General features: G+C 44.6%; 2 protein-coding genes across 8 annotated transcripts in view; both read left to right on the top strand.

Moving 5' to 3' along the window:
• Positions 1–3,937, top strand: part of FAM217B (family with sequence similarity 217 member B) — an 8,296-nt gene extending 4,359 nt beyond the window's left edge. For all 3 annotated transcript variants that reach the window (XM_070381473.1, XM_070381472.1, XM_070381471.1), the window contains exon 4: positions 1–3,937. This exon is cut by the window's left edge and continues 360 nt beyond it. In XM_070381473.1, the coding sequence (XP_070237574.1) occupies positions 1–790 (790 nt within the window). In that variant the 3' untranslated portion in view covers positions 791–3,937.
• An 8,823-nt stretch (positions 3,938–12,760) lies between these two features.
• CDH26 (cadherin 26) lies at positions 12,761–62,345 on the top strand. Of its 5 annotated transcripts, none has more exons than XM_070381467.1 (17): positions 12,762–12,942; positions 21,814–21,870; positions 24,531–24,632; positions 24,996–25,157; positions 35,375–35,522; positions 37,260–37,426; positions 37,610–37,738; positions 39,378–39,563; positions 40,778–41,046; positions 45,471–45,613; positions 46,864–47,103; positions 47,799–48,020; positions 48,794–48,924; positions 50,536–50,613; positions 53,741–53,791; positions 56,653–56,727; positions 58,439–60,335. In XM_070381467.1, the coding sequence occupies exons 1-17, from the start codon at positions 12,889–12,891 to the stop codon at positions 58,637–58,639; spliced, it is 2,415 nt and encodes an 804-aa protein (XP_070237568.1). In that variant the 5' UTR covers positions 12,762–12,888; the 3' UTR covers positions 58,640–60,335. The 5 variants fall into 5 exon arrangements, with proteins under 5 accessions (XP_070237571.1, XP_070237568.1, XP_070237567.1 ...); XM_070381466.1 differs by having other exon boundaries at positions 58,436–60,335; XM_070381469.1 differs by lacking the exon at positions 58,439–60,335 and adding an exon at positions 61,740–62,345 and having other exon boundaries at positions 12,763–12,942.
• The last annotated feature ends 9,515 nt before the right edge of the window (positions 62,346–71,860 follow it).

Below are 71,860 nucleotides of genomic sequence, written 5' to 3'. Positions count from 1 at the left end.
AGCGGAAGAGATTGACCCGGTTCACTTCGATCTGCACCCAGGGCAGGGCCCCACCTGGCCTGAATACTGTTACCCCGACTTCCTCCCACCCCCGTGCAACTCCTGGGACCTGCGGGACATGGCCATGCTCCTGCACTCCGAGCGCAGGACAGAGGCTGTGCCCAAAACCGGGGGGCTCCTGGGCAAGTACATCGATAGGCTCGTCCAGCTCGAGTGGCTGCAAATCCAGACTATCCAGTGCGAGAAAGGCAAGGTGGCCAAAGGGAGGCCTCCCACTGGGACCTCGGGGGCCCTGAAGAGCCCTGGGAGAAGCAAGCTGATGCCCAGCGCTCTGTCCAGGCCTCACCAGGAAGGGCCTCTGAAGTCAGGCCCTTCACGAAAGAAAGACATGCTCTGCAAGGAAGTCCATCCATTCTGTTACACTGGTGAGGCTTCCCCCAGACCTCTTGATGTGCTGAGCAGTAGCCGATTATGTTCTCAGAAGCAAACCCTGGAGGTGCAGACAGAGAAGAAGAAAAAGAAATCCAACAAGAGCCCCAGGCTGCAGCCCTGGGACTTATCCTGCGGGGACGGTGGCCCCAAGATCGAGAGCAATGGGAACCTCCGCGCACCCCGGCCGCCAGCCATGATCCTGGATCCCACAGACGGCTGCAGGGCTGCCCGGGCACCAGCACACACAGGTCTTAAGAAGAAGGGAAACGTGAGTCACTGTGCTCATGCCACAATATCCAGCGAGAAAAAGCTCAAAACGAATGGAGGAAAGCAAAATACGTACAAATTTAAGAAATAACTGAGATGATGAGTTGGAAGAACCTGCAGATGACTCAGTATTAAAGCTCTTCCAAAAGTTCCCCTCCAGTGAATTGTTAGAGACTTCAGGTTTACTGAAGGGGTGGACAGTTCTTTAGTCCACCCACCCTCACCTCCACCCTGGCCACACAGGGTTGTTTTCAAAAAAAGAAGTCTTTAGGTAATCATACTTTGTGTTGACAGTCTTAGGCAAACTTGAGGTAAACATCAGCCAAAGTCTGTGCCACAGAAAGAAATAAAACCACTGCTCTCTAGAGGGACTTGAGTGAACTCCACTTCTGAAATCTCAGCCACAGCATTTGTTAGTTAGTGGGTACGGCTTCAAACAGTAGAGAATCCTGAGTATCTGAGACAGGGCTCTCTGCGCCCTGGCCCTAAAGGATTCAAACAAATGTTCTGGCTCTTTCACCCAGGGGAAGCTTGGGCCCTTCCTCAACAGCATCTATTTTGAGCAAAGTCATTTATCACTAAGTTTCCTGCTCTTGGGAGACAGTAGAATCTAGGGCTTTCATGCGCTTTCCCTAACATGGGTTTTGTTTTGTTTTTAAGAAGGCCTTTTAGAGGTGGTGTGAAGTCAATTTTTTGTATTCTGTCAGCATGCAGACTTCATCCCAGTGGAGGTTGGTGGGTCTAAGCGTGGTTGTTGGCAAGTGGTGGGAGGAAGAATGAAATGTTGACACCTGGAATTTCTGGCAGGTGGTGTCTCTGAAGAGGTGCCACAGGTAAACCACCTTTTAGAGTTTGCAAACGCAGGGCCTATAATCAGACAGATACACACGGAACCACTTTGAGTGGAACCCTTATTACATTCCTGATTTGGGACCTGGCCCCTCTCAGTTGTAAAATGATAATCTGTCCTCATTTGCAAGAGCAGGACTTTATAATTTTGCTTTATAATCTCGTGGGGGGAGCATGACTAAAGTTACTGAACGAATGTCTTCACATCCTTACGTGGCCCTGTGGCTTCATGAGCTTCCTAAATGCTTCTTATTTAACTGCTGTTAAGTCACAAAGATAGAAGGCAGGAGGAGAAGGGGATGACAGAGAATGAGATGGTTGGATGGCATCACTGACTCGATGGACATGAGTTTGAGCAAGCTCCGGGAGTTGGTGATGGACAGGGAAGCCTGGTGTGCTGCAGTCCATGGGGTCACAAAGAGTTGGACACAACTGAGCAACTGAACTGAACTGAAGTCACATCTACTTGTCCCTATGGTTGTGTGAGGAGATTGCTCTTGATATTATTGTAGAAATCTTTAAAACCTTTGGTTGACAATTCTTGATGTACAGTATGTTTTAATGACTATAGCTGATTTTATTCCTTCAAATGATTCTTCTAGTTTTCTTTATATATATGTTTGTTTTTAATCTTTGGGGCAAATGAAAAACTTGGCACATTTCATTTGAAAATATTTACCAACTGGCAGACTTTTCACCCAACAATTCAGTGTCATCCAAGTCACTGTTTAAGTTACCATAAAGACAGGATGCATTTATACATAATTAAAATAATAGGCCAAAATTGAATATTAAGATGCCATATGAAAATCTGATCTTAATCATATTAAACAACAAAAATGTTGATGGTAGTCCTTTTCTTTTAAGACTTTATTTCCCAATTCCCTCTTATATTCTTTCTTCCTCACACTGCCCTACTGGAGAAAGCACTGGTTACAGTAAGATTAAGATCTTTTTTGAAGATTAAGGCCTTTTTATAAATGAACAAAAGATGTATATCTGGCCAGCATCAGTTCTATGGTTCACGATTATACTGTAACATTTGTACTCAGTGTAAGTATGGTATTTTGAAAATATAGTGTTATTTATAACTTTTCCTTCCTGTGGTTCCTGAGCATTCACCCACATGTCCTTCAACGGCCCTGCTTCTGTGAGCACTGATAGGCGAGTCCTGTCTACACCCCACTCATGATTTCTTTTTCTGCTAGATGTTCATTCAACTCTGTATGAAGTTTCAGGGCCAATAAATCTCTGTAAGCATGTTACACACACATGTATGATCCTGATATTAATCCCAATAGAAACCCAGGGTTTCTGCTGAGCTGCTGCCTCTCGCAGTAGCACACTTGTGCAGGAGGTCTGGACGGTGACATGGTTCACCTTTCCTGGCCTCGTGTATGTCTGAGCTGATTAAGAAATGTTGAGTTAACACCTCGGATGTTAAATTTCTCGGATGTTCCTTGCTCTTTGACTTGGTTGCTTAATTCGGAAGCATAGTTATAATGTCACGTTAGGACAGTTTGAAAAGCCTGAAAAAGTGGCTTTGCTTGTTTACTTTTTTGCCTCTGGTTGGTAATTGTGATTGGCTCAGAGCTCCTAAGGAATGTAGGTTCATTACAGAGCAGAAGCACACTTCTGTGATTTCTGATGCGCACATCTTAATGCACTAAATGCTGCAGATAAAAATCTTGCCACTTGAGCAGGCCACATTACAGAGTTGAGTCGTGAACTCATTCAGTCCATGAGATCGAAGCCATGGAATCTTGTGACATGAGTCACTGTATTCCTAAGTAGTGCCTGTCATTTCTGTGCAGTTGTTTACATACATGTTGCACTTAAATCAATTAAAGAAACCAATAAAATGGTAGCAAAAAAAAAAACCCAAAGTTTAGAAAAAGTGCTAAGAATTGTTGCAGGCTTGGAATCAGGGGGAAAAGTTGTAAAAACTGCAAAAGTGAACTACAAAAATATATCAATATTAGCTACAATTGTTTAGGTTGGGACTGTTTCTCCTTAATGACTATAAACTGACTGAAAGTTTGTAACTCAACTGGGATAGCATGGGATTGGCAACCTATGACAAAAAAGATGGGGGGAGAGGGTATCACTCATGTGTAGTGGTTCTTGGGCCTATTTGGTTAGTTTCCAGAGAGAAGAATTTCTACCATTCATGTTTAAATATCACCTATTTCCTCTTTCCTTTGTGCTCATTTACAAGAATAGTAAAACAAAAATATAAATTTCTTGGTACTGTATTTCAAGGTAATAAGCAGTATTTATTATTTATTCATGAACATGTACAGAGCACCATTCAAAATGCAGCATGTTTGTTATTTGCTATGCAATTATTATATGCTTGGTTTTGTATATAATAAAACAATACACAAAGGCTTTTGTGAATCTGGGCTTTTTCCTTCCTTGAGATCAATTGAACATCGGGAAAACACTATGTGGATTTTTCTGGTATGGTTTTGATTTACTTTTTATGCAGTTCTATTTCAGAGTTTGTCTTCGTTCTCCATGATTAGTTCAAAATCTGCTGAGGGGGAAATTCTGTCCCAATTACTTTCTTAATTCTGAGCAGCAGACATGACAACAGGACTAGACACATGTGAGGAAGATTCCTGGCTGCACCTTTCCTGAGTCCCTCTTATTATCCCCAAGGGTGGTTAGGGACACAGATGGAAATTCAATAAAATTAATATGTTAGAAGTAAATTGCATTTTAATGTACATGTCCAGAAATGAGCCGTGTGTCTTTCGAGGGGGTCCCCAGGTTAGGAAATAGCAATTGTGAGCAGCTACTGCTGTAACCATTCTGAAAACCTTTTTGGTCCTCTTTCTAAATCCACTGTGACAATGAGGTGCCCTCTTTTGGGTCTGCCAGACAGTAGCGGTTTAAAAAGAATAATTTTGGGGGTGTTAAAAAACAAGTTCACTGAGTAAATTTAAATCCTGTTGGCTTTATCCTGTGATTAATGGATTGACAGCATCCAGCCTAGCAGACAGAAAGGAGCTGTCTGGGAGGGGCTGCACAAAATGGAACCTTTACAAGCAGAAGGGACCGGACAAGAAAGTTATACCAGCAAAGAGAAGATTAGTTGTGGCAAGGTCACCTTCCTTTAGGGGCCAGGATGGCAAGGGGCAACCAGGCAGATGACTTGCCTGACTAGGCTATTCCTGATGGACTGGCTTACGGTTCTTTTTCAGAAGAGCTGAAACGGTAAGTCTCAGTTGGGTGAAGTGGGGCTTGGCATAAGCGACTCATTTGGGGTCTGCTGTCTCATTTTTAACAGGGGGTTTACAAATAACTGTTTGATAGTTTGAACCATGCTGGAGGTTTCACATCATTAGTTTGTACATAAAATGGCAGATTATTTTTGGATGTGGTGATTTTCTTATCCACAAGGTGGCGACTAATCCTTTTCAGGCAGCATTGAATTGATTCTGTGATGCTTTCTGGTCAAATGAAAGATTTTTATTGTGATCCAGAAGACATGGGGAGGGAGGAGGAGTGTTCGATTTCAGAAACAAAAAAATTTTAAGCTTTTTCTCTGGAAATATTTGAGAACTCATTTGAGCAAAAATCAATTTGTATTGGGCAGTACCAAAGGCTTAGAGGTTAGGAGCACTTCCCAGATAGGACCTGAAGGCAAGGAGAAGATGCAAAACAAGGAAACCGTTTGATTGGCTGTGGCTTAAGTGGTTGTACCATTTGGGAAACCCTGACTGGCTGTTTGTGATTGGGTTGTTTTTCTTACTCTTGAGGCATTTACAGGAAATTCTCCACTTAGGGTTTAGTTTCATTTGGTAGGCAAGGAAAGAGTAAAAACCACCTCAGTCCAAAAGCCTCCTTGCATCATTACTTTGACATCATAAAACACTTTATAGAACAATGCTCAATGAAGGAACATAAATCATTCGTTTTATAAAAATCTTCATAGAGACTCAAAGGATCCAATTCATACATCTCTGTCCTCAGCAACTTGATGTTTAAGAGATTAACTGAGATAATTCTGGAAAATACATTTGGAATTTTAAAAATGGGATAGTCATATATATCATTGTCCTGGCTTGTAGGATATTTTAGAGAAAACTAACGATGCATATTTAACGTTTGATTCCATTCAGCTAGCACTATTCTATGCCTGTTCCTCATATTCTGAGCCCCACTTCAGACCCACTGAATCTGAAGGAGTTCATAACACACCACATATGCCAAAATCGCCCTGGCGTAGGGACGATTTTGAGTTAAAGGCATTTGAAAGACAGCAAATATGAGAAAAACACTCTTTCTTCCTTCTTTTCTTTAAAGGCAGGAGATGAAATTCCTGTAAGATGTGTTCCCCATATCAGGAGGAAAGCAACATATTTATCATCAGAGATGAGAAGTTGAGGCCGAGAGAATTCTTCACAAACTTTATTTATTCAAACGATACTCATCATCTCATCTCCCCCCAGTTTCATCACTTTTCCACTTTGTTCAACCTAATATGAGAGCAAGGAAGTGTTGCCATTTCTCTGGGTCTTCATTCTTTATGAAGTCTCGTGTGTCATGTATTAATATTAAATAAATTGGTGTGCTTTTCTTCTGCTGACCTGTCTCTTGTCAATGTAGCTGTCAGGCCCAGTCAAAAAAAAAAAAAAAATGTAAGAGGGTGAAGGAGGGCAGAATCTGCCATTCCAAAATATGCCTCATTGGTGTGGGGATTGTTTTCTAGGCTGGTTATTTTTAAGAAACAGCAGATACTGGAGAGGCTCTGAAAACTGAGAAGTTACCTTTTAGTAAAAGACATTTAGATTTGTAAGGGAAATCTCCATTTGTAAGGGTGTCCTCCTGTCTGTACCTGGAAGAGGAGGATGAACTAAATCTAGAAATTTCAGACATTCCTATTCATCTTATCAACTCTGATCATATTAAGGCAGGAGTTAAATCTGCCAACAACTATACTCTCATTTTCTGTGCTTTTCCTGACAACCTCCTGTCACTCGCTCCCCCAAACCCAAACGTCCTTTCTCCTCTTTGGCTGGAGATGTTATTTCTGGCAGTTCAGTCTTTTTTGGGAGTTCCTCACTTTTCCTGAGTCTCTCCCACGTGTACAGGGGACACACAGCTTACTACAGTTTTGTTGGTTTTTCTCTTGTTAATCTGTCTTTTATTACAGGGGCTGTCAGCCAACACACCAGAAGGGCAGGGGAAACATGATCTTTCCTTCCCGATGAGGGTAAAGGTAAACGTTGACCTCCAGAACCAGAGGCTGCATTTTAAGATCTCTGGAGGTTAACGTCTGAGAAGTCCACCTCTGTAGCACTTTAAGTCTACGAGGTTGAACTGGCTGCTCTCACAGCATTCCACCTGCCGGACCAGTCCCCTCTTGTGCTCTGGCCACAAAGTCTTCTGCTTTTTTGCCTCACTCTGCTTTCTCGAGGGTTTAAAGGCACCTAGCTGGCTCTTTACCTCAAGAATAGGTCACTCATCAGTCATTAAAAAAGAAGGAAATTTTGCTGTTTGCAACCACATGGATGGACCTGAAGGGCATTGTGCTAAGTGAAATAAGTCAGACAGAGAAAGAGAAATACTGTATGATTTCAGTTATATGTGGACTCTAACATAGTGACTAGTGACTATAACAGTGAAAACAAGAAGCAGACTCACAGATACAGAGAGCAATCCAGTGCTTACCAGTGGGGAAAGGGGCAGTATAGGGGTGGAGGATTGAGAGGTACAAATTGTTATGTATCAAATAAGCTACAAGGATATATGTACAGCATATGGACTGTAGCCTGCCAGGATCTTCTGCCCATGGAATTTTCCAGGCAAGAATACTGGAATGGGGTGCCATTACTTTTTCCAGGCCATCTTCCCGACCCAGGGATGGAGCCCAAGTCTCTTATGTCTCCTGCATTGTCAGGATTCTTTACCACTAGTGTTATCTGGGAAAGCATTTAGGGAATATAGCCAGTATTTTACAATAACTATAAATGGAATAAAATCTTTAGAAACTGTGAATCATCTGTAACTTATGTGTATTGCACATCAATTATACTTCAATAAAAAATACTTCAATAAAAAGGGAAAGAAAGGAAGACTTGGCTTTTTTCCTGTGTTGGTCCAATTTTCTCAATACTGCAATGAAATACTTTTTGCTAATAGGTCTTCTGCAATAAGGAAATGAGGGCTGCCCTGCTGGCTCAGATGGTAGGGCACAAATCTGAATACTTTATGGCTCTGATGATCTAGGCCACAGGTGAATATGAAGGAGTGGAGGTTTTTCAGAACATGTCCACCTTGAGTATGTTTTTTACATCCACACTCTTTTGATTTTAAACTTCAGGTGTGGAGAACTCACCCTGCCTTCAGCTGATTTTTTTTTTTTTTTTTCACACAGTTCATTCAATACTCCAGACAGGTCTGGAAGGGTCATCACTGCCTTTGGAAGGGTCACCAAATTTTTCCTCTAATCTCTCTAGAGACGTTCATCTTAATGTAAAGGGAAAGAAAGGAAGACTTGACTTTTTTCCTGTGTTGTTCCAATTTTCTCAATAGTGCAATGAAATGCGTTTTGCTAATAGGTCTTCTGCAATAAAGAAATGAGGGCTTCCCTGCTGGCTCAGATGGTAAAGAATCTGCCTGCAATGCAGAAGACCTGGGTTTGATCCCTGGGTGGGGAAGATCCCCTGGAGAAAGGAATGGCAAAACTCCAGTATTCTTGCCTGGAGAATCCCATGGACAGAGGAGCCTGGCGGGCTGCAGTTCATGGGATCACAAAGAGTCGGATATAACAAGTGACTAACACACACTCACAATAATTAAATGAAAGATCCACCAAATTTAATTGAAATATATTCTAATTTTAAAAGAAGCATACATTTTTACCTCAAGAGGATGATTTTGATGTGGGAAGACAAAATAAACAGCCTCAAGTCTTTCTTTTTATCTCCCCTCTTCTTCCCCCAAAAAGCACAGAAAAATCCACATACGTAAACAACTCAAGAAAGAGCTTGGTAACTCCACTATCAATATTATTAGTATTAGACGATACTTGCAAAAAGTGAAAAACACTCCAATCTGTTGTATTTGGCAGCATTTCCCTCCCCTATTGCTCATCTACAACGATTAGTTGAACAAATAGAGATAAGAAATTAAAACCTTTCAAAGGAAAATTTCCAACCAGTTCTTGAGGGAGGACTTGGAATACTGAAACATAAGGAACCACTTCTGATCAACCTGAGTGACTTGAGTCACTGAAAATAGATCCAGAAATACAAATGATGGATTATTTTATTCCGATGTGAAATCTAACAAACGTTAGGTGTGTTGGCTCATACTCATGTTAGACACTGGGCTACAAGTAGATGCACAACATTGATGTTGGGGTGAGATGGCACAATAATAACTTGGATTTGTTACTGCTGGAGTCAAAATCACTTAATGATTTTCCTCCCAACACTGTATTATAAACAAATCTTGAACATACGGAAAAGTTGAAAGAACCGTGCCGGAAACACCCACAAGCTTAGTACCCAGGGCGCAGGTCCTGTCTGTTCATCCTCGGCCCGTCCGTCCTCTTCTAGGAGCCTGGCTACCTCCAGTTTCTGTGTCTCTGGTCTCTCTCCAGAGCCTCCATGTAGTCGCTGTTTTACATGTTGTTGAAAGGGGATCATTCCTCAAGGCAGGGCTGGGCTTGTGTGAACCACCTCCTTATTTCTCTAAGCTCTTCCTTGGGCTGTTTTGTTCCTTGGAGGCTGTTCTCAGAAGTTAAGCTTTTTGCATCACTGTGAAGAAATGGACTATCCCCTCTTCTCTCCAGCTCCCGCCAACACAGGAGGGTGTGGCTGGGGTGGTCCCCCTCAGACACCTCCCCTCCCTCCCTCTTCTCTGTTCAGGTGGTCACTGAGGTTGGCTCCCCTCTGTAGAGAGGGCATCTAAATGTCTCCCTGCCTGGGGGCTGTCCTCTGCCTGCCCGCAGCAGCATCCCTCTGGGGAGGCAGGAAGAAAACTGGTAATGGATCATTTCCTGTCTTCCATGTAGACTTGACCCACAGGAGAAACTGTCTCCTCACCGTGCCAGATGGAGGAAGGGATGGGCACTTTTTGTTATCCTTCTCTGAGTCCTGCTATCCACCACAAGGCCCTCATCTCAGCTGGGCACAGGGCCACTGACCAAGCAGAAGTCGGAGTTGGGGCGGTGGGGACCCTCCTATGAGACCAGTGATTCTCAGGAAGCTCCCGTCACATTCACTGGAGAAATCCACACCCTCCCACCCCTCCATCCCTCCACTCCGCTCTACCCCAGACCCCCATCCCTCCTCACACCCCCCTGCACTTTCTGAGGTGGAAAGAAAGCATCTCATGTGTCTGCAGCAGGGAGGGTGGGATCAGCCCTCAGTGCAGTTGAGGCCCAAGGAGGCCAGCTGACTCCGCCGCTGACTCCTGACTGGTGGGCGGGGCTGGACCAAGAGACTGGGCTGTGGTGCAGGCTGGGGGTGACAGGGTCGGTTCTGCCATTCAGGGGACCCCAGAGGGGTCTGGTCCTGACTCTTGGTGTCTCTTTAGAATGTCATGAATTGACTACTTCTTTACTTTCAGTGAAGGGCTCTACTCATTACTTTCTAGACAAGTAGAAACCTCCCAGACAACACACTTTACCTGAAAAGACGGAAAATGAACCTGATTCGGTTGTCTTGACTGACAACTCTGAAAATGCAACTCACTACATACCTGTGCCTGGCATTTTCAGGAACCTGAAGGACAAAGATAATTCAAGACAAAATTAATCCTTGCTTAGAAGCAGTCAGGATGCATTTATATTATTAAAAAACTTATACTGAGAACTTGAAGTGGGTTGGGCTCCCCTCGATGCCTAAGGTGAGAATGTAGAGTAGAATGCAGAATGTAGGAAATTAATTCTCATCCTGACCTTCCTTTTAATCAAGTGACTTTGATCTCACTACCACTTTCTTCGGACTTCCCTGGTGGCTCAGACGACAAAAGCCTCTGTCTACAATGCGGGAGACCTGGGTTCCATCCCTGGGTCGGGAAGATCCGCTGGAGAAGGAAATGGCAATCCACTCCAGTACTATTGCCTGGAAAATCCCATGGACAGAGGAGCCTGGTAGGCTACAGTCCATGGGGTCTCAAAGAGTCGGACACGACTGAGCAACTTCACTTTCCTTTCCTTTCACTTTCGCTTTCGTTCGTTTAGGCTTTCATTGAGCCTGGAGCTGCCATCTTGTGGCCATAAGGTATTACTGCACTTCTAAGAACACAGGATCACCGACGTCTTCTTTGGAATCGTGGATACGCAGAACAGAAAGAGAAACGACATCTTGGAGCTATGACTCACTTAAGAAGTGAGGCAGGTGAAGCCTAGAGTCACCAGCTAAGTGAGTTACACAGCATGAGAAGGACTGTCTTATGGAAAACTGGCTTCTTGTTCACTTTTAAATGTTGGAGAGTGCTGAAAATTTGGCTGTTTTTAATATATTAAAATACCAATTTTTTACAACTTAAAGCAAATATAAAAGTGGAACCCTTTGCTTACATTCCCTGGCCCCTCTCTGGATCTCTGCAGGCCAACACAGTTTATTTTTTCTTTTTAATTTTTATCTTTCAATTGGAGGAAAATTGCTTTACAAGGTTGTGTTGATTTCTACCTTTTTAAAAGTTTTTTTTAATTGGAAGGAAATTGCTTTACACACTGTCTTTCTTGATCAACATTATCAGCCCCAGTATTAGGGGTGTACAACATGCATCTCTCACAAACATTCCACATGGCTTAGCTTACTTACCTGATCTATAAGTTCTGAATTCATGACTCTAACAAGTTTTTCAATAGACTTCAGTTCAGTTCAGTCACTCAGTCGTGTCCAACTCTTTGCAACCCCATGAACCGCAGCACGCCAGGCCTCCCTGTCCATCACCAACTCCCAGAGTTTACCCAAACTCATGTCCATTGAGTTGGTAATGCCATCCAACCATGTCATCCTCTGTCATTCCCTTCTCCTCCTGCCCTCAATCTTTCCCAGCATCAGGGTCTTTTCAAATGAGTCAGCCCTTCGCATCAGGTGGCCAATAGATTTACATGGAATAAAAATATCCATCTTGAAAGTAAATGCAAGGTTTATTCATTCAAAGTTGTAAATTTGATAATTATTATTCTGCTTCTTTTTTAAAAATTTATTTATTTTAATTGGAGGATGAATAATTACAATATTGTGATGGGTTTTGCCATACATCAGTATGAATTGGCCATAGGTATTACACTCCTCCCACCCTCCTCCCCACCTTATGTACAGGAAATATAGAAAGGTTTTAAAATTACATTAGTTACTCCTTTTAGTAACAAACAACTTGGATTCAGATTATAAACAATTCAAATTAAAAAGTGCAGCAACCTGTCACAGAGCCATGAAAATACATTATGACAAGATAAAGATTATCTTTTATTTCACCTCTTGAAGAACTGTTGAGTATTTTCAACAAGGTGATGTGATCACAGGTAATACGTTAAGGTAATGAGGACTAATGAGTGTCAGATCTTGTTTTCCACTTGGTCATTGCAGCCTGAAGTATTGGTATGTTAGAACCTCAACTTGTCTTTTTCTCGGAATCCTAATGTGAAGACCCCAGGTTGGTACAGAGACCATCCCACAGGGAGCCTCTCTCCCATCCCTCCTGCCTCTTTCTTTCATCTCAGAATCAAAAAGCCAGGTTCATCTAAATGTAAAGGAGATTTTGGTGAAGTCTATAAACCCCAGAGCCTCAAGACATGATTGGGATAAAGATGGTTAATGCTTTGGAAAGTAAAATTATACTTTTTCTTTTTTTTTCCCCCTCCCTTAATAAAGTTATCCTTTTTTGGAGTCCTTTTCCAATTCTTTGATTTCAAGCAATAGAGCCTATAAGGAAATGAGCATTAAAATACTCTGCTACAAGGAAGAGAGATCAGTAGGCATTCCACTAATTTTGGAAACAAAAACAAAGAAACCAAACCCCTACTTCCCCATAGACACTGGCTTCACCCTGCTCTGACTAAGCCCTGGTCTCCTGGGGTCAGATTCCCGAGAGGATGTTGTGTGTGTTGCTGGGGCAGTTTTATTTCCCCCACTCCCTTCCTGAGAATTCTGCCTGTGGTTAATAAGGCCAAAGGCTAAGGCTCAGGCCGCAACCCCACCCCTGATAAATACAAGAATGCTGGGAGCAGGGAGGGGAAGAGTTGAGAGAGTGTCTGTGACAAGGTGACCAGACAGTGATTGGAGAAGAGAGCCTGCTGGGAGAGAAGGGCCCAAGCCGGGAGGACTTGCATCGCCCGCAGGCTGCGGGTGCGCACCAGGCAGCATGTGCTCCAGGGTTCACCCCGAGCTGCTGCTGCTTCTCTCGCTGCTGATGCTGGTGAGCAGGGACTGGTACCCAGAACGTGGGATTTACCTGCCAGGGGCCCGGAGCTGACCGCACAGCTCCAGCTGGCTCTGCCTATTCGAGGATGGGGGAACGGGGCTGAGTGTGATGTCCTGCAGCTGGGGGCAGGGGGTGGGAGCTTTAGTACTTTCTTTAGGGAAAGAAGAGGGGTTCCAGAATTAACACCAAGGAGGGGTTTAGCAGAGTAGTGGGAACAGGCTAAGACCGGTTTATGTAGGATACACACGTTTAGATTTGTACCAACGCGTTTCCTAAGGACATTTCTTTTCATTTTACATAAGACTGAAAAAATCTCAATTGTGTATGTCTAAGAGGGTTTGAGCAAACCCATGGGGGTGGGAGGGCTAAATCCCCCTGCCTCCCCACCCCCCGCCCCCCACCAGTTGTCATGGCTCAACCCGGAAACAAACAGTAGAATCAAGATGGAAACATCTGGGCTTGCTGCTTGTACTTACCGTGGACAGAGTTTAGGCTGCACCTGCCTGTGGGGGCACTGCCGCTTAGCCCTTTCAGCAGAAAAAGAGGGAGAGCTGTGGGGCTCTGGCACTGCTCCTGGGTTCTCCCTTATAAACAGTGGGTGGGGGTCAAGATGGTGGGTCTGCACTGCATTGTAACCCGGCTTGGCACCTGGGCTGTCGCCTGGCCTCGGTCCTCACCTTGGTTAAGCTTGACTCTTCTCAATGCTGCGAGAGTCCCAGTGCCCAGAGGCCACTCACCCCTGGATTCAGCAGAGCTGATCTGGGGACTGCGGCCTGGGCATCTGGGTTTTCACGGCTCTACCTTCATCTCGTTAAGCCTCATTGCCTCCACCTGAAAATGGAGCTACCGCAGGCACTTACTTGACCTGGTGGTTGTGGGAGTCAGTGAGGAAGTGCAGAGGATCTTTTCTTGCTGGTTTCCGCACCCTGATGGGATGGTTGTTCTCTTCACTCGGTGCCTGGGCTGCTACTGTTGGTGGGACACTCGCTCTGGGCCAGGAGCTTTCACAAGCGCTGGGTATTACGGTAAACAGAAGAGGAAACAGAAAGTCCCTAGTCGTCTGGACAACTCTGCTTCTGAAATTTGATCCCTGTTCGCCACCCTTTGCTTAATATTCAGAAATTTTTCTTGGCTACTTTAAAAAAAGTTTTAATTGGAGTATAGTTGCTTTACAATGTTGTTACATTCTGCTGTATGGCAAAGAGAAAGAGCTAAATGTATACATTTTGGGGGGCATTTCATTCCTGTTCAGGTCACCACTGAGCACTGAGTAGAGTTCTCTGTGCTACACAGTAGGTTCTCATTAATTATCTATTTTATACATGGTAGTGTGTGGATGTCAACCCCAGTCTCCCAATTCATCCCACCTCACACTTCTCCCCTTGGTGTCCATACATTTGTTCTCTCTGTCTCTGTCTCTATCTCTGCTTTGCAAATAGGTTCATCTGTACCATTTTTCTAGATTCCACATACATGTATAATATATGATATTTGTTTTTCTCTTTCTGACCACTTCTAGTAGAATTCTGTTTCATTAGCCCACATTAGCCTGGATTTAAATATGTCACAAATCAAACCTTGTTCCCATCTTTCTCTTATTCCTGCTCTTACCCCTAACTGGACTCATTAGAAAACAGAGCTGTCTTTTCCTCATTTCTGCGTGTTAGCATAGAGCCCAGGCAGGTTAATTCATGACTGAGGGTGTGGTGGGTGGGGTGGGCAGTGGGCAGCAGGCCTGGACTGGTAGCAATTCAGTGTTTGGTGGAAACAACTATATACAGATTCCGGAGATCAAGGCCAAGGGAGATAATGGAATACACAAGTGTTCTGTGGTTTTGAGCAATCTGCACTCTGGACCCTCAACTGGAGAAGACCTTTGTGTCCAAGAGGTGCCCAATTTTTTGCTGAATTGGCTATAAGTAACCTATTCCTTTCGGCCCCTACCTTCTCCCACCTACACTGACTTTTAACCATTGATGATATGCAAATAAGGCACCCACTACCCCTCCCTTGACCTCCAGATTTAAAACTGGTACCCATTCTGCTGAAGAGCTGAGATGTCTACAGCAGTGTTCTCCCCAAATCTCCACCCTCACGTTGTCATCCTGACATGAAGCAAAGAACAAGTTGCGACTCTGCTGCGGGTCTTTGTTCCAAATCCCACGACAAGCCGCAGAAGCAGGGTCCTATCCCCCTCTTTGCCATTTCCCACCCTGAGAGCTTGCACACCCTCGGCTTTGGGCTGGGGCAGCTTCTAGGACCTGAGAGGAGGGAGGGTTTGAGAATGAAGTTAGTCAGCAATGTCTGTTATGGTTGGTGGGTTGCTGTTGCTATTTGATCTGGGAAATTCTGAGTCGAGTTATTGTTAAAAAGTATGTTAGCATGTATGATCTGCCCAATTAATTCACTCAAACCCCTCATTCAAGAACAAGAGTCAGTGGATTGCAGGACATGAGGAATTGTGTGGTCAGAGGTGATGCTGAGCCCTCAGCAGAGACTGAGTGGCCAGGCTCTGTCCTAAGAATCCTGGGAACCCTGTTTTCTGCTGCCCCGTGCTGAATCTGCACTCGTAAAGGATCAGCCAAGGTTCTGTATGCAGAGACTGTGTTTGGACCGCATGCTCATCTCCAAGGGCTGCCATAACAAAGGACAGACTGGTGGCTTAAAGCAGCTTAAGTGTACAGCATGGCGGCTCTAGTTCATAAGACCATACGCATGTATAAAATTCACTAACAGAGTAGATGATAAAAGTTCTCATCACAAGAAAAAAAACCTGTTACTATAAATGGTGACAGATATTAAGTAGACTTATTGTGATGTGGCTCAGATGGTAAAGAATCTGCCTGCAAAAGAGCAGACCTGGGTTTGATCCCTGGGTGAGGAAGATCCCCAGGAGAAGGGAATGGCCACCCACTCCAGTATTCTTGCCTGGAGAATCCCACAGACAGAGTCTGGTGGGATACAGTCCATGGGGTCTCAAAGAGTCAGACATGACTGAGTGACTAACACTTTCACTACTTTTCAATGTGATGATCATTTTGAAATACATACAAATATGGATTGAATCATTGTACTGTTCTCATGAAAGAAATATAACTACTACTACTACTACTACTACTACTAAGTCACTTCAGTCGTGTCCGACTCTGTGTGACCCCATAGACGACAGCCCACCAGGCTCCCCCGTCCCTGGGATTCTCCAGGCAAGAACACTGGAGTGGGTTGCCATTTCCTTCTCCAATGCAGGAAAGTGAAAAGTCAAAGTGAAGTCGCTCAGTCGTGTCCGACTCTTAGGGACCCCATGGACTGCAGCCTTCCAGGCTCCTCCATCCATGGGATTTGCCAGGCAAGAGTACTGGAGTGGGGTGCCATTGCCTTCTCCGAAGAAATATAACGGTGTATGTCAATTATACCTCAGTAAAAAAGTTGTTCTTGAATTCAAATTTGCTATCAAAAGTGAAATATTGGCAGGAAACAATTATTTACATATTGCCTTCTTAGTATTTAGGATCTTGTATAAACACAAAGCCTTTATTTACTCAGATAGCTTCTTCCCTGAGGTAACTAGGGCTACTCAGCCAGGCCAGCACAATGCCGGTGACATTCCCTCAAGTCCAGCAGCACCTTTCAAGTGATAGGTAGGTTGGATCTTGCAATGACTGCCCACCTGCCACACTCCCATGAAATAGTCAGGTGGACACTGCAGCCAGAGACACGCTTTGAGAACATTTTTCTCCCCCACTGAATTATAGGAAGCATTATGGAAATCATTTGAATGGCATCCTCTGAAAGGTTGCTGTTGAATCACACGAAGACACCGGGATTCTTGGCCCCCAGAGAAGAATTCAATCCAGGGCCAGAGATGAGGCTTGATCGCTCAGAGCTTTTGTGTAATAAAGTTTTATTAAAGTATAAAGGAGATAGAGAAAGCTTCTGACATAGGCATCAGAAGGGGGCAGAAAGAGTACCCCCTTGCTAGTGTTAGCAGTGAAGTTATATACACTCCAATGAATCCAAAGAATGTCTAGAGGTTATAAAGACCTCACCAGACCTACTCCCATAATCTACATTTTAAGATAACCGAATTAGCCAGAAATTTTAATCCAGAGACTATCTTCAGGCAGGACACATTATTGTTATATAGTCCTTGTAAAGACCAGGTCTACTCCCATAATTTACATTTTAAGATAACAGGATTAGCCAGAAGGTTTAATCCAGAGACCGTCCTCAGGCAGGATATATTATTGTTATATAATCCTAAGGAATGTAGAGAAGGAAAAGTTTGTCCTTTCTTCCTCCTTGAGAATTCCAGACCCCTCTCTCCTTGGGGATCCCTAGACTTCTTATCAACCTGCCTAGGAAATGACTCTCATCCTCTTTGGACAAACAGCCTAAAATTGTCAAGGATGGGAAATACGATAAGCATACTTAAAAGATCATTTCGGCAAATGTAACCGTTTTCAAGTCTCTCTGCCTCACGCAGACGAGATGATGCAAGTTAATTCTAAGCTGTGCACCAGAGGAGAAGTAATACACTTGTACATCCAGGATGTGAAATTTGAGGCATCTCTGGGTGAAGAAACACACTATCTCAGGCCTCTTTTCCAGCTCTCCAGCCACTCCTATGTGACTGTCGGCTGTGCCCTTATGTGTCATCCTAGGAAAATGAGCCTAGAGCTTTCTGGTTGAAAGGGCCTTAAAGGTACCTTGCCTCACACCCTTGCTCACAGAAGGGGAAACTGAGGCCAGAGAGGAGACAAAACCTTTAGGTATTCTTTGTTCATGGCCTGGGTCGCCTGGAAATACACGTGTTTTAGAAATGGGATGAATTTTTCATGCTGTCCCAGGATTGCAATTTTCTCCTCGTTAAAACTACACACCTGGTTGTGTTAGTTGCTCAGTCGTGTCCGAGTCTTTGTGATCTCATGGATTGTAGCCGGCCAGGCTCCTCTGTCCATTGACAGAGGCAAGAATACTGGAATGGGTAGCCAATCCCTTCTCCAGGGGATCTTCCTGACATAGGGAATGAGCCCAGGTCTCCCACTCTGCAGACAGATTATTTACCATCTGAGCCACCAGGGAAGCCTCACACACCTGGTTAGGCCCTTCATTTAAAATTAGCTACATGAATCAAGACACAGTTCTCTGAATAAATCAATATTTGATATTTTGGAATAGAAGGAGTTAAAAAAAAAAAAAACTTTGCCTTTAGGAAAAAAGACAGAAATAGAGTCTGTGGCAGGAAACAAATATTATGGTTACATTTGACGTTAACAGAACCAGATGATGCAATAACATCCCCCACCCACCAGGAGGGTGGCCAACCACAGAAGTGAAGATCTGAAGGATATTTCTTCATGCTCTATGACACTGTTATCTAATACACAGTCCTTTATGCTGTGACAAGCTCTTGGCTAAGGATAGATTGTTACAGGTTGGGGCAGGGACACGACCACAATGAAGGATGTTTGGCAGGATCTAGGTGGGCTGGTGATGGCTCACCCTGTCCCCAGGAGATTTTAGGTATAAATCCTAGAGTGCTACCGTGCTATGCTGTGCTAAGTCACTTCAGTTGTGTCCGACTCCTTTTGACCCTATGGGCTGTAGCCCGCCAGGCTCCTCTGCCCGTGGGACTCTCCAGGCAAGAATACTGGAGTGGGTTGCCATGCCCTCCTCCAGGGGATCTTCCTGATCCAGGGATCAAACCTGCATCTCTTATGTCTTCTGCATTGGCAGGCAGGTTCTTTACAACCTGGGAAGCCTCATAAATCCTAGAGTAGCAGTTATCAAGCCTCTTACTCTCAGGATGCCTTTCCACTTGTAAACTTTAGGCAGAACCCAAAGAGTTGTTGTTTATGTGGTGCTCTCCATATTAGAAATTAAGACTGAATTTTTTTTTTTTGGCTACATTATTCAGCTTGTGGGATTCTAGTTCCCTGACCAGGGATCAAACCCAGGCCTCCTGCAGTAGAAGCACAGAGTCCTAATCACTGGACCACCAGGGAATTTCCAAGACTGGGAAATTTTAAATGTACTTCTCAATTCATTAAAGATACTGATTAAAATAGACACTAACAAGGACCTACTGCATAGCACAGGGAAAATATTCAATATCTTATAATAATCTATAAGGGAAGAGAATGTAAAAAAGAATATGTATATATATGTATGTATATGTATGACTAAGTCATTTTACTGTACACCTGAAACTGATACATTGTAAATCAATTATATTTCAAAAAATTTTTAATAAAAATAAATTTTTAAAAAGGAGTTTGGAATTAGCAGATAGAAGCTACTATATATAAAATATTAACAGATAAACAAAGACTTACTGTCTAGCATAGGGAACTATATTCAACATCCTAATAAACCATAATGGAAAAGAATATGAAAAAGTATATGAAGATACATATATAACTGAATCACTTTGCTATACAGCAAAAACACAAATTTGTAAAGAGATAATGATAAATCCATTACAAACTAATATAAATCAAGCATCTGTGAAAAATTAATGTATTTTCCACATTTTCATTTAGTGTGAAGAATGGCACAATTTCATATTTTTGCAAATCTCTTGGCTGTCTGGCTTAAAAGCAGACACCTGGACTCCCCTCTCTGATTCTGAACTCAGTCTGTTGTAAATGCTGTTTGCTTCAAGTATATGAAGCAATTCTTGCCTCACATAGGTATGTATATGGAAAGGGAGGAATATTTTTATAGCCTGGAACTGTGGGTACTCTTTTGATGTCATGCCAGAATTTGACAAGTAGTCCATTTTTAACAGTCACTTGCCATGCGGAGCCTGAAAGCATACTAATGACTTTTGTTACTCTGTTTGATTAAAACCATTGGAGTCTCTTGAATTTTGAATAACTCTCACCTGTGTGTGATTTTGGACTGTGATATCTTAATCAGTAAGAAACTCTTTGCTCACTGAGCTATGCAGTTCTTCCACATGTTGACATATTTCATTCTAAAAAATCAAAAAGTCACATTCATTAATCTGTCCACCAATATCAGCAGAAAAATCTTTATGTGTTGGGAAGCTGTCAAGCTCAAGTTTTCCAAAGTTCTAATTTTTTGCTTGAAAGCTTAAAATTTATCATCGGCAACATGACACCGTCCCATTGTTTTTCTTGAAGTGATGGGCTGACTTTGTTCATTATCAAAGACGTGTCGATCAAGTAATCATTCCTGAACAGCCATGGTTGATCAGTCATTCTTTCGGGGAAAATGCTGCTTCATTAAAAAAAAAAAAATGTGGCCTATTTAGCTGTCAACTCTGACAATCACACACGTGCTTTTCTCTGAGACAAATCTTCTACACTGATGGGCAGCGCTGGGTTCATACCTCCATCTAGACACACAGAGTGTCTAAAGGATACACACACAGGAGTGGCATGGGGTATAATTAATAGTTGAAATTCACCTCATTTCAACAACGAGGTGAATTTATCAATCATATCATTCTTAAATGAGACTGGCCCTTTTCCCTCTTCCTTCATTTCTCCTTCCTCCTTCTCTCCTTCCTTCCCTTCCACCTCCCCTTCTTCCTCCCTCCTTTCCTCTTTCCTACCTCTACGTGGTGAGGAAGCATGCGAGACTATCAGAGGAGTTTGTGTCATGGGTCTCCAATGGTCCTAAGGCACCAGCATTTTTATCACCAATATTTGTTACCATCAGTGCAAATGTCACACAGAGAAATAGACAAGCAGTGTCTTTGATTATTATAAACGTGTTTGGCCTTGTGGAGTCTCTGATAAGGTCAGGGACCCCGGTGAAACAAACTGAAAACTGTCCTCCAGAGAAATTTTCTACATGTATATTCTGTATACAGCATCACCACGTGTGTGTGATAACAAACAACTGGAAGTAACCTAAGTGGCCATCACTAGAAGAATGACAAATTGTCTTCTTTCATATAGTTAAAAGTTATATGGTAGTGAAAATGAATGAGGTAGAAATATGAGTGTCAGTGTACACACACACACACACATGCACACATATACACAGACATACAGGCGCACGTGTTTTGTGTTGGTTTGACATGCATTGCATAACTTGTCTCTTTCAAGTTCCACACTCTTACTGTTCACGTGTGGAGATTTTTCCAGAGGGGGAGTGTTGTTAAAAAAATGATAAATAATTATCAAGGCTTCCCAGATGGGAAGGAACCTGCCTGTCAACATGGGAGACATAAGAGACAGGGGTTCGACCTCTGGGTTGGGAAGATCCCCTGGAGGAGGGCATGGCAACTCACTCCAGTATTCTTGCCCAGAGAATCCATGGACAGAGGAGCCTGGTGGACTACATTCTATAGGGTAACAAAGAGTTGGACACCACTGACGCAACTTAGCATAGCATATCATAATTATCGATGCAAATCATTATGTAACTGTAAGGTACCAAATTCCTTAGTTTTATTATCTTATGATAAAGTCTAAAAATAAGGGATAAGTCTACAAATAAGGGAGAAATAAAAAACCTAAAAAAAGTCCCACTACCAATTAACATTTGGTGCCATTTTACTTGTGCCCATATAAATACACTTGGCTCACCCTGAACAGACAGTTTGACTTCCCACTTATTAAGTTATGCTCACATAACAGTAACAGGTAGGGCTTTAAATGTCCCTACCATTGGTAACACTAGATCAGAATTTTCTGGTTACCTCTTTTACAGTCACAGAAGGGAAATGGCAATTTTGAATTGAGATGTCAAGAGCAAGAAATTAGTTATCAAAACCGAATGCAGTTCCTCTTTTTCTTTGCTCTAATTCTAGAAGATTGACTTCGGGCAGGGCCTACCTGGTTCTGCTAAGTACACTCCCTGCTAATTAATGTCATTTTTATTTTTAAGGTCAGCACTGTCAACAGTACCCGACAAGAAAACGATGATCTTACTAATCAAACAAAGGTAGGGTTTGAAATTCGGTTTTTCAATAAACCAAGTGAGATTGTACTTTACTTAGAGGCTGCCTTGCAATTTTGAGTTTTTTAGTGCCCTGTCAGTATTCAGTTGCCACAAAATAGATTAGTAACTAGATGTGGGCTTTTAGAATCTTGAAGGACTGTGGAGACTTGCAGAGGACGCCTTTATGTCTAATTAAAAGAGGAGCAGTCTGTGAAAGTCAGAAGTTGAGTATACGGTCCTGGCCCAGAGGGTTGTCCACACTCTTTTCCACTTTGGGGAGCTAGAGGAGGCAGTCTTGCCGTCTTCCAGCGTGTGGCTGCAGGCCAGTGCAGGAGACACTGTCGCCGCCACCACTTCGAGGTTTCGCCACATCATCATCCACCTTGTGATGATTTCCTTCCTGTAGTTCCTGTGATCAACTCACTGTCTAATTCAGTAATTTTTTAGGATCACATCTTCTGAATAAAAATGAATGTGGCTAGATACCAGCTATACTTATATTGGGTTGGTCCAAAAGTTCGTTCAGGTTTTTCCATTAACATCTTATAGACCTGAGCGAACTTTTTGGCCAACCAAAATAATAACTATATGCTAACAGTAAAACTGGAAAAAGTCGGTTTTCATTCCAATCCTAAAGAAGGGCAATGCCAAAGAGTGTTCAAACTACCGCACAATTGCACTCACTTCATATGCTGGCAAAGTAATGCTCAAAATCCTTCAAGCCAGACTTCAATAGTACGTGAACCGAGACCTTCCAGATGTTCAAGATGGATTTAGAAAAGGCAGAGGAACCAGAGATCAAATTGCCAACACCTGTTGGATCATACAAAAAGCAAGAGAATTCCAGAAAGACATCTAGTTCTGCTTCACTGACTACACTAAAGCCTTTGACTGTGTGGATCACAACAAACTATGGAAAATTCTGAAAGAGATGGGACTACCAGACCACCTTACCTGCCTTCTGAGAAACCTGTATGCAGGTCAAGAAGCAACAGTTAGAACCAGACATGGAACAACAGACTGGTTCCAAATTGGGAAAGGAGTACATTAAGGCTGTATATTGTCACCCTGCTTATTTAACTTATATGCAGAGTGCATCATGCGAAATGCCTGGCTGGATGAAGCACAAGCTGGAATCAAGATTTCTGGGAGAAATATCAATAATTTAAGATATGCAGATGACACTGCTCTGATGGCAGAAAGTGAAGAGGAACTAAAGAGCCTCTTATGAGAGTGAAAGAGGATAGTGAAAAAGCTGGCTTAAAACTCAACATTCAAAAAATGAAGATCATGGCATCCGGCCACATCACTTCATGGCAAAAAGATGGGGAAACAATAGAAACAGTGACAGACTTTATTTTCTTGGGTTCCAAAATCACTGCAGACAGTGACTGCAACCATGAAATTAAAAGACGCTTGCTCCTTAGAAGAAATTCTATGACAAACCTAGACAGCATATTAAAAAGCAGAGATATTACTTTGCTGACAAAGGTCTGTATAGTCAAAACTAAGGTTTTGCCAGTAGTCATGTTATGGATATGAAAGCTGTACCATAAAGAAGGCTGAATGTTGAGGAATTAATGCTTTTGAATTGTGGTGCTGGAGAGTCCCTTGGACTGCAAGGAGATCAAACCAGTCAATCCTAAAGGAAATCAATCCTGAATATTCATTAGAAGGACTGATGCTGAAGCTGAAGCTCCAATAGTTAGGCCACCTGAGGCAAAGAGCTGACTCATTGGAAAAGACCCTGATGCTGGGAAAGATGGAAGGCAGGAGGAGAAGGGGACAACACAGGATGAGATGGTTGGATCGTATTGCTGACTCAATGGACATGAGTTTGGGCAGGCTCTGAGAGATGATGGGGGACAGGGAAGCCTGGTGTGCTGCAGTCCATGGGGTCGTGAGGAGTCAGACACAACTGAGCAACTGAAGAACAACAGTAAAATATATGTAAAACAAATAAAACCCCATTGTTCAATTCTATCTATATTCCTTTGCCCAACAAATCTCTGACCCTCATGTTTGGGTCTGTCTCAGTCTCTGTCATGAGGGAGATGAGTAGACAGAGAGGCACTGAAGACCCCACAGCACTGAATGGAGGCTTTCTCAACCAAGGATTTCAGAAACTTGGAGAGAAGAATGTGTGTTAGTCACTCTTGCAACTCCATGACCTGTTGCCTGCCAGGCTCTTCTGTCCATGGGATTCTCCAGGCAAGAATACTGGAGTGGGTTGCTATTCCCTTCTCCAGGGGATCTTCTCCACCCAGGGATCTAAGCTAGATCTCCTGCATTGCAGATTCTTTACTGTCAGAGCCACAAGGGAAACCCAGAGAGAGGAATAGAGAGGGGGTAATTTTCTTATTGATCCCACAACTCTGTGCATGTCGACTTTAGGTGTCAGCACACACTAGACAATGATCTTTAGCATTGTCCCCATAGCCCCTTAAACATGTCAGGAGCCACATATAAATGTGAAATCCCCGGGCGTCACGTGGCCCACAGTTCAGTACTGACTGTAGTTGTAAAGAGAATGGGCGCTTGGGATTTTTAGGCGTTGGAGACTGTTGTGAGGATGAGAAAGGGAAGGCATGTCAATCACTGTGCCCCCCGCCCCAACCCCTCACCAACATCCTCCCCCTCATCACAGTCTCTGTGATCCCCAGGGAGACAGCCGGCTTCTACGGCGATCCAAGAGAAGATGGGTTATTACCACGTTGGAGCTGGAAGAGGAAGACCCGGGACCCTTCCCGAAATTTGTGGGTGAGGTAAGGCAGCTGCTCTTGGGAAAGGCCCATCACCCTGTCCAATTCAGCACGTCCCTGTTGGCAGGAGGCTAAGACGCCAGGCAGAGCAGTGGTAGGAGGCATGGGTGTCATGGGAGGGGAGGACCCCTATGAGAGTCTTCCAGTAAGGATGGACATTTATGCTGTTTCCAATTCTTCACTATTACAAACCAAACTGCTGCTGTATTCCTTGTTCCTGCATCTTTCCCTACCTGTTTATTTCTTTAGGACAAATTCTCAGAACTATAATTTAAAACTGCCTTTAAATATTAGCCTAGATATTTGATAGGTATAGTAGTTTACTCCCACCCTGTTTGTTTCCCCTCTCCTTTTTTTCCCTTCCAGCTGTTCAATAATATGTCCGCTAACATGGAAATAATATATTTAATCAGAGGACCTGGTGTGGATGAATATCCAGAGATTGGTTTGTTTTCTATAGAAGATAATGTGAATGGGAAAATATATGTTCACCGCCCTGTTGATCGAGAGAAAACACCGTCTTTTAAGGTACCTAAAATGTGATGCATTCTAAACTTGGGCTTCTCTGGTGGCTTAGACGGGAAATAATTTGCCTGCAATGCAAGAGACCCCGGTTTGATCCCTGGGTCAGAAAGATCCTCTGGAGAAGGAAATGGCAACCCACTCCAGTATTCTTGCCTGGAGAATCCCGTAAACAGAGGAGACTGGTAGACTATAGTCCATAGGGTCACAAGGAGTCCAACATGACTGAGTGACTAAGCACATAAGCTAGAATTTACTGTGAAGATTGTGTAGGAGTATTGTATTTGGCAAGCAATCTGTAAGCTGGCTGTGTGCCAGGCTCTGGGAGCTTGACATCTTATAAACTGTGACATGCTTTAGAAATGTGCCTGGGACCTAGAGATTAATTTTGTAATCTCTTCAAGTTCTGGACTTTGGCTTTGTCATAATTTATGTAATCTGTGAATCGATGCAGGTTTATCCTGATATGATCAGGATATTTAAACATATAAAATGTTTATAAAATGGGCTGATTTAGTTTTTGGTGAGTCACAGATGAAATCTATGGAGAGAGGCTACAAATGGACTCCACGGATTTCGTAGTTACCTGATGAAGGAGGAATTACAGCCCTGGCGATGGTTTGTTCCTATGAGTCTATGTATTTTTTATGATTTATCACCCCAGTAATATGGTCTGGGCTTCCCAGGTGGTAAAGGATCTACCTGCCAATGCAGAGGCCTCAGGAGACGTGGGTTTGATCCCTAAATTGGGAAGATCCCCTGGAGGAGGAAATGGCAACCCACTCCAGTATTCTTGCCTGGGAAATTCCATGGACAGAGTAGCCTGGCAGGCTATCTATGAGGTCACAAAGAGTCAGACATGACAGAGCAACTGCGCACATACCATGGTCTGCCATGTGGCTGAAATTCAAGTTCAAAACTGCAAAGGAAACTTGAAATAAAAATGCCCACAACAACATGGTAGTATCTTGTGCTACCAGCCAAAGCTTACAGGGCTTCTTAGAAGTCTGCAGCCTGTGTTCTGGTTTGAATTCTGCTGGAACCTGGGCTCTGTTCTCGGGCCTGCTCGCCTAAGCATTTCCTCCTTCAAGGGGGGAGATGTTTTTAATATTGGCAAGGAGTAATTTGTGAAGCTTTTCTCCACTGATTTAGAAAATTCATACACATGATAAGCTACATACCCTTAACACATTAGTGGTCTTGGACTCTGTAATTTTTAAACAGGCAGAAATTCTCCGAAACTTCAAAAGGACATGCAAAGATGACAGTCTAGGTCTTCTCTCTCCATATAATCCCTCAAACCCCTCCATAAAGTGTGCAGTTTTTTTAAAAAAAGAAGGAATATAGAGACTTCCCTGATGGTCCAGTGGTTTAGAATTCATCTACCAATGCAGGAAGCCCAGGTTCAATCCCTGGTCCAGGAAGATCCCACATGCCACAGGGCAACTAAGCCTGCGCACCACGAATACAGAGCCCCTGCTATAGAGTATGGGAGCTGGAACTACTGAAGCCTCTGAGCCTAGAGCCTGTGCTCTGCAACAAGAGAAGCCTCCACAATGAGGAACCCACATACCACAACTAGAGAAAGCCTGTATGCAGCAGTGAAGACCCAGCCCAGCCAAAAATAAAATAGATAAATAATTAAAATAAGATGGAATATAAAGTCATAAGGGGGACCTTGGGACAGCACTTCTCTATCTTTACTGAGCAAACAGGTCACCTAGGAATCTGGCTAAAATGCAGGTTCTATTTCAGTAGGTGGAGCAGCCCTGAGCTCCTGCATCTCTCACAAGCTTCCAGGAGATGCTGCTGCTGCTCCCCAGGCCTCTGCAGGTTGACGGTGGAGGAGCTAGGACACAACAGTTAACAGGCACAAGCTGTGCAAGGATGGAACAAAACACGTAGTGCTTGGGGCGGTTTTATTTTGGTTATTGTTGTTTGATTGCTTTTAACATCTTTAATAATGTACTAAGGCTGGCATTTGGGATCCCCAGGTAGCAAAGGATACTGAGTCAATCCCTGGGTCAGGGAGGAGGGAATGGCAACCCACTCCAGTATTCTTGCCTGGGAAATCTCATGCACAGAGGAGCCTGGTGGGCTAAAGTCCATGGGGTTGCTAAGAGTTGGATATGACTGAGCATCTGAGCACCATGCTGAATTGGGTTAGGTCTTAGTTTAGTAACCAGCATCCTTGTAAGGGGAGGGAGATTTGGACACAGAGAGAAAGAAGAGGAGGCCATGGGAAGCTGGAGACAGAAACTGGAGTGATGGGTCTATAGGCCAGGAAACACCAAGGATCGCTGACTCCGTGGGAAGTAAGAAGAGGGGCCTGGAGTGGACCATTCTGCAGAGCCCCAGGAAGGAACCCACCCTATAGACACCCCAGTTTTGGTGCTGGCCTCCAGAAGCACAGGAGAATACATTTTCGTTGTAGGCACCCAGCTTGATGCAAAAATCATAGGGGGACTAACCCAGGGGGTTAGCTACTAGTTAGCAAGATGTGAGACAGGCTGCTGAGGATTATCAGCCCTGAAGGTGGGACAAGCAGAGTGTCATAGGCACACTACCCAAACCGAGTGCTCTAGCTTAACTACGGGCTTCTCTAAGAATGCTTACTACTGCTTTTTGACTGTCCTTAAGGACAGGATGTTATTAAAAATTCAGTAAGTCTAATGTGTTGGCAAGAAGACAGCTCTAGCAGCACCGCTTTACTCTTGCAGATAGTAAAGGAGACACTGCTGCTGCTGCTGCTGCGTGACTTCAGTGTCCGACTCTGTGCGACCCCATAGACGGCAGCCCACCAGGCTCCCCTGTCCCTGGGATTCTCCAGGCAAGAACACTGGAGTGGGTTGCCATTTCCTTCTCCAGTGCATGAAAGTGAAAAGTGAAAGTGAAGTTGCTCAGTCGTGTCCGACTCTTAGCGACCCCATGGACTGCAGCCCACCTGGCTCCTCTGTCCATGGAATTTCCCATGGGCAAGAGTACTGGAGTGGGGTGTCATTGCCTTTCCCAAAGGAGACACTCCTGCTGCTGCTGCTGCTAAGTCGCTTCAGTCGTGTCCGACTCTGTGCGACCCCATAGACGGCAACCCACCAGGCTCCGCCGTCCCTGGGACTCTCCAGGCAAGGAGACACTAAAGCTGGCTAAAACTTGTGTTCTGAAGGTGACAGGGTGGCTGGAGGAGCTAATTTCTGGTTAATCCCATAAAAAACCTGCAAGAAAGCAGTAGCAGGGGCTTCCCTGGTGGCTCAGTGGTAAAGAATCTGCCTGCCAATGCAGGAGACCTGGGTTTGATCCCTGGTCTGGGAAGTCTCCACATGCTCCAGAGCAATTAAGCCTGTGCACCTCAAATACTGAGCTTGCGCTCTAAAGATCTGCAACATAGAAGCCACTGCAATGAGAGGCCAGTGTGCACCGCAACTAGAGAGTAGCCCTCCTCACTGAAACCGAGCTAAAGCCTGTGCAGCAATAAAGACCAAGAACAACCAAAAATAAATAAGTAAATAAAAATTTTAAAAAGAAAGCAGCAGCACGAACTGAGAATTGCTGGAAGATTTAAGACTGAGAGAAGGAAAGTCTTTTTTCTGTGTAGAGATCTTTTCTATTTATATCAAAATATGCTCAATTTCATAGGGTACAAGTACACTCAAGAAAGTCACCTTTTTACATTCCTCATAATAATTATTTGTGGCTGTTTATCCCAATGTAGTTATCTTCACCTACTTCTAAGCTATCCATAGATGTGTTTGTATTGTGTGTTTGGCATTTAAGATGTTTCTTTCTATATGCTTGTGTCTAGAATAAAGGATCTTGTACATGTAATTTCATGTAGCTATCACATCAATGCCCTGTGGTGTGTTTACCCAAGGATATAAATCTGAAGGCTGTAACAAAAGTCTGAAAACCCTTTAAAAGTGCGGAGAATATCCATGACATTTCCTTTCCCCATTGTGATTCTGAGTTCCTAGGAATTCTTAGCATCTTGGCAAAAACAAATAGCACTTATGCCTCTCAGGCATCTTTCAGAACTAAAGGTCTCAGATGTAGCTTTAGGATAATAAATGTAACATAGAATAATAAACATAAAACAAACATGTGGCTCTTGTTTTTAAGTGGGAGGATTATAGTTGGCACAGACTTAGAGCCAGAAGTCAGGGTGATTAAGGAGCAGAGCTTTGCCAGCATCGTCATAAATTATGGAGGAGCATGTGGAAACAGTGCTGCAGAAAGCCAGTTAGCTTGCACAGAAATTTAAAAATGTATGTTGGAGTCCCCAAAGCGGACAAGTTCAGGACTAGCAGCCTCGCAGCATCCTTTGTCTCATAGAGGGAGAGGAGAGAGCTGAATGAGAGTGGACATGGGGCCCAGGACAGCATCTTACGATGCTGAGCAGGACCACCACGGTGGCTGCTGATCAGCGAGCAGCGAGTCTGCTGGGAAAAAGGCCTGAGGAGGTACAAACAGCGAAGCAGATCAGGCCATGTGGGCTATGAGGAAAAGTGGAGGGTGGGGCAGATGGCTGCCTGAAGCTCTCAGGGTCCTAAGACGGCTATCTGGTGAAGCAGCCTACTCTGGACTCTGAGGCCGTAGAGGGAAGAGATGAAGTACCAGCTGGTGGCACCATCAAGTCGACCCCACACCTAACTGCACTTGAATCTGGGCTGCTTTGCCTCCAGGCTCTGAGCCTGACAGTCATGGACCCTCTCAAATAATTCAGAGCAGGTGGATTTCCCTGGTGGTCCAGTGGCTAAGACGCAGTGCTCCCAGTGCAGAGGGCCTGGGTTCAATCCCAGGTCAGGGAACTAGAGCCCACATGCTGCAACTAAGGGTTCATAAAGGTCTCCCCTGCCACAAGAGGACCCGAGATTGTGTGTGCCCCAACTAAGACTCACTGCAGCCAAATAAATGAATATATTTTTAAAATGTTGCAGAGGAGGAATACAAGGGAGCCTCCTTCAGGACTTATGAAAGAAGAAAGGAGCTGACTTATGTAAGGGCTCAGCCAGGCCCCGGGCAAGTCCACCCTCCCTGGGCCTCACTGGAGCTTCTTCTCTGGCAATAAACCCCATACTTACCGTCCCTGAGCAGGGCTCTGCATCTGGTCACCAGAGGCCCCTTGAGAGGAGAAACCAGCATTCTCACTGTAAAGGATCATCTGCTTGAGAGCTCCTTGGTGCTCCTTCTGATTCTCTGTGGACTCCCCAAAAGCTTTTCACTCTTCAACAAATAAAATCACCATTTTTCCTAAAGCAATGAGAGATTCAGTAGCAAGTCAGAGTAGACCTACTTTATATACATATACATATATATATATATATGTGTGTGTGTGTATATATATATATATATATATATATATATATGATTGCCTATGCCTTATTTTGCAAGCAGGGGCCCTTTTTTAAAATTAATAGACATTATTTCTTAGAACCACTTTAGGGTTACAGAAAAATAGATAGAAAGTACAGAATTCCTATGGGCTTCCCCAGTGACTCAGTGGTAAAGAATCTACCTCCCAGAGATGTGAGTTTGACCCCTAGGTCAGGAAGATCCCCTGGAGGAGGCTATGGCAACCCACTCCAGTATTCTTGCCTGGAGAATTCCATGGACAAAGGACCCTGGCGGGCTACAGTCCATGGGGTCGCAGAGAGCCAGACATGACTAAAGGGACATAGCATGCATGCATGCACAGAGTTCCTATATACCTCCTCACTTTCCCACTCATCCCATAGTTTCCTCTATTATTAATATTTTGCATTACTATAGGACATTTGTTACAATCAATGAACCAATGTCATACATAATCATTAACTGAAGCCCATCGTTTACACGTGGATTCACTCTTTGTGCTGTACGTTCTCTGGGTTTTGGGAATGTATAGTGCCATGTACCCGCCCTTCTGCCATCATGGCTTCACTGCCCTAAGTTTCCCCTGTGCTCCATCTATTCATTCCTTCCCCTCCTCGGAGCCCTTGGCAACTGCTGATCCTGTTACTGTCTGCATAGTTTTGCCTTTTCCAGAATATCATAGGGTTGGAATGGTGCAGTCTGTCACCTGCTCAAGATTGTCTTCTTTCTCTTGGCAATATGCACTGAAGCTTCCTCCATGTCTTTTCATTGCTGAAAAATATTCCATTGTGGAATACTGTGGATGTACCGGTCTTTGTTTATCCGTTCACCTGCAGAAGGCCATCTTGATTTCTTCCAAATTTTGATGATTATGAATAAAACTGAACATCCATGTTCAGGATGTAACATGATTGTTGGATGGTGTGGTAAGAGTATGTTTAGTTTTGAAAGAAATTGCCAAACTGTTCTTCCAAAGTAGCTACACCGTTTGCATTCCCACAAGTAGTGAATGATTCTTTCCTGTTGCTTATCTTACTTTTTAGGTGTAAAGCTAATAAAGGCTTCTTATGGAATTTAAAACTCTATAAGAATTTATTTACTTATTTATGTTAATGGTATAGTCATTAAAAACCTCTCCTCACTCCCAAATTTCTTCTCTGATCTGATTCCACAGAGGTGACCTCCTTGCATCTATGTCCTTGCAAGCATTTGTACTGTCTATTGTCAACATACATAGGCTAGAAATTTATTAAATTTTATGAAAATTAAGGATTCCATTTAAACATTTTGACCTCGTGCAAGAACAGTAATTTCTCTGCATGAACAGTCTCTAAATCTTCCTGACACGACAGATGCATTTGTGATACTGGAGAACTGCTCACTCTTCAGGGAGCAGGGTCATTGCTGGATCCCTCTGATGTGGTCTCTGAGACACTTTCTGTTTCTTCTGCCCTAAAGATAAGTGACTAAGACAGTGGTGCGTCGTCCCTTAAATCCTTGCCTTCAAGTTCAGTTCAGTTCAGTTGCTCAGTCGTGTCTGATTCTTTGAGACCCCATGAACTGCAGCACACCAGGCCTCCCTGTCCATCACCAACTCCCAGAGTCCATCCAAACCCATGTTCATTGAGTCGGTGATCCCATCCAACCATCTCATCCTCTGTCGTCCCCTTCTCCTCCTGCCCTCAATCTTTCCCAACATCAGAGTCTTTTCAAATGAATCAGCTCTTCGCATCAGGTGGCCAAAGTATTGGAGTTTCAGCTTCAACATCAGTCCTACCAATGAACACCCAGGACTGATCTCCTTTAGGATGGACTGGTTGGATCTCTTTGCATTCCAAGGGACTCTCAAGAGTCTTCTCCAACACCACAGTTCAAAAGCATCAATTCTTTGGCACTCAGCTTTCTTTATAGTCCAAATCTCACATCCATACATGACCACTGGAAAAACCATAGCCTTGACTAGATGGACCTTTATTGGCAAAGTAATGTCTCTGCTTTTTAATATGCTGTCTAGGTTGGTCATAACTTTCCTTCCAAGGAGTAAGCATCTTTTAATTTCATGGCTGCAATCACCGTCTGCAGTGATTTTGGAGCCCCCCAAAATAAAGTCAGTCACTGTTTCCACGTTTCCCCATCTATTTGCCATGAAGTGATGGGACCGGATGCCATGAGCTTTAAGCCAACTTTTTCACTCTTCTCTTTCACTTTTATCAAGAGGCTCTTTAGTTCCTCTTCACTTTCTGCCATAAGGGTGGTGTCATCTGCATATCTGAGGTTATTGATATTTCTCCCGGCAATCTTGATTCCAGCTTGTGTTTCTTCCAGTCCAGCGTTTCTCATGATGTACTCTGCATAGAAGTTAAATAAGCAGGGTGATAATATATAGCCTTGATGTACCCCTTTTTCTATTTGGAACCAGTCTGTTGTTGTTGCCTTCAAGAGTTGGCACCAACTGCCTCATTGGTGCTGAGGCAATCTCACGGACCACCCTCCTGAATGAACCATTTGAGGAAGATGCTCTCTAAATGTCCTCAGGAGTGGACTTAAAAACGTTGCTTTTGTTTATATGTTTTTATATTTAATATTTTGTGTGTCCTTACAGCTTCACATGGGGCTTCCCAGGTGGTGCTAGTGGTAAAGAACCTGCTTGCCAATGCAGGAGATGCAAGAGATGTGGGTTTGATCTCTGGTTCAGGAAGATCCTCTGGAGTAGGATATGGCAACCTACTCCAGTATTCTTGCCTGATGAATCCCATGGACAGAGGAGCCTGGTGGGCTACAGCCCATAGGGTCGCAGAGAATCAGACTTGACTGAAGGACTTAGCACGCATGCATGCACAGCTTTACATAATCATTTGCAAAAAATATGGTAACAACAGGGTGTAACTGGCTTTCAAGGAGACAGAAGGACCCAAGGATTCCCACTGGCACCTCAGCTTTCTTTGCACACACGCATGTATGCACGCATGCATGCACACCAATTTTAGCATCTGCTCAGAGCAGAATGATGGGAGGAGCTCTGCGGCGGGGGTCGTGTAAGAACACTTGTCCTCTCAAGATGCTTGCATTCATTTACATCTTCAGCAGTTCCAGAGAATGCCCTTTCCAGCAAGCAATCATTAGTCAGTGCTGGGATGGGTACTGTTATTTTAAAAAAACAGAATCAAGGCTCTTGTGGTTCAGGCTGCCTTTTGTTGGTTTCCACATATAACAGCTGTTTTGTGTAAGTGGGTGATGATGCAGTTCCTGAATCTCTTACAGATGTGATTTGGCTGAGGCAGAATGAGGGACCTGGCCCATGAGCGTTCTGCTTTTGACAGTGATTCTGTTATGGGGCACAAATCAGGGACATAAACAAGACCTTGTGAGATCATGATCCCTCAGATCAATGACGCCTTCGCCATGTTTGTTCCTTTGTCGGTGGCAAATGTGTGGCTTATTTTCTTTCTACCTTTCATTCCATAAATACTTCTCCAACATGATTCACTGTGAGTTGAGTTTTGCAAGACTCCGAAGTCTCCGGGAATGCTACTGAAGCAGAAACTTTTACATCACCACACTGTCAGAAAGACTTCCGGTTACTTCTTCACACCCAAGCCTTTGATGTGAAGAATAAAAGAACCGCATGTTTATTTCACTAAACATTTTGTGTAAGCAGAATATAATTCAGGCAAAAGTGTCTTGGTAACATGCTTTCAACAGGGAATTTGAGACCTAGAAGTTATAGCACAGGCAAATCTCAAAAATCCCTATTGCCAAACACAGAACTGGTTGGGTGTCTGTAAACAATCATTTTGCAAGCTTTTAGTGAGCTGCTGGCTTCTACAGAATCAAAGCGTGAAGAGAAAATCTGAGTTTGATATTTGAATGATGAGAGGAAAATGCATTTCGATTTGTTGTGTTTTAATTACCATTCAGTTCAAAATATTTTCTGATTTCCATTGTGATTTCTTCTTTGATCTGTACGTTATTTAGAAATGCTTTGCTTAACTTCCAAACACTTGGGGTTGTAAATTATCTTTCTTAATGATTTCTAGCTTATTATACTCTACGTGTTTATGTGTGTGTGTATGTGTGTGTGTGTGCGTGTGTGTGTGTGTTTAGTTGCTCACTCATGTTGGACTCTTTGAGACCCTTTGGATAGTAGCCCACCAGGCTCCTCTGTCCATGGGATCTTTCAGGCAGGAATGCTGGAGTGGGCTGCCGTGCCCTCCTCCAGGGGCTCTTCCCAACCCAGGGATTGAAGCCTCATCTCCTATGTCTCCTGCATTGCAGGCAGATTCTTTACCCACTGAGCCATCAAGGAAGCCCGTAGCTGTCCTGGTTTATTTATTTACTGGTTGTGGGGCTTGCGGGGATCTCAGTTCCTGACCAAAGACTGAACTTGGGCCCACGGCAGTGAAAGCACTAAGTCCTAAGCACTAGAGCTGCAGGGAATCCCTAGTCCTAATTGCTTTTAAATGTTCCCTCTCCCTAAAGCTTAAGTGTTTTCTCTCTGCAACGTTTCACCAGTATTCAATAGTGTGCTTACTTTTCATTACAAGACATATAGTATATAGGAACTGAGGCTCATAACAACTTGCCTATGTTGATACAAGTGGAGAAATTGAGATTTGAACCTACTATTAATAATAATAATGAATGAAGTAGTTTTTCAAGTCAGCTCATTGATCTGTCCTACAAATACTTGTTGAGTGCCCAGTCTATGCTCAGTCCCTGGGGTCGCAGGGTGAATGAGAGCCTGTGACCCCTGCCTTCAGGAACTTTCAGTCTATGGAGGACACCGATGCAGGATACACAGTATTACTGACTGGGATGGGATTCATGCCACCAAATCAATGGTTCTGCAACAGTAATATGGTTTCTCTGCTTCTTAGGTTTATTTTGATGTTGCCAATCGCTTAACAGGACACATCGTAGATAAATCCTTGATTGTCAACATAAGGATCAAGGATGTGAATGATCATGCTCCTGAGTTCCCTGAGAAGGAATTTAACATCAGTGTGAAGGAGGACCACGCTGCAGGTATACAAGGTGGGGCTGAGGGGTCCCTGTGTTCTCTGTGCCGTGAAGGTTTTCCAGCTTCTGTAGTGACAGGGTGCCTCAGTCCTACTTGTCTTCAGGGAGGCCTCTCACTGTTCACATCCCAAAGGTCACAGGCCCTGGATGAGAGCAAAATGCCATGAGGTCTCCACGCTTCATTTTGTATCAGCAGCAAAATGATGTGGAAATTGTCAGTTGGAAGAGCTGATCCGTAAATATCAACCTAAAATAAATGAACGGAGGAAGAAGAAGCAGAGGTGGGTGGTGGGATCCTGCATATCCCTGAGAAATTCTCATCTGTAAACATCTGTAAAATGGCAGCAAGATGGCATCTAAAATTCCTGACCTAGGATTCTGTGAGTCTTGAAACCTGAACCATCCTCATTAAAATGAGCATCTATTTGAATAACAAAAAGCATTATTTATTTTGCAAAAGTCTCTAGCAAATTTGGAAAATTCCAAGAAACAAAAAGACTAAAATAGGAAGCATCTTTAATGCTACCAATTAGAGATAAGTACTGTTAATATTCTCGTTTATATTCTTTCAATATTTTTCTTTGCACCTTACATATGTGTGTGTGTATACACACATGGCATGTTACATTTATATGTGTGTATATATTCACAGATTTATACACATCATTACAAATGTATATTTGTATATCTACATATTTTTTTCATCTTTATCATAGTACAAAATGTATATGTGTTTATATTACATATGTATAAATATATGACCTGAAGAAGGACATGGCCACCCATTCCAGGATTCTTGCCTGGGGAATCTCATGGACAGAAGCCTGGTGAACTATGGTTCAAGGGGTCACAAAGAGTCAAACACAACTGAGTGACTAACACACACACACAAATATATGAGCACATCTTTTCATGTGTGCATATTTAAGAGTTTTCTCTTTAAAAATGCAATTTTACTGTTTATAACCTAACAGTATTCTCCTAGAGCATCTTGTGTGTCATATTTTATTTTATGGATGTGCTTTAAGATTTTTAACCAATCTTCTTTGGTTGCACATTTACATCTCATTGTCACATTTTGTTATTTTTACAAAACATGCTTCAGTGAACATATCTGAGCTAGAAGCGTGTGCCATTCAAGCATTGCCTACTTAGCACAAATTCAGACAGGTAGAATTGCTGCTCCAAACCACACACACAACTTTCGTGTTGCAATTTATCCACAGCCCAGCAGCATATGACAGGGCTTAGTGTACTGTTCATCTCTAGTTACCAAGTGCTTGGACATGTGATAACTTTCCTGGCCATTTCTAGTTCCCTTGTCAGTTGCTCGTTTCTTTTCTTTGTCCACTTCTGTTAGCGTCATTGTCATTTTTCTTCTTGACTTCAACCTCCTCCTTTGACATTAAGAATGTCTATGTCTCTGTCTGCCAACATGTATTCCAAATATATTTTCCTGGTTTATAGTTTTGTTTTTTTTTGCCACACACTTAAAAATTGATCTATTGATTTTATCCTTTAAGCCTCTGTATTTGCAATCATGATTAGAAAGTCCTTCTTGACCTTATGACGATTTAAATATCCCTCCTCACTTTGTCTAGTATGTCTATAGCTTGACCTTTATATTTACGTACTCAATCCGTTCTGGTGTAAGCCCCAGTGCCATTCAGCAAAGAATCATTCTTCTACTGGTTGGATAGGCTGCTGTTGGCCAATAGTAACAATTTAAAAAATTCTTTCCAGGTCAACCTGTTTTTCAGATGTCAGCAGTGGATCTGGATCAAGAAAATACTCCAAACTCTCAAGTGCTTTACTTCCTTGTTTCTCAAACACCGGTACTGAGAGAGAGTGGTTTCCGGATTGACCGTGTTAGTGGAGAAGTGCGACTGTCAGGATGCTTAGATTATGAGGTTATGTGCACTTTATTGCTTTGGAAAATAAAATGGGTTCTCCCTCTCTGAGCATTTGCATTTGCAGTGGGAAACCCTCTGTGGCTAGACTGGCTACTGAAATTGCTAAAATGGAACATTTCTGTATTAGATTTCCTTTTCCTGCGTTTGAAAGGTTTCACCTACCTTTTCCTCCTTATGTAGACGGCGCCTCAGTTTACACTACTCATTGAAGCGAGGGATTGTGGCAACCCGCCGCTGTCATCCACAGCCACTGTTCATGTACACGTGCAAGACAGCAACAACCACATGCCCAGGTTCACTCAGGACCACGTAAGTCCCCTCACGAACAGTCTCCATGCCCCAGGCTCTGTTTGCTGAGGGAATTCCTCCATCACCCAAGATACAGGCAATCTCCAAAATAACTTCAGCTTAGAATCAAGAAGTCAACTGCATTGATAGGGAACCAGTTAATAGCAATCATGTGAGCCTACATTTGTTACTATTTTGTGCCAGAACGATGTTCAGAGTATTGACAGGAATCCCTAGGTTTTCACTGATTGTAGCTGCTGCGTTTTCCATCCTGCAAATAAGAAGGCTGAGGCTCGGGGAGGACAGAGGATCCAGGCTCCATCCACTTCAGGGCCTCTCACTTTCCACACTGATGATGTTTTGGAGATGGAGGAAGGGCACAGGGAGGGTGGGGAGGGGCTGCCCAGTGACCTGTAGCATGTTGAACAATAGCATCCTTGACCTCTGCCCACTGGAGGCCAGTAGCATCCCAAGTCGTGACAATCAGAATTGTCTGCCACCATGCCCAATTGTCCCAAGCCTGACCCACAATGTTCGGAGCTCTGAAATAAGATGGGCAGGCAGACTCAGGCCAGGCCTTCCCCAGCTCACCTGGTTTATATATTGGGCTCCACACAAGATTTCACAGGCTGCTAGATCCTCAGGCTTAAAGAAGGTGCTGACACTCACTGTCCCAATCAGTTTGGGAATACGAAACCACTTAAAATGCAGAAGATTGCTAAGAGAGGAAATAAAAACCAGTCATGATCTGCTTTTAGTTTCTTAATTTTTCACTCTTCCATATGAATTTTTAGGAGGAAAACGTCCATTGTATTTCTGTCTTTCTTCTGACCCCTCTCAGGAAGGTCTTTTCTGATGACCTGGTTAAATTCCCAACCTGAAAAAAAAAAAAAAAAAAATTCCCAACCTAACCCCCCAACATACATACACTCAGTTCTCAGCTCCTTGGGGATGGGATTTTTGCTGTTTTGTTCACAGCATCTAAACCAGAATCTGGTACACAACAGTCTTTGTTGAATAAACAAATGCTACAAACACTTATTTTTTGTAAGTGCCACTTAAGAAAATTAATTGTATAAACAGAAGTTTAAATATTTCCAATGAAAGCACCTCACTTAACAGTATGTAATAACTGAAACATATTTATTATATCTGAGTCTTGTTTCAAAATCCTTCCCCGACTTAGTAAAAAGCTGTACTCTCGAAAGTAGGGCTGGAAAAAATACACATTGTTATTTTGATGTGCTGGAGAAATTATCTTGTCACCAAAAGTATTGAATAAGGAGGTATTTTAAAGATCTATTATGTATTAGAAAGATTATCACCTTAATTAAAATACATAAGAGCACTATTTTAGTAGAGTTAGATTTTTGTAGGCAGCATAAAATAAGGTGTGTACTATTATTCTAGAAGTGGTGCCTTGCATTGGATAGAAGTGCACTTTTAAAGTTATGCAGCTCTTCAGTTATTTGGATATCCAGTCACAGGGACGAGATATTCGTTGTTGACACATTCTCTGCTGTAACAGACTTTAGTGGTCAAGTTCAATCATAGGAGAAGCATCCAAGTTGTTGTCTCTCTACGTTTTCTTTCTTCTTCTCTGTTTTCTTTTCTGACTGTGTTTCTTTTTCTCCACGACAATGATGATCATCTCTCTCAGTATAACGTTCAGATTTCAGAAGGCTGGGCCAGCCAGGGTGTGTTACGTCTCGGGGTTCAAGATGGTGATTCACCATCTACAGCAGCGTGGAGAGTGAAGTTCAACATAACGAATGGCAACGAAGAGGGACATTTTCACATTTCAACAGATCCTGAGACCAATGAAGGGATTTTAAATATTATCAAGGTAAATGCGTCTGAGCAGGTGGCTGTAGATACCGAGGCCCTTTCTGTAGGACTCCTGACAATGAAGTAGGTGCCAACAGATGATCTATGTGTTCTGAGCACATGGACTGCTGGGTCACAAGTCACCATGGCTAGTGAGGAACGCAGGGCTGCATGGATCCTCAGCTCTTTGCCTTCATGGCTCCTCCCATCAAAATCATATCAGTATTCAAGATTATTTTTGATATGACCAGTTACTTCAACATTAAATTCTTTGGGTCTGTTTTAGACAAAACTTAGTAGGTTTATGTAGTCCCTAACATGTTTCTTTCTCCTGATGTGATAAAATAATTTACGACATTTTCTCGAACCCCATGAGTTCATTTTTCTTCTGGGTTTAAAAGAAATTGGAACATTTGCACAGACCCGTAAAAATACTGTGGGCTCCTGACACTCTGCCTGCTGTGCCTAGTAGAGAGTTGGCCCTGCAATAAAGTATTATTATCTCATTTAATGATGAGGAAACTAGAGGCTGGGTTGTTTTCACGAAGTCACATGACTGGAGTAGGGGTTCTGACTGGAGCAGTCTGACTCCAGTGCCTTTAGTCTTAATTGCTCTCGATAGACCCTAGAATGACCAGTGCCTCTGGTATAGTGCAAGTGAGTCAGCCTGGGGCTCAGCTTCAAAGGCAGACCTGAATGAATATATCTGGAGTGGGGCCGATTCTGCTTGTCAGTGTAATAAGCTCCCGGATGATGCTGAGGGGACATACCACGCTGTGAATAGCAGGGCTCTGTGGGTTTTCCATGCCAAATGCCTGGGGCTGGATTTCCCAAATATTCCTAGTCTTTCAACCCTTTTAAGTCACTGACCACTTTGTCCCCTGAATAGCTATGATCATTAATATCCATATTTCCCTAAGCACCACTGGGTTTTTGCAGGAGAGTTGTCACATTAATGTTTCATTAGGTTATGGTTTTTGTTGCATTTTTCATTACCCTCTGACTGATGGTGGCTCTTTTCAACCAGGAGGAGGGAGGGGAAAAAAAAGAACTCTATAAATGATTTGAAAATGGGCTGACAACTGTCTTTTGATCATTATCAAAGACAATGTAAATAATAAATGAAGCACAGAAGCCACAGGCGCTGGGTTAGCAGTGACAACTCATGCTGAGAGGCTCCCTCCGGCTGGCAGAGCCGCGGGGACTAATGAAACCTTCTCTCTGGGGTGGCAGCCTTTGGACCATGAGACTCAGGCAGAGTGGAACTTGGTCGTGGCTGTGGAGAACGAAGAGCCACTCTTCTCGTGCGATGCGGGGCAGCTGCAGAGGCCCCGGCAGGCCTCGGCCAGCGCCACCGTGAGTGTGCGGGTGACCAATGTCAACGACCCGCCCACCTTCCACCCGGGGACCTTCATCGTCAGTGAGGTCGATGGCGCAGGGCCGGGGACTCAGCTGGGAATGTTCAACGCTACAGATCCAGATAGAACCGCCGGCCAGATAAGGTGGGGAGACTGGAGTGGGAAGGGTGGGAGTTCATGCAGAATTAGCCATGTGCTGGAGAGGGTTCCTGTTCAAAACTGGCTCCTTCTATGTGCTCCTGAGGGCGACTCCATCCCAGTTGGGAAAATGCCATAAGTCACCCACCCCAGAACTCCCCTAGCCCAGGTTCAATGCTGTTTTCCTTCTGTAGTGTCCTCTGACCCTTGTGGGAGGAATTCACATGTTCATTTCCTTTGCATAGAGCACAAAATTATTTTACAGTCTTTTTCCTGTATTAAAATAATTTGTTATGTATTTCTAGTCCCTCTTTACCAAATGCTGTAAACTGGCAGCCCTGTGGCTTCTGGCCAGCGGAAGTGTTTTCAATTGTGGCAAAATGTACATAGAGTTTACCACTCTCACTGTTTCAAGTGTGTGGTTCAGGGACTTTGAGTACATTTATACTGTATGGCACATTGCTCCTTCCCACCACCTATCTGCAAAATCTCTCCTCCGTCTCATTTCCCCAAATTAAAACTCTGCACTCAGTAACCAATAACCCACCCCATTCTCCCCCACCTCTAGGACCCTGCACAACCATTTTACTTTCTGTCTCTATGTATGTGACTGCTCTCAGTACTTCATATAAATGGGATCACACAGACTTTCCTTTTGTGACTGGCATATTTCACTTAGCATACATAGTGTCTTCAAGTTTCATTCATGCTCTAGCATGTGCCAGAATTTCCTTCCTTTTAAAGCTGAATAATATTTCCACTGTGTGTATATACCACGTTTTGTTTATCCATTCATCTGTTGATGGATACTTGGATAGCTTAGTGTTTTGTTTTTTAAAAATGAAGTTGCCACAGTCCCCAGGAAGGTGGCAGAGTGGAAAGCACCAGGAATCGGTCTCCCCATCCGGACCATGATGGTGCTGGCAGAATTTGTCTGATGGACTGAATTTGGAACTCAGGAATCTGTGGAAGGATTGCAACTTCCAGGGAAGACAGTGCAAACCATGGTTCACTGCGGTTCATCTCGGCTCTTAGCTCAGTACCTCCCTCACATCCAGCCCCATGCAAGGCAGCTGTGCCTCTATCACTGGAACTGGTTACACAGCCTGTGAGAGCCGGGGTGGGTGAAAAATTAACAGACATTAATTCCCTTCTCATCAGTAATTAATTTAAACATATAAAGATTAAACTCTCCAATTAAAAGACAGAGCTTGGCAGAATGGATAAAAACACATGATCTGACTCTGTGTTATCTTCAAGAGGCTTTCTTGATATCCAAAGACATAAACAGAAAACCTAACACCATATACAGAAATTAACTCAAGGGTTTCCCTGCTGGATCAATGGTAAAGAATCTGCCTGCCAATGCAGGAGACAGGGGTTCGATTCCTGATCCGGGATGATTCCACATGCAGTGGAGCAACTAAATCCATGCATCACAACTATTGAACCTGTGTTCTAGAGGTGGATGCCACTGTTGAAGCCCTCGTGCACTAGAGCTTGTGCTCAGCAACAAAAGAAGCCACTGCAATGAGAAGTCTGTGCGCCGCAACTAGAAAGTAGCCCCGCTCGCCGCAATTAACAGAAAAGCCTGAGCAGCAACGAAGACCCAGCACAGCCAAAAATAAATAAATACAATTATTTAAAAAAATTAACTCAAAATGGATCAAGTAAGTAAATGTAAGACCTAAAATAATACAACTATTAGAATAAAACCTAGGACAAAACTTCACAACACTGGATGTGGTGATCATTTCTTGGAAATGACACCAATGGCACAGGTAACAAAAGAAAAGATAGTCAAATCAGACTTCGTGAAAACCAAAATTTTTTTTTGCATCAGAAGACACTATCCACCGAGTACAAAGGCAGAATGGGAGAAAATACTGGCAAGTCATACATCTGATAAGGGATTAATATTCATAAAATATACAGAACTTCAAAAACTCAACAAGAGCAACAACAACACCCTCATCTAAAAACGGACAAAAAACTTGACATTTCTCTAAAGAAGATACAAGTGGCAAACAAGCACACGAAAGATGCTCAACATCACTAATCATGAGGGGAATGCAAATCAAAACTGCAGTGAGATACTACTTCACACTCATCAAAAAACCCCAGAAAACAGCCTCTAGGTTCATCAGATTTGAACCACCTCAATTCAATTGCTGATTCACACTGTTGTACAGCAGAAAACAACACAACATTGTAAAGCAATTATCCTCCAATTAAAAAAAAAAAACACCAAAAAATGGAAAACAAGTGTTGGGGAGAATGTGGAGGGATTGGTATCCTTGGGCACTGCTGATGGGAATAGAAGGTGGTATAGCCTCTGAGAAAAACAGTAGCGGAGTTCCTCAGAAAATTAAAAATAGAACTACCATATGATCCAGCAATTCTACTTCTGGGTACATGCCCAAGAGAACTGAAAACAGGGCCTCAAAGAGACGCTTGTATACCCATGTTGATAACAGCGTTAATCACAATAGCTAAAATGTGGAAGCAAGCCAGGGAGCCATTGATGATGAATGGGAAAACAAAACGTGGTCCATACATGCAATGGAATATTATTCAGCCTTAAAAATGAAGGGAATTCTGCAACATGTTCCAACATGGACAAACCCTAAGGACATTGTGCTAAGTGAAATGCACTAGTCACAAAAAGACAAATTCTGTACAATTCCACTTATAGGAGGTACTTAGAGTAGTCAAAACTCATAAAGAAATAAAATATAATGGTGATTTCTAGGGGCTGGTAGGAGGGGAAATGGAAAGTTATTGTTTAGTAGGCACAGAGTTCAATTTTACAAGAATGAAAAGAGCTGTGGAGATGGATGGTGGTGATGGTTGCATAGCAGTGTGATGAATTAATATTTAATCCCACTGAAATGCAACAGTGAAGGTGGTAAATTGTATGTTATGTGCACTTTACTGCAATAAAAAGAAAGAGATAATAAAGCTGCCAGCATTTAAAAATCAAGAGTATGCTAACAACCTGAATTATCTGAATGTTCTTGAAACAGAGGAAGATTTGGCATTACTGAGTCAGTGTCCAATGGGGTCATGATCATCGGGGGCATGGGGAGAGGTCCCTTTGACCTCTCGCTCATCAACTGACATCAATCCTTATCCGACCAGCTTTGCTCATTTCTTGCACCTGCTCGGGACACCCCTGTGGGCACTAGAGTTTGAGATTCTTCCTTAGAAGAATGCTTCTCGACTTAACCATTGAGAAGGACCAGATTTGCTTTTTAAAATTACCAGTTCACTGTGGAATAACAATTTCATAAAATATTTTAAAATAAATTACAAAAAAATGATCATGTGCTTGGGGGTCACAGTAATGCCACTGACTATAAAAATTTCCTGACGCTTGTTTCTCAGTTTTCTCTCTTATCTCCTTGGGCTAACCTGGAGTTCTAGAACACCACAGGTCTATGCAGGCAAGTGCTGAGTTAAAGAGGCCCAACTGCAGCATGAATCAGAGTCACTTGGAAGGCCTGTTAAATGCGCTTTGCTGGGTCTCACCCTTGGGGTCTCTGATTTTGAGGTCTGGGGTTGGGACTGAGATTTGCATTTGTAACAAGCTCCAAGATGATGCCGATGCTCCTAGTCCCTGCCTGGACCTCTTCTGGGGGATACCCACAGAGACCCCAAATCTGATTCAGGGCTATATTCCTGTCCCTGAGTATGGTTGGTTCCTTTGTAAACCCTGACTTGACAAATATCAGACAGGGAGAGTTACTGAACTTTTCCAGGGCCTTTAAGTGATGAGGAAGAGAAGGCACATGAAACCCCCAGTCTTCAGATGTTTTGGGGAGCGACATCTTTTCTGTTTGCCTGTGGGTCCAGGCCTTTCCTTCTGTGGGTCTCTCAGCAGGTAGGTTGGGTTCCGATGGTTCCACTTGGTTCTGATGGCTGCCATCTGACTCTGACAGGTCTTGGGGAATTCTGGAAGGCCCGGTGTGCTTGCTCATTAAAATGGTTACCAGGTGCACACAGATGAAGCAGGATGTAGACAACCATGTTGCCTGGCTGTATTACCCACATGTGAATCCTCTAGGCTCCAGGGGTAATGCAGTCTTGTGCTTCTGTTGCACAGCCGGGCTTGGCTTAACATGAAGCCACCAGCTCCTGCAGGCAACTGAAGACTGGCTCTTTTCCAGGATGAAAAATTTTCCCTGAGGTGGACAGAGTTATGTGCAGCTCGACAAGGACAGGACACCTGGTGTTCAGTGAATATTGATCCGACACTCTGGTTGGATCTCAGGTCTCTGGGGCCTTCATCAGAGCCAGAAACACTCCTAACAGAGGTTCTTACAATTTCCCAGATTCACAATGGGAATTGTGCCTGCTGTGGTATATTTGGACTTGTCTCTTGATGTGACTTTTTAATTTTAAAAATTACATGTGTTTTCTTCTGCAAGATACAAACTGGCTTATGATCCTGCAAACTGGGTCAGCATAGATGAGCGCTCTGGGGTGGTCATCACTGTGAAGCCGGTTGACCGCGAATCTCCTCATGTCAATGACAGCATTTACGTAATCATCGCTCATGCTGTTGATGATGGTAAGCACTGACCCAGAATTGTCAGAGGGGGCTATGTTTTCTTGCTCCTAAGGGAAAATGACACAGGTGAATGTCTTTCAGCACAACTGGGAAAGATATAAACCTTTTTATCATTGTGCATCTATACTGATGATTATTTTTGATGATAATTCTTGAAATGGCAAACTAGGGGGCTATGCCATAGAAAGAGGGGTAGTGTTCATTCAGAAGAGACGATGAGCATGATAAGGATACAGCCACCACCACAGCATCTTTTTCATCTGTTTATAAGACAACTCTCTAGCTCTTTGTCAAAGCCAATTGTATATGATAAACATGAGCAGTTTCCCTGCACTTGGACTGCTTTATAAGCTCAGGAAAATGTGACTGTGCAGGACAGATTTGTCATCAACCATTTTTATCAGCATGTTTTAACACTTTTCTCTATACTCTCTCTCAAGGCTGTATTTCTAAACCTACCAAAGCAGAAAGCTAGAAAAATAAAATATTTCCAGTAATTTTAATGATTGTATTTAAGAAAATCTGTAAATTAGACTTGTAATAAGAGTTGTCTTATGAACCCAGATTTCCAAGCATACATGGTTGTATATCCCATTTGCATAATTAACAGTTGTATAATTAATGTTGCTTAGGGAGATATTAAATCTGTGTTCCTAATTGGCTTTAGGTGAGGGTTCCATAACTCTGTTATGGATATTTTAATGAATGGCACTGTTTTTTCAGTGGAATAGTTTAAAAAAAATTTTTTTTATTTTAAGGTCATTGTAGACTCGCATGCAGTTTTTAGAAATAAGGTAGTGGGATCCCAAGTACCTGTTGCCCAGTGTCCTCCAGGGGTGACACTTTGCAAAACTCTAGTGCAGGATTCAGACCAGGATTACAGTGTGGACCCAGTATAGAAGCTGAGGTCTGCAGAACTACATCACACCCATCCCCTCTGCCGCCCGCGCCCCCGCCCCCGCCCCCACTCCTGCTTTAACAACTTCCATGGCTGATATTATCGTCTACTCGATACCTGTCCCTCATTCAGCAAATGTTTTATTAACTTATCCTACCCAGATTTTCAAAAGAGCAGGAAGATAGATCCAGCCCTTGTAATAAAGCTTATTGAAAGGGAATTGGCTTCAGTGTCTCCGCGGAATGGTTCTTTTCTGCAGAGGCCAAGAGCACTCATTCGCAGGCGTCTGTGTTCTGGGGCAGCCTCTGGAATTAATCAGCAACCTTGCTGGGACTCCCTCCTCCCCACCCAGGTGTCCCTCCGCAGACGGGAACCGGGACCATGCTGCTCTTCCTGTCAGACGTCAACGACAACGCTCCCACACTCCGCCTGAGCTCTCAGCACCTGGAGGTCTGTCAGTCTGCGGGAGACAAGTCCCTCCTCATTGAGGCGGAGGACAGCGACCTAGAGCCCTACTCCGACCCGTTCACCTTCAAACTGGACAGCACGTGGGGAGACACAGAAGACATGTGGAGACTGGGGGAAAACAGGGGTGCGTATCACACTGGCCAGAAAGGCTGGGAAAGGACAGAAACCTGACTCACACACACTCAGGCCAAGAGGAATATGTTAGCTTATGTCACCAAGAAAGCAGCAGGTAAGCCTGTGTCCCAGCAGACCTGGGTGCCCAGAGGACTTTCTGGAGGCAATGGCTCCCGACCTTGGCTCTGTGGTCCCTTCATCTGCAGCCAGGCTCTCCTTTGGAGACATAAGCGTGGTGGCTGGGAGTCCCTGGGACTCTCTGGTGCCTGGCAAGAAGGTGTGCATCATCACAAGGCTTGAGCCACCTGCCCTGCTCAACACTGGGTAGGGGTTGGGAGGGCAGATGTACTGGATGGCTGGTTCTGAGCCCACACCTGGACCTGGCTGGGATCTGGGCTTAGCCCCTCCTGATCCACATGGGTGAAGAGTTCAGAAAGTGTGGGTGCCCTAAAGAAAAACTGGGGTGCTGTTTCCATAGCCATGAGTAGACAGTTTGTAGTGAGTCCTGAGCCTTTCTAGAGAATCACCAACCTGAGGGTGGTCTTGGGAACCACTTTACATGCAGCTGGTGTCCATGGGAGAGAGTGGTCATGGCCACCTCCAACTTCCTACAGAGCCTGGCACAAGGGAGGCATTAAGAAATAACCCCTGAGCAGCTGAACAAATGAACACATCAATGCAGCTAAGGTCCCCCTCCCTCTGCAGGTTGTTCAGTGGAACTTCTAATGCAGAGAAGCCTTCCACTTGGTGACTACTCTGTGCCGCTTCTCATCGGAGACAAACAGGGACTTTCCCAGAAGCAGACTGTCCACGTGAGGGTCTGCTCCTGTCCCGATGGATTCACCTGTGCGGAGCCCCTCGTCGCGAGAGCTGGGGTCGTGAAGGGCGCCCTGGCCCCTGTCTGTGTAGCATTCATGGCTCTGGCAGGTCAGCATAGATAGGAGCTGTCCTGGGAATGCAGCTCCTCTCCCCGGGCTGTAAGCCAAGGGCATAGAGTCCTCTGGGGTGGGGGGTGCAGGTGGCCGAGGTCAGCGGGGTGCCTTTGAGAATGACCCCCAGGCTCATGGGAGGCCCAGGCTCAGATGGGAGGTTTCCACCCTGGTCAGACAGGCTGCCTGCCTGGCAAAGGGGGCTTCTGCTTAGTAGCAGACTTTACAGCAATGGAACCTAGAGATAGACGCCGTTTAAGGACAGTGGTCCACTGTCTATGGACTCCTGCTAAGCAGGAGACGCGGGTTCAATCCCTGGGTCTGGAAGATCTCTTGGAGAAGGAAATGGCAACCCGCTCCAGTGTTCTTGCCTGAGAAATCCCATGGACAGAGGAGCCTGGCGGGCTAGAGTCCATGGGGTCGCAAAAAGTCAGGAATGACTGAGCAACAGAGCAGAGGTGATTTTAATAGCTGAGGACGGCAATGTACACAAGCTCCCAGGCTTGGCAAAGGCTAACAGGGAAGCTCAATTTTCAAGCAGACAGTAGAGTATTACTGGTCACATAGTATTACTCAGTCTGACAAATAGTTAGCTCTCACCTACTGTGCCCCAGGCTGTGCTAAGCACTGAGGCTGCAAAGATTGATGAAGGCTCAGCTTGCCCCCATGAGCCCCCAGCCAAGTTATATGCCAGCAGCACAGGTTCCTGTGGGAGGGAACCTCTGATTGGCCAGAGCTCTGGCATCTCATCTCTCCCTTGTTTTGTCATAGCCGCTCTGCTCCTCCTGCTGCGATGCCGCCTTGTATCCAAAGCCAACAGGCAGGGTCCCTCTGTGCCACAGGATGAGGGGATCCAGACCCTGCTCGCGTGGAATGAGGAGAGCAGAGCCGATCCTCTCCAGGTAGTAGAGCTGGACTGTGTCTCATGAGGACCATGTGGTAGGCTCTCCATACTGCTCTCGTTCACTGCCCCCTCATGTCATCATCTCGTCACACTTGTCTAGGGCGCTGGCTCTCAACTGGGGGCGATTCTGACCCCCATCCCCACCCCAGGGGACATCTGGCAGTGTCTAGAGGTGTGTTGGTGGTTACAACTCAACTGGGAGTGAAGAGTTGGCCAGGATGGTGGGAGTGGATGATGCTTTCGTGTCTGGTGGATAGAACTAACTGGGGGACACTGCAGGCTGTTCTGCTGTGCTCAGGACAGCCCCCATGACAGAGAAGTCACCCACCCAAGTGTTAGCAATGCTGAGGCCGAGAAACTTTATTTAGGGCAAATGACATTTTTCAGGTGAGTTTCTCTAGTATTACTAACAGCAGCTACCAATTATGTCCTTGTTCAGTTCAGTTCAGTCGCTTAGTCATGTCTGATTCTTTGCGACCCCATAAATCGCAGCATGCCAGGCCTCCCTGTCCATCACCAACTCCCGGAGTTCACCCAGACTCATGTCCATCGAGTCAGTGATGCCATCCAGCCATCTCATCCTCTGTTGTCCCCTTCTCCTCCTGTCCCCAGTCCTCCCAGCATCAGAGCCATTGGTAAATAAGGCTGCCACTGTGTCCACACTTCCCTGTTATTCCATCTTATGTGAATACACCAGCCTACATCCACACACTGGGGACACTGCACACTCTCAAGAAGATTCCCTTCATCTAGACACCATCACTGATTCCACCCGCCTTGTCCTTTTCTGCCATCGGACACACTCCCTGATCAAGAGGGTCTGCAGGACAGCACGGGGTCCTCCCCTCTCTGTGGGGAAGCCAGTGAGCCCTTAGGAAAGAAATCCAGGCCTTCCCTGGTGGCCCAGTGGTCAAGAATCTGCCTGCCAGTGCAGGAGAGAGACACTGGTTCGATCCCTGGTCTGGGAAGATCCCACATGCTGCAGAGCAACTGAGCCCATGGGCCACAACTACTGAGCATGTGCCCTAGAGCCTGTGCTCCGCAACAAGAGAAGCCACCACAATGAGAATCCCAAGCACTGAGACCAAGAGTAGTCCCCACCTGAAGCAACTAGAGAAAGCCCTTGTAGCAAAGAAGACCCAGCACAGCTGAAATAATAAATAAATAAATCTTTTTAAAAGAGAAGAAATCCAGCACTTCTCAACATCTGAGTCCCTCAGTGAATACTTGTTGAGTGAGAAATGGATAAGGCTCCCCACATCACTGCCCACTGTGGTAACCCCAAGAACCATCACTGAGGCTTAGAAGAGGGCAAGGACCAGTTTTGAGATGCTGAGGCTGATTGATACGAGGTTTTCTCTTTGGTTGCTTGATTTTTGTTGTTGCCATCACTTCACGTGAACCGCTAAACAAGAAACTTCACTTCCTGACCAGCGATTACAAAGCGTCCGCTTGCCAGGTTGCCCTCCTGCTTCACAGCGCAGGCTGTTTTCCAGGGTCAGGATGCTGTCTGTAATGCCAGAGGGGAGACGTTACTCGCTGTCTTCTGTGTTTAATGCCGCCATCTGTAATTTCAGCCCTAGTCATATTTCTTTCCCCGGTCCCACAGGGAAGGTCATACCTCGGGGATCACATGCCAGCTCTGTCCATCAGCGCAGCCCAGGCGGGCACCAAGCTGGGAGCTAAGGTGAGTGTGGCTCGTTTGCTGCTTGTGTTGAAACAAGAGGGGTGACTTTGGTGACCGTTCGATGCGAGGGGGACACCATGGCTGCTCCCCCACCCACATCCTGGGATGTCCCCCTACAGGCCCACCCCTCGCCTGCTTTCACCCCAGCCACTCCTGCAAAGCCCCTGCAATTCTGCTCAACCTCACATGCCTTTGCTCCCAGCTCAAGTGTCGGATGGCTCAGGGCCACACTCCAGTCCGTCCAGCGCTAACTTCACGACTTTAAACATTATTTTCCTTTAAATGGACTTGTGTCCAAAAGAAGTGCATTTCTTTAAACAGGAAATTTTATATTTCAATTGTAAGCAGAAAACAAGTTTTACTTGTATAAAGAGCAGGTGAGTGAAACACAGACACAATAGAAATAGAACCCTGTAATTCTAGGTAGAAAATGTGGGAAGAGAGAGAGAACCAGGACAGGCTGGCACCTGACGGACACTTCCTCCTTGATGTCATTAGGAGCATGGAAGAGGAATTAGACAGGGACTGATTTTTCTCACCACGCAGTTCAATGTCATTTGAAACCCTGTTCCCAGTCTGGCTAAACTTTCCCTTCTCTAAGCAGACGAAGACTCCACTTTGGAAAAGAGCGAGTTGACCCAGGGCTGGTGTCATTTATTGTGCAGGCGCCTGGCTGGGGAGAGCAGGACCAGGTCCAGAGGGCATCTGCCCACCACTCATGTTCCCAGGGGGAGGGGGCACAGAGACTCCTGGGGAGGGCAGGCAGGGGCCTCTCTTCCTTGACTGGTCTATAAGCTTCTGGAGGCCAGAGCTCCTGGCCTATAAGCTTCTGGAGGCCAGGCACAGTAAAAACTCTGGTCCACTAATCGTGCCCTGGGATTTGCACTCTGCAAGTATAATCCCACAGCATCTTTACCAACCCCCTGCCAGAGGGTACCTTGCTCCCCCAACTGCAGGGGAGGACACCAAGTCTGCTGTTCTATTTTCTGGTGAGTCTCTAGGTTCCCTTTATGATGTCCTGCAAATAGTCAGTGTACCTGTTGTGGCTGGATTGATAGTCAGCCATTCACACACCTTCCCTCAGTGAGATTGTCACTTATGATTATCAGGTGACCTGCTATTTTAAAATCTGTGACAAGGCACGGACTTCCTTAGAACTGTTACTGAGGACCTGTGCCTGCTTTATTTTTTCTGAAATTTTATTTCATGATTGAAGGGCTTATATTAAAAATAGAAACCCAAAGCAAAAGTTGTCCACAATCCCATCCCAGATCTAAACAGTTTCATCTGTCTGTGTCAGCTTCTAGATCTTGTGTGCATATTCAGTTGGCAGGTGTTTATAATATCATCCATAGAATGTTAGAATCTTCAAGTCACGTTGGGTCACACATACCCACTTTATTTTATTCTTTTCCCTTGCTTCTCTTCACCTTTCCTTTTCTACTTCCATTTCCCCTCCCCCTCACCATAATGCTAATTTTTATTTGCATGTGAGTATCTGAGGAGGAAAAGGTATAGCTTCTTTGTTTTCACTTAGAGGGAAATGCGTTACCTTTGGAGTAAACTAGCAATTTCCCCTAGGATAGAAAATAAACACTACCTTCTCTGTTGAGTGTATCTGACCAAGTACACCTTGTCCTGGGAACTCCAGTGAGTTGCATAGCTTTGCTCCTGCTGCTGGGACTTCACTGGTGATGGACAGTGGGTTCCCTTCTAGAAGGTTCTGTGATTCTGGTAGAACAAACACACAGTTGTGAAAACCTCATATATCTAACTAACTATTGTGATTGTTGGGTGTTACTGAGTTGTTGTTTGATACTATACTATACAAGTCGCTTCAGTCATGTCCAACTCTGTGCAACTCTATGGACAGCAGCCCACCAGGCTCCTCTGTCCACGGGATTCTCCAGGCAAGAATACTGGAGTGGGTTGCCATTTCCTTCTCCAGGCCTTGTACTTGGTTAATACTCTCCTGTCATCATCTTGAATATTTGATAGCTCTGATCAAATATGACACCCACAAATAACTGCATTTCTCTGTATTCATGTCTGGGTACCAGAGGTCATCTACAAGATCAAGAGCAGTGGCCTTGGCCCTAACCAACTTCCAGTCCATTGACTCCACACCTCCTGCCAAACTGAGCCATGTCCTTATATACTCCATGTACACATTCTAAAACTATAGCTGTGCTTTTTAACATGACTTTTCAGACTCACACAAAGTTGTAAAAATAGTTCAGAGTTCCTGCGTACCTTCCACACAGCTTTCCCCCAGAATAATAATCTACATAGTATGTTATCAAAACCAGAAAACTGACTTCGGTATGACACTATTGACACAGGCCTCAAATACAGACCTTATTTGGACTTCACTAGTGTAACTAGCTATTGTTTAACAAAAAATTTACTCTTCTGACAAGAGCTAAAATGGTTTCTCAAGGGCCAAAGAGTCACTGTTTTCATGACAGAAAGCTTTTAAGAAAGAATTCAAGACCTCTATAATTCATTATTTTTCTCAGGCTACATTTGAGCCAAGATAAAAATGAGTTATTCTCTTTTGCACAAACATGATTCCATGAATCCTTGAAAGGGCTTGTGCATTGATAGGTGTGTCCCTCTGACCGTGGAAGGGTCAGCTTCATAGGCATGGAACCCAGTCAGTCCCACAGGCCCCTGTGCTCAGAAGGGCCTTGTACTTGGTTAATACTCTCCTGTCACCATCTTGAAACACTTTATATCTGGCAAGGGGCTCACATTTTTTATGCTGGGTCCTTCCAATTATGTAACCAGCCTTGGGTCTTAGGGATGAATGGGCCACATTCACAGACTTTGAGGCCACACTCTCAGCACACTGTGAGTCTGATGTGAATTTTGTAGACCCAAGATGGGCTTGAAAATCTCATATGTTCATGCTCCATCCCCACAAAGCAACTATAAAACTCACCCATGGATTTCTGCTAGGAATACCTACACTATCATCAGATACCTTTAGTGCAGAAACAGGAGGCCTCATGGTTACAAGAATTTCTAGTTATGTGTTTGCATCTTTGGGTAATTTATATGAAACCAATAAACACTTAATTTTTTTTTACTTTAATTAATTTTTCATTTTTAAAAATAATTTCAGGGTCATGGTGTGTTTTTTGAACCAAGTGTGAGAAACAAATACTCTACTCCTGTAAGTATCAATGAACAAGTTACCATGAAAAGAGTTACCTTACAGTCCTGGCAGCCGTGGGAAGCCCTGAAAATGGGAAGCTGGGAAGGGGGAAGGTGGTAAAAATATATCCAACCAACATCCAAATAAGCTGAAAGCAGTGAATGTGGGAAGCAGTGAAAAAAGTGAAAGTGTTAGTCACTCAGTCTTGTCTGACTCCTTGCAGCCCTATGGACTGTAGCCCACCAGGCTTCTCTGTCCATGGGATTCTCCAGGCAAGAATACTGGAGTGGGTAGCCATTCCCTTCTCCAGGGGGTCTTCCCAACCCAGGGCCTGAACCTGGGTCTCCTGAATTGGCAGGTGGATTCTTCACGGTCTGAACCATGACTTCTAGGGAGCAGATGAGAACTAAATAAAGTACTTACCTCCAGACCTGAAGGCACCAGAGGTTTTCAGTCCCTGACAAGTTTCTTTTGCTTCTGAGAAGCTAGGAACTTGGTGAAGGCCTGAGTATTCTTTTGCTTTGATTCTTTATGGATTTATAGAAGTTTTGAACTAAGGGGAATATAGAGGCCACTAGTGCATTTCCTCCTAAACCTTTCTAACAGCAGAATCCTTCTTTACAAATGAGATCTTACAAAGAATGCCATTATAAATAAAACAGAAAAGAGCTGTTTTTTTATTAGTACTGATTTTGAAGTGCAATGACATTTACAACATACACCTGTTGCCAAAGCAACAAATAAAAATAGTGATTCAACTGGAAACAATAACAACAAAAAGGAAGCTGGATATTGTGGAGGAAGTTTGCAGAGTTCTTCCTTAGCATCTAATTAATTGCCTCACATTGTTGAAATTGATTCTTAAGGTGTCAAGAAAATTTCAATTTATGACAATAAGCAGTTTCAGATATTTTTAAGGGAGTTCAGCTTATCGTATCAGGTTCTCTTTGATTAAGCAAACAAGCGACAAAAAGCTTCGTTCAAGTTTCATAAAAGCAATTATAATATTTTTGCTTTTATTCACATGTTGGGAGGGCTCAGTTAAAAAGATGTAAGCCCTTCTCCATTATATTAGAAAAATAACATTAAATATTATTATTAAAATAACTTTCACATAATTAGAATGAAATCCAAACACTCTTGCTGAAGTACCTTTGAGGAGTTGTGGGTCCTGGGAACATGCCTGAAGCCAGGGCTTCTGTGCCGAGTGGCCAGGGGAGGGAAACTGTGCTCTTGGCCTTGACAGAGTCACGTGCAGTAAATGTGGCAAAATGAAGCAAAAGCAGCAAAAAGTGGTGTGTGGTGGAACCTAAAATCTACTCAAGAAAAAATCGACCCTGAGTTTCCCTGGAGACTGGTGTTATACCTTCCACGGGGCTGGGAAGGATCACAGGGTCTGACCAGCAAGCACATTGGAGGAAGGGCCTGTGTGTCTTGTATCCTCCTCCGAGAGGCTCACGGGAGCTGGAGGGCAGTGACTGAGGACACAGCATCACCAGGCAGCAGGTCTCCAGGGTTGTTGGTAGGGGTTATCCCTGCTATCTCTTTGGCTAAGAGCGTTTAGTTCAATTCGCAATGGTGGGATGGGATGGGTTTATGTGTATAGACAGATACGGGTACAGACAGGTGTGTGTGTATATATATATCTTCATGGACATGTAAAATTATCCTAAACTTCACAGTGTTTTATACACATCTTCTGAAGTATACAAAGTACCCCTAAATTCAGGGGTGATCAGAAGTCATTGCAGCTGTAAAAGTCACCAATGTGTTTCTGAAAGTGAAAGTGAAGTCACTCAGTTGTGTCCCATTCTTTGGGACCCCATGGACTGTAGCCTACTAGGCTCCTCCATCCATGGGATTCTCCAGGCAAGAATATTGGAGTGGGTTGCCATTTCCTTCTCCAGGGAATCTTCCCAACCCAGGGATCGAATCTGGGTCTCCGGCATTGCAGGCAGACACTTTACCCTCTGAGCCACCAGGGAATGCTCTCATGTCACTCTCCAATTTAAATCCACCTGACAGCTGGCCGTTGTCCTGGCATGGTCTGCAGCCCTGAGATCTGGGATCATCTGGTCCCTCCTGCGCTGTCCTCCGCCTGCAGGTCTGGGCTGCCTCCAGCCTCCTGGCCTCTGCTGGCCTTCCCTCCTCGTGGGCCCTCCTCTTCCTGAGAGGCCCCGGGTGCAGGCGGCCTCTCTTGCACCTTGCACGCTCATCACTATGTTCCTCTCACCCTGGGTGGAGGCCCCGCACCTGTGTGAGCCTGAGTGAGGGGCTGCTTGGCCTCACATGCACAGGCCTGACTACATGATGCAGGTGAGGCTCTCTGGGGTCCCGGGTGGCCCCCACATGGAGCCTCCTAAGCCCACCTCCTCATGGCTCTACCCCACGCCTCAGCCAGAACCTGAGACCCAGGTCCATGAGAGAGAGAAGGCAGCAAGGCACCCTGTGTGCACGAGGTGCGGCTGACCTACCAAGGCAGGAGGAGGGGGATTAGAACCTGAGATGAGCTGTGCGTTGTGGGGACAGGTGGTGGGATGAGCTTCCCCATGTGGGGCAGTCAGCCTCTTGCTGATTCACGTTTGTGGACCAGACCCAAACTCTGCTGGCCAGGCTCACTCGGCTTCCTTCTTCCCTGGAAGCCAAGGCGTGGAGGGCCCACCAGTCCCTCAGTCAAAACCGGCAGGGCTGCCCTCTCTCCCTGCACACACGGAGGTGACATCTGGTTAAATTGCCCTTGGCCTGTTGTCCCCTCCAGGAGAGCTGAGACAGTCCTCCACCTGGTGGTGGCCCCCGTGTGCCCGCCAGCGGAGGCCATCAACTGAGGGGAGCTGTGAGCTGACTCCGACAGGATTAGGACTCTTTTCTTCACTTTTCAGGTTTGCCTCAATACCGTGGTGCCCAGAGGACCCCTGGAAATGAGAGCAGGAGTGATGGCAAAGGTGCTGAGTCAGGTAGGAGGCCCCCAACTCTGCAGATGCTGCATTAGAGGGTCTGGGTGCTCATCAGAGCCTCCTGGGGACCTGTTTTGTGAGACGTGCCTGGGGGCCCCTTCCTCAGGTTGTTAGAGTGGATGAAGATGGGTCACAGGAAGTGAGAACCCTTCTAGTCTAGTCCCTGGTTATCATCACGTGTCATCTGGCTTACCCACATTCACATCTGTGTATCTGCCCTCTCCACCCCACACAGCTTGCCCTGTGGATGGAGCGGGTGGGGACCAGTTCACCATCTGACTGGGCCGAGGAAGGCTGCTTCCTGCTGAGGCCCATCCTCCTGTCCCCCAGGCAGGCAGGGAGCCTTCATTAGTGCAAACTTGGAGCTGAGCTGGGTGGTGTGAGAGGAGGCAAAAACAGCAGATTAGAAGGCCCGGTGCTTTCCCTTGTGAGCCTTCTAACTTAGTTGGGGTTTATGATGAATTATTGATCTCACAAGGCTTCTAAACTGCTGAATCAGGGCTGGAAGCTTCTGCTGTCACAGGCCTCGGGAGCTTTGAGCACAGACCCCCTGCAGATCCTGGTTTGCTGTGTGCTCACCAGGCCCATCCTTAGTTATCTACTTGGCTGCACTGAGGGGACATGATGGAACTGATGACACCCCAGTCACAGCCCCTGGATTCACCTTTCAGCTGGCTTCCCCCCCGCCACCCATGCCCCAAGGCATAGGGCCACACGGTGGCCACAGTTCCTGCAGGTGTGTGATGTAAGGATGAAGGTTCCCAGGTACTGTGGTCAGCAGGTCTGGGGACCAGTAGATGCAGGGCCAGGAGACGATATTCCCACTAAATGGAGAGCCTGGAGGAGCCCCCGCAAGCGGAGCAAGGTGGACACAGCTGGCTGAGAGCCTGGGGACATGGTGGGGGATGGGTCTGACTCTGAACATCTTCAGGCCCTAGATGAGTTCACTTTCACACGAATGCTGTGAGCCAGTGATGGCTTAGAAGAGTCTTGTAAACCCATCCCCACCTTGATCTATGAAACAGGCTCTATGAAACATTAGAGACCTTATAGGGTATTTGGCAGAGAAGGCAATGGCACCCCACTCCAGTACTTTTGCCTGGAAAATCCCATGGACGGAGGAGCCCGGTAGGCTGCAGTCCATGGGGTTGCTAGAGTCGGACACAGCTGAGCGACTTCACTTTCACTTTTCACTTTCATGCATTGGAGAAGAAAATGGCAACCCACTCCAGTGTTCTTGTCTGGAGAGTCCCAGGGACGGGGGAGCCTGGTGGGCTGCCGTCTATGGGGTCGCACAGAGTTGGACACGACTGAAGCGACTTAGCAGCAGCAGCAGCAGTAGGGTATTTGGAGGTCAACAGGGAAAAGCCCTTTAACCTCACCCATCCATCCGTCCCACAAACATGTATTGGGGATGGTCATTCAAGGTGACAGCAGGCTTAGGGCCAGGAGGGGAGGTCTCAGGCCTGGGTGAGGGATGAGTCTACCCTGTAAGAGGGTAGAAGGGGTGGGCGGTTTTCTTCCATGTCCCCGTCATCCTACCCAGGTCAGGGCCACCGTCATTGTGTGTTCCCTCCCTGAGATCAGGAGGAGTGTGACGGGGACCCTCCTTTCAGTTTGCTGCCGTATCTGAGTCTGTAGAAACGCCTGTGATGGGACAAGGCTCACAGGCCATGGCACTCACCTCCTCTCCTCGGTTCCCCTCCAGCAGCTCTGTGGCACCCGTGACCCCGAGGGTGATCCTGGCTACCCACCTCATGTCTACGCAGAGGAGGGCGAGTGTGAGCAAGCAGACAGCCTCAGCTCTCTCACCTTCTCTGAACATGACCTACCACCTGACGTGCTGGACTCTTTGGGGCCAAAGGCTGCTCCACTAGAAGAAATATATTCTCAGTCAGCCTTTCGTTCCTAAAAAATGCATATTTTGGTGAATTGGAATAATTCACAAGGGGAAATCACTATTCTAGAATGCCTTTTTCCTTTTGTTTTTTAAAAATTACCTTCTAGTTTTTTTTTTTTTAATTTCTTCTAAGTCCTTGTTAAACCTTTCTTGCATCTTCTCAATCCTTGTCTCCAGAGTTTCATCTACTAAAAAAAAAAAAAAAAATTACCTTCTAGTTCTAACAGAATGAGGGTAAACTGAGTCTGGATTAAATGATTCGACATTCTGGGACCTCTTGAACCAAAACAAAACAGCAGGTCATACTTCTTAAAAAATTTGTCAGGCATATTTTCTAGAGAAATTTGAATTTAATTGTGTAATTCCTTGCTTCCATGAGCAGCCCAACTCCGAGAATAAATGAAATATAATCCACAGATTACCCCAATTATTTGAGAACAACAGATAATGCTGGGGAAAACAACAGGTAAAACTGGGAAAAGATTTTTAAGTGCTTACTTAAATTTCTTTATTATGGTTCTGCTTCAGTTTAAGTGAAACACAATAGGGTAATATTTTGTAGAATATTTGCAATTAGTATTTTTAGTGATTTTTAAAAATATATTAGTCCCATTGCACTTTTTGAGTAGATAAATAGATAAAATTTATTACCAAAAGAGAAATAATTAAAACTTAAAACTTTATGAGTGGTAAATATTAAAAAAAAAAACTTACATAATTTAACTTGCATATACTATGTAATTAAAATAACTTAGGAGCCTTTGAGTGACTCAATTCTGATTAAATTCTATTTTTATACAACATCACAAACTTTAATTGATTTTTACATGTCCACTTATCACTAGTGTAAACTGTGGGGGAGGTGATAGTGTCCTTTATCTAAAAAAAAAAAAATGTAAATAGTAGGACATGTGTCTTGTATAGACTGTTTTCTTGGCTGTGTAATATATAAGAAACTGGTTAAGCAAAATTTTGAAAGATACCAGGGCACTTTAATGTATATATTAGATATCTAAAAGCCTATGGCAAATTCTAAAAAACATTATATAATTAATGAGCATACTCTTTTGTGCACATCCTCCTGAATTCGAGTCCAACTCTTTGTGATCCTATGAACTGTAACCCACCAGGCTCCTCTGTCCATGGGATTTCCTAGGCAAGAATACTGGCATGGGTTTCCATGACTTCTTCCAGGGGATCTTCCTGAGCCAGAGATCAAACCTGTGTCTCTTACATCTCCAGCACTGGCTGGCAAGTTCTTTAACACTAGTGCCACCTGGAAAGCCCCAAGTTTTAGCTGATGCAGAGTTAAAACTTTTCTTTCTAAAGAAGCTGTGGAAATACTGAAAGAGATCACAAGAATTAGTACATAGTCATTTCATGTGTCACCTAGTGCGTTGGGTAACTAAAAAAGAAGAAAACCATCTCCAAAGGATTGGAAAGTCTAAAACTGGCTCACAGTTGTGTAGAATAGCTGTGCTAATTCTGGAATGATTCTGAGGAGAGCCTACGATGTTTTCTGGGGAATTCAGGATTCCCATCTTAGTCCTATCTTAGAACGGTATACTTCTTGAGTCTGAATGGTTGGTGAGGGTCAGTAGGAAGTCATTGGATACTCCTGGATCTGAGGCAAGGGACAGAAAACTATGGCCATGGGGAACATCTGGCCCACCATCTGTTTTTGTAAATAAAGCTTTATTGGTACACAGCTGTGCTCATATGTTATTTAAGGGCCATCCACGACCACTTTGTGCTTCCATAGTAGTGCTGAGTAATCATGATGAAGATATATGGCTCACAAAGCCCAACACATTTACTTCCTGGCCTTTTAAAGAAAACAAGAACACTGATCCCCTTGTCTAAGGCATTCTTTTTAGGAACTCCACATCTCATCTAACATTTAAATATATCCATAAAAACTTAAAAGTGAAAGTGTTAGTTGCTCAGTCGCATCCAACTCTTTGCAACCCCATGGACTGTAATCTGCCAGGCTCCTCTGTCCATAGAATTCTCCAGGCAAGAATATTGGAGTGGGCGACCCTTTCCTTCTCCAGGGGATCTTCCCAACCCAGGGATTGAACCGGGTCTCTTGCATTGCAGGAAGATTCTTTACCTCCTGAGCCATCAGTGAAGCCCAAATATATCTATACTCTGTGTTAAAGTCAAATACATTGCCATACAACTCTGACAGGTTTTAGATAAGTTTGCTTTTGGCTGTAGGTAACTTGACTCCTTTACTAATGGTTATGAAATCTTGGCAGTTGTGCCTATTAGTGCATTCTTACATTATGAGGCTCTCTCCCACTAATTGTTCTCAAAAGTAGTAAAATACTCATGAAAAATTCAAGAACGTGGAATTGAACAATTAGCAAGAACAAAATGTTATATTTTGTAGATATTTAATTAGACATTTATTAATTTTGATTTTGCTGTTTTCTTTGTGTATTCTGAAGTCTGTATATATGTTTTTGTAGGTCTTGAGCCTTTGGGGTATATTGTCCAGTGGAGACACTGGCCCTGTTGGCATGTTTATGAAGCCCACCTGGTACAATGCTTTGACTTTCCCCTTTAGATTCCAGTCTATGTTGTATATTATCACCTGCCCCAACTGACGTCTGCAGGGAGCATTCTTGAATATTGGCTGGTTCTCCCCATAGGTTGATTCCCAGGTCTATCTCCATGCTTTAAAAGGTTTCCATTAGAAACAGCCTCACCAGGAAGTTTTGGGAAAAAAAATGTTAGCCTCCAGTGGAATTTATGTACACTCGTGAATGAAACCAAGTCTTACTAATGGCAATGAAGAAGGCAATAAAACAGAAATAGTAAATATTTTCCTAGAAAATGTGATTTTTTTTAAGAACATTAGCCTCCAAATTACTTAGCAATCCAAAGATAGCTGCCGTCTCATAAGTTAAATATTTATTTTGCATTTCATCAATTTTGGGTTTCCATTTCCATTTACAGTCTCATTGGCTTTATGGAGTTTTTCATCAAGGGAGTTTGTTTTTCTTACTTTTCTAATTTGCTAAGCACAGAAGCTATCTTGGTTGTTAAAAGTTTCCCAGCTGAAACACTAACCCAGGAAACCTTATCTTATGTCCTTGTTGAGTAGGCATAGCAACAGTCCCCTGAAAGATGGCATGTGGGCAGAAGACGGCAGACCTCGTGTGGTTGTTGTCTCCTCTGAAATGCGTGTGTTAGAGGCCAAATAAATCTGCCTCCGCCGTCAGGAGAAGAAGGAGGAGGAGAAAGAATGTTGGAGCTATAAAGACAGAGAAGACTGGTTCTTTCACTTTCCCAGCATGAGGTCACTGGTATTGGAATGTGACAAGAATATGCAGCTGCAGCATAATTGCTTCAGTATCTGTTACCTCTCCTTCCTCAGTAAAAGACCCAGAATGTGTGGCCATCCAGAATGGGAAGGACATTTCCCATCCTCCCTTGCAGCTCGTGTGGGCATGTGACTACATTCCAGTCAATGGAGGGCAACTTCCAGAAAGCTGTAGACTCATCTCTTCCCTCTCTTCTCTTTCTACTGGTTGGAATGAGGAGATGATGACTGGCACAGGGGCAGCGGCTCTGGACATCGTCATTAGCTGATGCATGATGCCTGGACAGGATAGAAGGGGTGGAGGTCTCTAACACCAGGGAGCCCTGCTGGACCCATCCCAGGACCCCATCTCCTCAAATGAAGGAGAATTAAATACATTTTGTTCAAGCCACTGCTGTTTTGGATTTTCTGTCACTCAAGGCTACATGTACTTTTAAGTGTTATAAAATATAGGAGCAAGATAAGCAAGCTGTAAATAGAAGAACTCAAACTTGGGGCATGGGCTTGTAGATGCATCTGGGGGCAGGGATTCAGGCAGTGGGTCTGGAGGACAGGTGGCCCATATCAAGCAGAAACAAAGCATTTACTAACAACTCTCATCTGTTGTTTTTTGGAAAGCAGCCCTTGGTCTTCCCTGGTGGCTTAGACAGTAAAGAATCTGCCTGCAATGCGGGAGAGGGGCTTAATCCCTGGGTCAGGAAGATCCTTTGGAGAAGGGAACAGCAATCCACTCTAATATTCTTGCCTGGAGAATTCGATGGACAGAGGAACCTGGCGGGCTACAGTCCATGGGGTTACAAAAAGTCAGATATGACTGAGTGAGTAACACTTTTACTTTCCTTGTTCTGAAAAAGGATTGAGGAAGAAAGTTGTGGGAGAAATTCATACTGTAGAAATGCATTAAAGTCCCACAGGAGAGATGGACATGGGCGACTGCTGGCCAGGGCTGGAGTGGCATGAAATGTAGGCAGCTGTGCTAATGGAGACGGTCTCGCCTGCAGCCTGCAATCTAAGTTGACTGAGAGCTGGGTAATTTGGAGCCTTGCAGGGCTGAAAAAGCAACTGCTGTGTCTCTCAAATGACATCAGTCATTGGAATGGTTTTGTGCAAAGCAGTACACTTAGTGGAAAATAAAACAAGTGCCCCGTCCCACCAATCTGTGAGCCTGGGGGCAAGAGTCTCTCTAAGGATTTTGCCTTTCTACCCAGGGCTGTCATTTTGGATGACTTGAGGTGGGTGGTGCCATGTACCAAGGGACGGAAGGTGTCAGCCGAGAGAGAAAGCGAGCTTGGAGGCCAATGAGGAAGGTCAGATGCTCCGGGGTTATAAACTACGTCTCAACAAAGAGAGCCCACTGGAAACAAATAGATCAGAAATCTTTATGTTTTTTGAAAAAGAGCTTTGCCTAAGAAACCACAGCCTGGTCTGAAAAAGCCTGTGATTGTTCAACTCTAGAGCAATCCCTGAAAACAAGGAGCAAACTGTGGAAACCATGCAGGTCCCAGGAGGGGCATCCCCTGGGGTGTCCATCCCAGCCCAGTGCAGGGGAGGCAGCAGCTGGGACGCAGGTGGGGCCAGGCATGGCGATGCTGCCGAGGGGTTGCCGCTGTTCCCGCATCCCTGGGTTTGCTCCTGCAGGTGGGTCACTGATGACGCTGTTCAGTATTTTGCTTTTTTCCAAATGGCTGCATCCTCCTGTTCGTACTCATTGACTTCATGTTCGGTGTGCTGAGACCAGGAACTTATGATCTAGTTTGTAGGTTGTGAAATCATGAAGAACCTCATCCATATCTGTTGGAGAGGATGCTGCTTTGCCTGGGATCCTGGATTGGGAGCCAAGTGCAGAAACTGGCTGGGGCCTTGTAGCCGGTTCCCTTGGGGGATGCAGGGGAGGGCGTTCTCTGTGTGAGCACAGATAGGTGGGTGCCCAAGGGTGGGTGGCAGCAGAACTACTGTCCCCTATCCTCACTGTCCCTTCTGTCCCTCTTTCCCAAGTCTGAGTGAGGGCAATGGCTTCCCTAAGTGACAATGACATTTCCCAGCCCTCCTTGAACTTGATGTGACCAGGTGACCATGTTCTGGCCAATGGACCTCACACTGCAGCAGCACATCTCAGTCGATGCTGAGATGGAGGAGAGCAGGGAGTGTCTTTCCAGCCCTCTACCCTCCTTGCTGGTGGGAACGTGGCCATGAAGGAAGGCTACTGGGGACCTTGGGAATGGAGACTTCCCAGTGGGGAACGATGTGTTAGAAGAAGCCTCACCCTCACCTCGGAGACCACGAGGGCCTGAATCACCTCACTTTCATGAGCGAAAAGTACATTTGTCTCTGTTTACTGGGGGTTTGTGATCTGTCATTCACAGCCAAACTGAGTACTGATTAATGCAGGTTATATGACCTACAAAGCAAACCAATAAATAGAAAAAACATTGACATAGCAAAATATGTGTGTCATACTTCAGAGCAATTACCTTGTTTAGTTTTCTTCATTGAACAGGTTTTTTTTCCATTTTGTTCAAATATTTGCACAGGACAGGTTTCATTCATCGTGTTGCATGACTTACTATAGTTCTAAAACTCTCCAAAATGGCTGTTGCTCCCCTGTGACAAGATTATTTTAAATATTCTTTTTTTTCTGGCCACATAGTACTTTTTGAGCTTGGGATTTGACTTTTGGAAAGAGCCAGAAGTCATTCAGGGCCTCGCTGGGTAAGCAGGTGAGGAATTAGCCTGAGTGACAGTTCTGTGGGCTGAAAGTGGGGTGAAGGGGGCTGGGGTTCAGAACCTGGGAAATGTTTGGCATCATTGTGCAGCTGGCCCAGGTGAGTGGAGAGTGCTCGTTTGACATCTGTATTCCCCATATGTCTATTTAAAAACAATCAATTCTATAGTCATTGCCTTGTGAGATTCCCTGGAGAAGGGAATGACCACCCGCTTCAGTATTCTTGCCTGGAGGATCCCATGAACAGAGGAGCCTGGCGGGCTGCGTCCATGGGGTCGCAAAGAGTTGGACATGACGGGGTGACTAACATTATCACTTTTTCACTTTTACTTTGTGATGTTCACAACCAGGCTCCTAGGTTTCTGTGGCTAGGTAAGTGGATTCACATACCTGGGGAGGTGGTGTTACCAGGACACTTGTTTTAAGAAAAAGGTAATTTCCTGAGGATGCTATGTCTGCCAATCAGGAAAATCCACATAGAAATCTGAACCCGTGAAGGAGCCTTCACCAGGGAAAGATCACTGGGCAGTTCCTGGGTTTTAGGAACAATACTGTCCACTGCTCATGGTTTCCAGATGCTGCAGTTTCCATTAATTGATCATTTATAAAACTAACTGAGGGGAAAAAAAAGAGTGATTTTGTTGTTATTCTTATTCCCATCATCCTAATGAACCACCTCCGAAAGTTGAAATTCACTCTGTATTTTGCTGTCTCCGTGGGGAGAAGCCCAGCTTAATGAAGTTGGAGTCAGCGGCCACAGAGAGCTCTAGGGGGCTGTACTTTAAAGGCATGTTCCACAGGCCAGGGGTCCCAATCATGGCAATTTTGTTTCAGGGGCCCTGGGGGATGTCTGGAGACAGTTTAGTTGTTACAACTCAGGGAAGGGTGCTCCTGGAATGGGCGGAGGCTAGGGATCCTGCTAAACTACCCACAGGGCACAGGATGATGCCCATAACAGAGAATGAGCCAGTCAAGAAGGCCAATAGTGCCAAGGGTGGAAAACCCTGCCATAGACCCATGCGGACCCACTCTGAGATGCCATTCAGATGGCAGGAAGCTAATGACCTCTCTTTTAAAAGAACATCCCCCCTCAAATGAGCTGAGACACATAAGCTGTGCAGTCAATCGTGTATCTCAGGGGGTCCCTCTGGGCCAGGGCTGCCTCCCTCCCACCACTTACCCTGGTTGACACTGCCCTGTCATCAAAATGCTCTTAAGCCACTTCCTGCAGGGACTGAAAACAGAATAAAGATAATTAGACAGGAGCTGCTTGCCCCTGACCAAACAAACCTGGAGTAGACAGAATTCACATGTGAAATGCTTTCAACCCAGCAAAACGAGCTCATTGTGCCAGGTACCATGTTAAACAGAAAGTTGATGTGGAATCTGTAGCGTTTACGGGGACCAGAGCCAGGCACAGCCCACAGAGGACATGTGGTCTGAAAAGGGGTCCAGCTCTGCCTCTCCCTTGCTGCAATCTTCCCCAATCTGTGCATCAGTGTCTATTTTTAAGACTGAGGTTCCATTCTGATGGATGGCTTTCCCACCTCAGCTCCCCAGAGTCTCAGCATTTTCAAGGACATCAATGTGACCCAGAATCAACTATGGCAGGGGAACTTTGGTATGTTGGTATTGTAGGAATCTGTCTGTAGGACTATCTTTCCAACACATCTCTTCACTCTTCTGGGAAAGCACATATGGGAATTCCTTTGGGCAGTCCTCTTTCTTCATCCCCTGATCACATGGGCTCTAGAGGTAGATTGTGAATGACCTAAGCTAGTTAGGATCACAATCATAATTGGCTCAGAGATGAGCATATCAGCCAATCTGAGGCAATGAGGGTCAGGCCCAGGAGTTCTTTCTACTCAAGTCTTTGGGTAGGGAACCTGAGTGGGTGTAAGTGCAGGGGCAGTGGCAGCCATTTTGCAACCATGAGGGGAAGCTGTGGTGCTTCGAGGGCCAAGGGCACCATATTAGGCAGCATGGAGGGGAGCTGACAAGAGAGAAGGACAGAGGCTGACCCCTAATAATGGCTAACTCCATTTCTCTGGTCCTGCACCAACTTGTGATGCCACAACCTCCTGGACAATTATCTGTACCAATTAGCTTACTTCTGTGCTTGATTTTGGTTTTTAGAAACAAGCCTAAGTAAGAAAACTCCCTTTAATGAAATGACTTGCTTCAGAAGTTTTAACTGGGAGTCAAACTTTCCCAGAGACCCCTGGGACCCCCATGAGCTGCTCCCCCTGCTTTGAATGGCTTAAGGGGGCCACATGGATGAGACAGGCCACAGCTGGACAGGGGCTGCAGCAGAACAGTTATGAGAAAATGATGAAACCAAGACTAGCAGAACCTGGAAGATGGAAACACTGGGCTTTGACCCAAATGCCCAATAAGTTCTTCCTTGCCATCAAGGTCTGAGTCTACGAGTTTGTGCATGTAATGGATTTCTCCTCCTTCAGAAGATTCAGTTATGGATTCAGCCATCTGAGATTTAATACTTGGGGGTTAATTGAATTTAATTAATTATTTGTAAAAACTTCCTTAGGTTCTTTAGATGAAAGGAGGGTGATATTCTTGAAATTCTGTTTGTAATTTCCACAGAAGTTGGTATTCTTCTCTTGTATTTTTTGCACAGCTTTGCAGGATATGCAAGTTTCTTTGGAAGACAGGTTGAGGGAGAGCAGGAACGGGACAAGGTGAGCAGCTACAGGACTCCTGCCCCTACTCTGGGCTTCTCTAGGTGTTTATTCGAGGCCACGTGGCCAGCACTGTCTGCCGGGGTCCAGCCCCGGCTGATCCAGGGTGTTCGAAGCAGGGACGGCGTCGGCGAGGATCAGGATACAATAGCTTCAGTTAGATATTAATTAGAGATGTAAAGAGTAATAGAATGAGGATAGCTCAGTAGGAAAATTCAGTGGAGAAAAGAGGCTGAGTAGCTTGGTTTACACGGGAGACCAATAAAACTTCAAGACAAGAAGTTTGCACCACTTATGTAGGCCGCAGGCGTCCTTCCATTCTCCCGAAGGAGAGGAGACACTGAGGCCTCCCCGGTCGGATCTTAGAAGCCCAGGCATAATTAGTAAGCATGGCGGGTTCCGTGCTCCAGATGGAGACTCAGCCAGAGTGAGAGACAGAGAGACATGGGGAGACCAGTCTTTCGAGGAACTGATCCCAATTCTTTATTTTCCAGAGTCTGTTTTTATACACTGAGATGTTATACAAAAGTCACGTGGGGACAGCAGTCCTGACTTTTATTAAAGTCAGGTGCTTCATACAAATGTATACAGAGGTCTTAGGGGTGTTACATCATCTTCTGGCCAGGGGGGCCTGCTGACAATTTATGACCCTCTCCTTGTGACAGTGGTCAGTCAACCAGGACACTTTTTTCTCCAAGGGTGATTATTCTTAAAACAGACGCCACCCAAATAAAGTTACATTCCTATAGGGTGAGGGTGTAGTGGATGTTAGTTAAGGAAAGAATTTACTTAGCCTAAGATCTAACATGATTAATATCAAAGGTTAATACTTATTTCTTCTATATATTCATTAATGTGTGTAAGGGCAGGAGATGTGGAGACTTAGCAACAAACATTGGCTCAACAAATGAAAAACCCTTCACCAATACAATTTCTAATCAGCCCATTATACTTATACTAATAGTTTTCTAACTTTTCTAAGGAACCTGTTTTTAGAAGGTTTAAAGCATCTTGTGCCTCTCACGGTTGGGAGGCTGTGAGCAATCACATGTGGCCGGACAAGCCTGTCAGGCAGGCTAGAGAACCTTCAGAGGAGTTTGTAAGTTGAAACACTCCTGTCATGCCCAGGAATTATTATTAACTGGAGCTCTAAGTTAACTCCTTCTCCGAAAGAGGTGGTGGGAGACAGCCCCCCATAAAGTCAGAGGTGTAGGGGAGAGCACAAAGTAGTAAAGTAGGCAGGCTCTGGTTATGGGGGTAGATGCTTGAGAATTTCCAGGGGGACTCCTGAGGCTCGATCCCGCCTTTGCGTATGTCGAGCCTCCTTCCTCATGACCTTTGTCATGGGCAGAGTGCCTCACACCGGCCCCCAACAACTGTCTTTGTGTTTTCACTTTCTGGATCTGCCTTTTTGAAGCTTTTATCTCCTACTTTGGAAGCTTATTAACTTAATCCATCACATGACTTGTAAATCAAGACCCAACAGGCAGCTGTTTGCTTCTCTTAGCTTTTAATAACTTCGGTGACATTGACTGTAAGACTTGACACATTCTATAGGTCAGTTTTTAAACATGGAGCAAACACTGAGTTGTTCCTCAGAAGCCAAACAGGCTAAGAATAATTTTAAAATAATGCAGTAACTCTAATTATTAAAATGCCACCATAAAGGCCTGAGCTTTGCAATGAATGGGAGAAGTTGGAATGAGAAATTAACCCTGAAGTTAATCTCTGTGTGCAGCCAGGGAAGTTAAAGCAAGCAGCTTGAACAGATAAATCCACAAGTTCCCTTAACGTAACAATGCTTTATTTCTCATTTTGACAAAGGCCAGTAATGGTACAATTTGGACTTCCAAGTTTGCTGCAGTGGGGGAAAGATGAAGAAACACAGTGGCTCTTTAATCCTTTTGGCTAGAAGTGGTCCCTTGGCCACAAGCGATTTTCACTGAGAGATGGAGAGGAACACACAGATATTAAAAGCATGTTACCTCTCTACCACCATGAGATGGATTTCTATTCCTGTGTCTGTTAGTCAGGAACTAAACTTGAGACTCTGATTGAGATGGTAGAATTATGGAGAACTCGAATGTAACCCTAACAAAAGAATCATGTTTCCAGCCCTGGTGTCCCACAGGGGATGAAAACACTGTATATATATTAACAGAAGACATATTGTAGGTGTTTAGAACATCTGCTGTGGTTTGGGAGAAAGCCAGGGCTTGACATCAAGTCTATCATTTACCTCCTGCCTGATTAAGTTTATTCAATAGTCTGAGCCCTTGTTGCTTGGTCTGTAAAGTGAGGAAAACCACAGTCCTTCTCTTACAGGTTTTCAAGAAATCGTTGATATCACCATCATTGGCATCACCATCTTCATCATCACCATCACCTCCACGATCACCATCACCTCCACCACCACCGTCACCTTCACCATCACCGTCACCTCCACCATCACTGTCACCTCCACCATCACCGTCACCGTCACCTCCACCATCACTATCACCATCACCTCCACCACCACCATCAGCATCACCATCTCCACCACCACCATCGCCTCCACCACCACCATCACCTCCACCACCACCATCGCCTCCACCACCACCATCACCTCCACCACCACCATCACCGTCTCCACCATCACCTCCACCATCACCATCTCCACCATCACCGTCACCTCCATCGACACCATCACCTCCACCGTCACCATCACCTCCACCGTCACCATCACCTCCACCACCATCACCTCCACCATCACCTCCATCTTCACCATCACCATTTTCACCATCACCATCACCTCCACCATCACCATCACCTCCATCATCACCATCACCTCCACCGTCACCATCACCTCCATCTTCACCATCACCATCAGCACCATCACCATCACCTCCATCATCACCATCATCTCCACCATCACTATCACCTCCACCACCACCATCATCATAAATAACATTAACAAACTTGTATTTTTAGGGTCCTGAACAGATTAGTTATTATTTGGGCACCACATTCCCATAGAATGGTCTCCAAATACTGATATCTACCGCCTATGACCATAGCTCCATAGAGAACTCCACTGCCACTTTAAGCAGTGGTACACCAGGTATGATGGTGATGGGAAAATGTGAGTGGACCTGGGGACTTTGCATCTGTGGAACTATCTCCAGGTTGTCAGTGGTCATTGAGTTGCTGAGCACTGTCCCTATGAAGAAACAGCCTAGTTCTGAAGCAAGACAACACACTGAGAGCTTGCACAAATACAGGTTCTAGATCTGACTTAGGAAGTCTGGCTACAGGTCTGGGAACCTGTCAAATGGTGATAATGGTGATGCCAATGATTTCTCAAAAACCTGTAGGAGCTCTTAAATAGGCTATGGAATATTGTTTAAGCTCAGTCTGTATACAGACGGCATGCATTCAACAAATATTTACTGAGCACTGATTTAAGTGCCAGGCCTGTGTTAAACATTTGCCTACATTATTTCTCACATTCTGTTATCAACCTCACTTTGTAGATGACAGTGGTAGACTTGGGGAAAACAAGGAACTCACCCAAGGCCACACACCTCAGAAGTGCATAAGGAGGGGAGCTGAGTCCAGAGCTTGCATTCCTCATCACCCCTTAACAGAAAGGGGTCTTCTCCAGGAGCCACAATAGGTAATAAAACTGTCAGGCCACCTCAGGGCTGAGGAGAAGGTAGTAGAGGGGTGAATGTCTATCTTTGGGGGTTAGTACCTTGGAAATGGATTCCTGGAGGAGGTGTCAGTTATTCAGGAGGGCAAGAGGTGTGTGTGTGTGTGTGTGTGTGTGAGAGAGAGGGGTGGGGAAAGAAAGTGAGAACATGGCAGAGGAAATCACTTGTACAAAGGCCTGGCAAGGAATCATTTTCCCTGGGTTAAGCAAGGGGGCTACAGTGCAGGGATGTTTTCAGTGTGATTTCCTCTCCACTGGTTTATTACTGCTTATCAGAGGCATGCAGAAGACTTTCTTTTTCTACAAATTTTAATAAAAGTTCCTTTTAAGCGTGGGAGAAAATAAATAATAACATGTCAAACCCATGATATTATATATGGTAGTGCTTGGAATGTAGCTAAAGTTAAGGCACAGGTTAAGAAAGAGCTTCCCTAGTGGTTCAGATGGTAAAGAGTTTGATCCTTGGGTTGGGAAGATACCCTGGAGAAGGGAATAGCAACCCACTCCAGTGAGCTACAGTCCATGGGGTTGCAAAAGAGTTGGACATGACTTAGCAACTAATACTTTGACTTAAGAAAGTGCATCGGGATAAATGCCATTATGGAGGGTGAAAGGGATGGTACAAACAGTGAAGCTGGGGAGCCCAGGGGAGCTGAAGATTCAGGAAACTGGGTCCAAAGATGTCTCTGTCCTGTCCAGGTTGGGCTCCTTGCTCTTGGACTTTGTCTGAGTGTGAGTGGCTCTTTTGTCAATAATGCCACATTCTTCCAAGTTGGGGGAACGGTGTCCC

This window comes from Bos mutus, chromosome 13 (genome assembly GCF_027580195.1).
Source record: "Bos mutus isolate GX-2022 chromosome 13, NWIPB_WYAK_1.1, whole genome shotgun sequence".
NCBI classification, from domain to species: domain Eukaryota; kingdom Metazoa; phylum Chordata; class Mammalia; order Artiodactyla; family Bovidae; genus Bos; species Bos mutus.
This window is presented reverse-complemented; position numbering and strand designations above follow the sequence as displayed.

Excerpts from the sequence above, each read along its gene's own strand:
- CDH26 (XM_070381466.1), top strand. The coding sequence starts at position 12,889 with ATGTGCTCCAGGGTTCACCCCGAGCTGCTGCTGCTTCTCTCGCTGCTG. Across the intron at positions 21,871-24,530 it reads ATCTTACTAATCAAACAAAG|GGAGACAGCCGGCTTCTACG; the intron begins GTAGGGTTTGAA and ends TGTGATCCCCAG. Across the intron at positions 56,728-58,435 it reads TGGCAAAGGTGCTGAGTCAG|CAGCTCTGTGGCACCCGTGA; the intron begins GTAGGAGGCCCC and ends GTTCCCCTCCAG.